The sequence below is a fragment of the Eutrema salsugineum genome, unplaced genomic scaffold, assembly GCF_000478725.1.
Source record: "Eutrema salsugineum unplaced genomic scaffold, Eutsalg1_0 scaffold_9, whole genome shotgun sequence".
Lineage (NCBI taxonomy): Eukaryota > Viridiplantae > Streptophyta > Magnoliopsida > Brassicales > Brassicaceae > Eutrema > Eutrema salsugineum.
Window position 1 is genome coordinate 10,170,300 of NW_006256342.1, and position 71,109 is coordinate 10,241,408.

Genomic DNA, 71,109 nt, shown 5'->3' on the forward strand with positions numbered 1-71,109 from the left:
TCTGCTTAAAAAGCCAAATTCATTTGTTGTAGCTTAGTGAAACCTGATTTTACATGGCAACTCATATGATCTCTGATTATCCAACCTACTCCATTAACAAAATTATATCTATTATCGAAATTGCATTTTAGCCATCCTAATGGTGGAGATTCTCATTTGGAACAACTTCATTAAAAAAAATCTTGCAGTAAATGTAGATGTTGCTTTATTAAAGATTTATATATTTGATAATGATGCATAATCAATAATTGAGAAACCGAATTTTGTGTTTTGCTTAGATTTTTCTATGAATAATTATTGGGAATCAAAACAACTAAATGTAGAAATATAAACCTTCTGTGTTATATAACTTATAAGTATGAAAAAGTTTTGATTTTGATGACAGAAATGAAGTAAAAATAATAATAATTTAAAAGCATGATTAGAATTAAGAAGTGATTGGGTAATGGAGAGTGAGTGGGCCTACGTGAGAAGAACGTTCGAGTTAAAAGCGTCATGAGGGCCTCCTATATGGAATCGCCTTGTGACCGTTGCTAATATCTCTCCTTTTATTTTATTTTATTTTATTTGTTTTTTAGTTTTTATTGGAAATCATTTAAAAGAAGACGTTAGCGAAAAGCATCTTTCAAATGAGAAATTAATAATCAAAAATATTGGGCGTGACTGGGATTCCAATTAGAGTGTAATTTGTCAGCTGAAGAAACGTGTTTCCTTTATTTTTCCTCTAAGAACTCACCGGTTGAGTTGAGAAAATGTTGGAGGTGGGTTTAATACCCCTAATTAGTTAGGCCCATCTTAGATAATAAAGTCCATGGACAGAGTCAACTGAAATCCAGCCAAAGTTAACGAATTCGGTCAGTATAGTCCCGCCCAAATCGTCATCATTGCGACGTTGATTTACAATGCATGGAGCCGAGCAGAACCTGACACGTGTAAGGGCAGTTCGTCTACAGTTGCCTACGCACGTGAGTAGCTCGGCGAAGGACCATCATCACTCGCCGCGGAGTAGTTCGGACACGCGGCTCGAGACGCCATATCCGCGAGATGCGGTGGAGCTGCCACGTTGTCCCGATTCGGAGGAAACTCGTCTCCTAACTCCCGCTATAAATACTCCTCATAGATCATTTATGAGGGGATCCGAAATTTTATTACTCTCTCTCTCTACTTTAATGCACTTGTCTCTCTACCGAGCTCGCTGTAACAATATTAAGAGCACCGAACTGGACTCTTTCCAGACTTAGTTCGAGACGCTAATTATTCTCTCTTTACAAACACCTCTTACGGCTCCGAGCTGATCCTTTCTCTTCCTTCCCGAGCTAAATCACTCTTATTATACGAAAATCTCATCCCAAAATCATCTCTAATCATTCTCATCATCTGTTAAACGTATTTAGTGATCTCAATGATCAACAATTAGCCCTAGAAGGAGGGGGGGGGGGGGTTTAGAGATTTTCTGCACGCACAAGAAAAATTTGGAAATGGCAGGAACACCACCCTCAACCTCACGAATGTCAAAATCATCATCAGCGACAGCCAAGTCGACAACCACGACACCCGCAGCGCTCACACCGCCCTCGTCAGTTGTCCACCCTAAGAAGACCGCCACGCCGATAGAGACCAGAGTGCCAGCACCGCAGCTACCAGCACTGCCGCTCCTCCTGGAGTCCGAACTGGAAAGCAGCACTCCCCACCAAATCCTGGAGCCAATGGCATTACCAGCAAGTCCGAGACGTGTCACCCTACAGACCCCAGCCGAACAGATCACTCCGGCAAGCGGAGACCACGCCCTGGCTCCTCTGCTCCACTCCTTGCTCGACCGAATGGACGAGATGACCCGTCAAACCGACCGAAGGTTTGCTGAGCTCACGGCAGAATGCAGTGCCCACGAAAACCAGCCGGAGAATCCAAGGTCCTCGGTTGAGCGCGACCTCGAGGAAGCTCATCGCTCAGAAGTGCTACTCTTGCAAAGAAACCTCTTCGGTGACTCCCCAACCGAGTCAGCCGGACCAAGTCGGAAATCCGCCCAGCTGGCAAATCGCTCGGCCAAAATGCGCCCTCAATATTCTAGCCCGGAAGCGTTCCGACAGATGGCCGCAGAGCGAGACTGCGATGCGGAAATCGAGGCCATCAAGGCGAAAATTCGCGAGATGAACTCCAAGGTCCATCGAGCCACGAGTTTGGCCCCCGAAATAGATACCGTTCATGCACCGAATCGCCTCCACTCCTTTCCGCCACGTCAGCAAAGTGAAGCTCCCACCATACGCCGGAGATACCGATCCCACACAGTATCTAACGGCATTCACCATCGCCATGGGACGAGCTCACTTCACGCCCGAAGAGCGCGAGGCCGGACACTGCCAACTCTTTGTGGAAAACCTGGTCGGCCCCGCCCTGACTTGGTTCTCCAGGCTGGAAACACACTCGATCGAAAGCTTCAAGTCGATCTCAACCGCCTTATTCAAATATTATTCTATATTGCTTCAACCGCCGATCTCTGGGCCTTGGGCATTGAGCGCTTCAAAGCGACGGCCTCCCGCGCCTCAGTATCGGACGAGTCCGCCATCCCAGCCCTGAGGAAAGTCCTCCACTTCAACTCGGCCTTCAAGGAAGAACTAAAGCTCAATGCGCCGCACACTTTGGAAGACGCATTACACCGCGCCGGGCTACATATTGAAGTCGAGGAGGAGAGGGCAAGTCTTAGGAAGCTCGCTTCCCAGAAAAACCCACCTCAAAAGGAAAAAGCTCAGGACGAATACCATGAACCCCGTCATCACTACCACGAGGAATACCAGCGCAGGCAGGCTGCAACCTTTCTCATCAGCAACGCGCCGACCTCATGTCCCGTCGAAGAAACCCCAGCCATCTTCCACGTAGACAGTCCCCACTGCACAGTCGACACGCAGTATAACCGACCTGGGACGGTTGTACCCAGCTCATTGCAGCAGTACTATCGACAGCCTCTCCCATCAAACAAATGGTATCGAACCGTCGAGGCACCGCCCCCGGCCCAGGCCGTCCAAGAACGAGGCGTTCTGCGAATACCACCAGCTGAAGGGACACTCAACCGAGCAGTGCCGCAAACTTCATGAAGCCCTCCTCGCTCAGTACCAGAAAGGGGGAATTAGAGTCCCCGACCAGCAGCAACCGCGCGGCCGAGGTCGAAATGATAGCCGGCGTCGTCAAGACAACCGAGCTCAGCAAGACAATCGCCGCCAGCGTGATGTGTGCTGTCGTGTGTTGAGAGGGTTGTCAAGTTTTACCCTAATTGAAATCAATAGCCGCAAGTGCACAGCTGATCAATTGTAGTACTTAGGGATCGAATCCACAAGGAAGGAGGATCTTTTCCTGCAAAAAGCCTTTGAAATAAGTTAAAGTAAGGAAGTCTAGAACAAAACGGTTTAGTGGGGGTTTGGTAGTGTGTTTAAAATCTAAAAACGAAATATTAAAAGAGAATACGGAAATTAAATGACGTAATAACTAAACTTAACGAAAATGACTAAAAATGATAAAAACGGATATTCTAATTGCTTAAATGAAAATGAACTAAAAAGGAAAGACAATATTGAACTAGAGCTTAAATAAAATCAGTGTAAATCAATAAGGAAGAAAGCGTTGGGCTTCAGGGAAGTTTTCTCAGGGGTACGAACGATTCAAAACATTGCTAGAGAGGAAATTTGATAAGATCTTAGCTTAAACATTTCGAACTGGAGTCACGGACGTATAAATACGCCACTGTCGTGATCATAGACAACTATCTCTCTCAACCCTGACCAGTAGGTTTCCACTCTGGCCCTGGAAGAGAAGAGATGCATTATGTTTAAGACTCGTCCTAATTCACAAATCGCCCATAGGTAGGTTTCCACTCCTATGTTTGTTTTGCTGTCCCAAACTAGATCTGATACCTGATGAACACTTTCGTGTCACCAAACATCTGGATCAGATTGTAGCTCATGACGCTACCTTCATGCAGTAAAAACGAATTCAGAAGAAAAAGTTCTAAGATTCGGCTCAAAAGCTCATGGAATCCTCATCAAACATATAAATTTCCATCAAAAATCCCTTAATCCCAACAATAAAACTACTCAGACATAATGAATGAAATCAAAGACATAATATTAAGAAGTAGAATAGAAACCGTAATTGAAAAAGAAAGAACAAGGGTTCAAGAGAACAAATCTCTCTCTCCCTAAAAGCTAAAGCAAAAACAATAAGAATATGAAGTAAATATTTTGGTGGTGATCGGTTGATACCCGTTTAGGATTCCTAAGACATGTATTTATAGTGCTCAAGACCTCTCTGGACGTCACTTAGGGTTTCTCCAAATGTGGGCTTCAGAAATGGGTTTTTTGGGCTCGGAGGTTGATGGCCGCGGTCGGGACATGTGTGACCGCGGGGAATGAGTGTTTTGCCGCGGTCGGGATGCTCCTGACCGCGGGAAATTGTTTGTTGGCCGCGGGTGGAAGTGCTTGCCGGCTGGTTTACGGGACATCTTGCTCTTCGCGTATCTTTTGATTGAACTGTTGGATTGCCAAGCTGTAAAGTGCACTGGAAAGCTGATACTTCCATCTTTAAGGTCTCCAAATTTGAGCTGGATCAGACGGTGAGAAGGCCTTCAATCAGGGGTGAACTTCTGACGGTTTGACTCTGAGCTGAAATCTGGTTTTCTATCCATTTTGTTAAGCTTTTCCCTAAGTTACCTGAAAAGAGTCTTGGAACTACAAATACTAGAAAAACGTAATAAAAGTACTTAAAAGCAATTAAAAATATAGAAAAATTATTTCAAAACGATCCATAAAAGTGGTCAAAATACGGTGTTATCAACTCCCCCACACTTAAACCTTTGTTTGTCCTCAAACAAAGCAAAAGCCTAAACTGGTTAAGTGAAAACAAAAATAGGGAATGCACAGATCTCATATACATGAACTCCTAAACTAGGACCAAAGATAGTGCATCAATCCACAACTTAGTCTAGAAAATTCTCACCAATGCACAAGAGATACTAGTCCACTTTTTCCGTCATGCAAAACTTAAACAATATAAATCTTGATTACAGCCAACTAGCTCTCTACATTCATTAAGTTCAATAGTGAGTTCTCATTAAAGACATCATTCAGGGTAGACGGCGTTTGGCATTAAAGGGCTATTTAAGTGGTGGAGTTAAAGTGTTTCGGGTTACCTGAAGATCTGGAGGATGCAAGATAATATGCCAAACCGCAAGAAAGATAAGGACCTGTAGATGACCACAGTTTTCAGTTACTTCTTCTTGCCAAATGTTGTTGCATGATCCTTCCTCCTTTGTTGTAAACAGCTGTTCCCCCAGACTTAGATTCTTTCCGGGAATCAGAAAACAATCTCCAAAACTCCATAAAATCGAACTCCAGTTGCCTTGGGACTTAAAATTCGATTCTCTAGACTCTCTTAGGCTTTTATCTCCTTTCTTTTATTATTTTCGGATTTTTTTTTTTTTTTGGAAAGGAAATGCCTTTTAAAGAGAGAGAGACTATAGGACGAAATTGTACCAAAATTTGAGATTTTTCTAAGGCAAACTGAGCTTCCTCTTGTGTTGAATTCTTCCGAGAACTATTCCGGCAAATCGCAGGTCTCTGTCCTTAATGACTGAAAACTGCGTCGTTCCTCTTTCTCTCCAACGTTTTTGCACTTATCTGCATCTAAGACAATAGAAAACAAGAGTGCATATGGTTTGAAAGAGGATTGGTTAAGGTGGGGAACTAGCTAAAGATGAACTAGCCATTCAAGATAACCAAAGAGTGGTAAAAGGATAAAGGAGTCCTGAATGTATGATTCGTTTCCCTGGTCTAATGCTTCAATGAGAAAATTAAGTCCAAATTAAGTCCAAATAAAACAGAGCTAGTGTATCCCTTCATCTAAATCGAAATCATTTAAATTCCTCTGGGGTACTTCGTTTCAAATGTGCTTAGCTACCGCCTAGTCTAGTCCTAAATCATCAATGAGCATGTCACTAGGAACAGTCTATAAGCACACAGTCAACTATCATTGATTCATGTTCACCATTCCCTTTAAAACGTATTTTGTTTTGAAAACCGATTTTGAAAAACTTTGAAAAAAATGTAAATAATGCAAGACTCATGAAAGAAATGTGGTTAGAAAGGGATGAAATCCTCCCCCAGACTTAAATCACACTGTCCTCAGTGTGAAACAAGTCGAGATTGGATGAGAAAAATGCATAAATAATTGAATTGGTAAGGAGAAAGAGAACTTACCTGGATCCGGGATGCTGGTGGAGATGAACCGGATTCATTCGAAGGGGTTTGGGAAGGTGGTTGGTGGTGATGAAGGTGGTGGAGGGTGATGAATGAGGTGGAGTGGTGATTGGTGATGTGGAATGGGGTGAAGGGGGTGGTTTGGGTCAGGTTTGGATGTCAACGACCAAGTGCCGCGGTCAGGGGCTGCACGACCGCGGCAAACAAGCACTTGGCCGCGGTAAGGATCACGCGACCGCAGTCGATGGGTCGTTTCCTGCGGTCAGAACGTCTGCGACCACGGGGGCTTATATTGCGGCCTCTTCCTGCTTCTCCTTGGTTCCTGCTGGGCCGAGCACTCAGGCACCACCTTTCTTTTTGGTTTTTTCTGGTTTTTTGATTTTTTTTTGTTTTTTTTTGGTTTATAAGAAACACCTGAAACTAAGAAAAAGAAAAAAATCAAAAGAAAAAGAAAAAGAAAGAAAAATCCTAAAGAAAACAATACCTAAATGGGTTGCCTCCCATTAAGCGCTTTTGTTTTAAGTCGTTTAGCTCGACTTTAGGTATTGGACGTGACTCATTCCAATGAAGAAGACCTTGTCCTGAGACAATTCTTTTTTGACATCTCCTTGCTTTGCCTAGCAGATTCTTCGTCACTCCAAAGTTCTTCTTCAAACTCTTCTGCTGCAGAACATTTTCCTGCTTTGCTGTTGTATGGGACAGCTTCTGTGAAGACATCTTTGTCGATATTAGCAAATGAAATCCCTCGGTTTGGCCAGTCCATTATAGCTCCGGAAGTTGCTAGAAAAGACCATCCCAGAATCACTGGATATGTTGCATCTCTCGTCTCGACAATGTAGAAGTCGACAGACACTATGCAATCTCCTATTCTCAAAGGAATTTCATGAGCTATTCCTTGAGGTGTTGCATTTGAATCATCAGCTAGACTAATCTTTGCTCTAGTCCTGCGCAGGTGTCTAATACCAAGTCTCAAAGCAATTGCCTTGGACATCATGTTAAGACAAGCTCCAGAATCACATAGCATGTTTTTAAACATTTCTCCTCTAATAGAACAAGAGATAAGAAACTGACATATACCTTCTATTTTATGAAGTGTTCGAACAGGTTTACCTCTTCTGGCATGATTGAACAAATCTTCTATCTCAGGGATTGATTCTTTGCTCTCACAGAAGTAGTGGCCTATCATGAAGTCCTTGCAAGCTTTGGCAAACGTGATTCCTTCAGGTAAATTTCGAACCACATCATTGAATTCGTCGAGCTTTTCCTTGCTGATTTTGTTGGTGTAGTGGCTGCACTCTTCCGGATTTTTGAGGTGAATCGCATAGACAGCTGCTTCTGGTGTTGTCATGTATCGAGCTCTCATAAAGTATCTATGGATATCCTCTTTAGACTCCTTGCAGTACCTGAAAAAGACTTGCAAACGACCAAGTTTCCTGATTTCATCAAAGCTTAAATGAGCAGGGAATGACCTGACTACGTTGTTGAACTCCATTAGCTTCTCCCTACTGATGTTGTTGGTGATCTATTGAATTTCTCCTGAGTCGTCTTCTGAAGAATATCCTGCGTTTGGATCTTCTACAAACAACCCATACTCTTCATCTTCAGAGTATTGCTCTTCATACTCATCTTCACAAGACAAAGCCATGTTGCAAGGCCATGACTTGTCCTCTTCTTCAGATCTTTGGGCGCTAATGGAGCAAACCAGTAGTTGATGGAGTGGTTTAGTCATCCCAGGGGGTGTACCAGATCCACAGATGCTTGTATGGGCTGAACAGGACTGTTTTGGAACGTTTTTCCGATTGGCCTTGACTGCAGGTGACGTGACCGCGGGGAAGCGACTATGGGCCGCGGGCAGGCCTAACGCTTGTTGGCCACGGTCGGAGCTAACGCGACCGCGGGGATTTGCCTCCGAGTTGCTCTGCTGCTGTTGCTTCCTCCTTTGCTTCCTGGATGGTCTCCTGGGTCTTCTGGCTTGATGTACTTCCTCTCTGGACTTGAGTCTTTAGTTTTGTTTTCTGGAATCTGATCTCCAAGTCCTTGCATGATATCCTCAACCTTTTCTTCAACTTCATCAAGAGCATAGACTACTTTGTCCATGGTTGAGTCAAGCTCTTCGGTTTTGTCGATGACTTTGTAAACCTTCTCTGAAACTTCGACTGTAAAGTTATAAGACTCGTTCTTAGCTTCCTTTAGGGCTTTGTCCACGTCATCGAGTTTGAAATCCAGGTCCATGACTTTGTTTTTTGTGTTGCGAAGCTCATAGTTGTGTTTTCTTGCTCTTCCTCCATGCTGTTGAACCTGTTAGCAATCATAGCTGCATCCTTGGTTGCACGTTCTTCTATTGAATTGACTTGTGAGGCTAGGTTATTGATTTTTTCATTGAAAAGTTTCGATATCCCATCAATCCTTTTGTTTAGAGCAGTTGTTGCGGTTGCTTGAGTTTCTATGAACTGTCTGATCACGCCTTCGAGCTGACTCAGTCTGTTGCTGAGCTGGACGTTCTCATCTTGCTGGAGAACTTGGTGAGGTATGTGATACATAGAGTATCTAGGGTTTGCCATTTGAGGTGCGTAGGGCTCCTTCTGGGACGTTCTGTAGTCTTCGCTTTGAATTTCTTTGTAGAGATCGCGTAGATGCTTCTCTCTGCGTCTGGTGGCTTCAGGAGTGTTATAGAAACCTTCCTCATAGTGTATATTTCGATTTATAGGATCCATATCTTCTGAACTGGAAACAAAATAACCAAAAAATGGAAAATTGCAGAAAATGGGGTTCTATAGTCGATTTACTAACCTTTCTTGGGGTTTTGCAGAAAAGAAAACGCGTGCCTTCCCCGGAAACGGCGCCAAAAACTTGATGTGTGCTGTCGTGTGTTGAGAGGGTTGTCAAGTTTTACCCTAATTGAAATCAATAGCCGCAAGTGCACAGCTGATCAATTGTAGTACTTAGGGATCGAATCCATAGGGAAGGAGGATCTTTTCCTGCAAAAAGCCTTTGAAATAAGTTAAAGTAAGGAAGTCTAGAACAAAACGGTTTAGTGGGGGTTTCGTAGTGTGTTTAAAATCTAAAAACGAAATATTAAAAGAGAATACGGAAATTAAATGAAGTAATAACTAAACTTAACGAAAATGACTAAAAATGGAAAAAACGGATATTCTAATTGCTTAAATGAAAATGAACTAAAAAGGAAAGACAATATTGAACTAGAGCTTAAAGAAAATCGGTGTAAATCAATAAGGAAGAAAGCGTTGGGCTTCAGGGAAGTTTTCTCAGGGGTACGAACGATTCAAAACATTGCTAGAGAGGAAATTTGATAAGATCTTAGCTTAAACTTTTCGAACTGGAGTCACGGACGTATGAATACGCCACTGTCGTGATCATAGACAACTATCTCTCTCAACCCTGACCAGTAGGTTTCCACTCTGGCCCTGGAAGAGAAGAGATGCATTATGTTTAAGACTCGTCCTAATTCACAAATCGCCCATAGGTAGGTTTCTACTCCTATGTTTGTTTTGCTCTCCCAAACTAGATCTGATACCTGATGAACACTTTCATGTCACCAAGCATCTGGATCAGATTGTAGTTCATGAAGCTACCTTCATGCAGTAAAAACGAATTCAGAAGAAAAAGTTCTAAGATTCGGCTCAAAAGCTCAGGGAATCCTCATCGAACATATAAATCCCCATCGAAAATCCCTTAATCCCAACAATAAAACTACTCAGACATAATGAACGAAATCAAAAACATAATATTAAGAAGTAGAATAGAAACCGAAATTGAAAAAGAAAGAACAAGGGTTTAAGAAAACAAATCTCTCTCTCCCTAAAAGCTAAAGCAAAAACAATAAGAATATGAAATAAATATTTCGGTGGTGATCGGTTGATACCCGTTTAGGGTTCCTAAGACATGTATTTATAGTACTCAAGACCTCTCTGGACGTCACTTAGGGTTTCTCCAAATGTGGGCTTCAGAAATGGGCTTTTTGGTCTTGGAGGTTGATGGCCGCGGTCGGGACATGTGTGACCGCGGGAAATGAGTGTTTTTCCGTGGTCAGGATGCTCCTGACCGCAGGAAATTGCTTGTTGGCCGCGGGTGGAAGTGCTTGCTGGCTGGTTTACGAGACATCTTGCTCTTCGCGTATCTTTTGATTGAACCGTTGGATTGCCAAGCTGTAAAGTGCACTGGAAAGCTGATACTTCCATCTTTAAGGTCTCCAAATTTGAGCTGGATCAGACGGTGAGAAGGCCTTCAATCAGGGGTGAAATTATGACGGTTTGACTCTGAGCTGAAATCTGATTTTCTATCCATTTTGTTAAGCTTTTCCCTAATTACCTGAAAAGAGTCTTGGAACGTCAAATACTAGAAAAACGTAATAAAAGTACTTAAAAGCAATTAAAAACATAGAAAAAGTATTTCAAAACGATCCATAAAAGTGGTCAAAATACGGTGTTATCACAACATCAAAACCGAACTCATCGGGTTTCTCAAGCAGAATGTCTCGAGCTTCGCTTGGTCAACCAGCGACATGCCCGACATCAACCCGGCCATATGCAGTCATGAACTTAATGTCGACCCGACCTTCCGGCCTATCAAGCAGAAGAGGCGAAAGTTAGGCGCCGAGCGCGCTCAAGCCGTAAATGACGAGGTGGATAGATTAACGACAGCCGGGCAAATCACCGAGGTGAAGTATCCGGATTGGCTCGCAAACCCGGTCATGGTCAAAAATAAAAACGGCAAGTGGAGAGTCTGCGTGGACTTCACCGACCTCAACAAGGCCTGCCCAAATGACTGCTTCCCCCTTCCAAGAATCGACCAGGTAGTCGAGGCGACAGCGGGGAACGAGCTACTCTCTTTCATGGACGCCTTCTCGGGCTACAACCAAATCTTCATGCACCCTGACGATAGGGAGGTGTACATAGACAACATGCTCGTCAAATCTATGGTGGCAGGCGATCACGTCGGTCACCTAAAAACATGTTTCAAAACTCTGAACGAGTACGGCATGAAGCTCAACCCCGCAAAGTGCACCTTCGGCGTCACCTCGGGAGAATTTCTCGGTTATGTAGTCACACAGCGCGGGATAGAGGCAAACCCGAAGCAAATCTAGGCTGTCCTCGAGTTGCAGTCACCAAAAAGCACCCACGAAGTCCACCGCCTCACCGGAAGAATTGCCGCCCTCAACCGATTTATCTCGCGATCCACTGATAAATGTCTCCCCTTTTATCAACTACTCCGAGGAAACAAAAAGTTTGAATGGGACGACAGGTGCGAGCTGGTGTTTCAGAAATTAAAGGAATACCTCTCGACTCCGCCCGTACTGGCCAAGCCCGAAGACGGAGAAACCTTGTATCTGTACATCGCTGTGTCTACCTCGGCAGTTATCGGTGTCCTTGTTCGAGAAGACCGAGGAGAACAAAAGCCAGTCTTCTACGTCTTGAAATCACTGGACGGAGCCGAGAGCAGATACCTGACCATGAAGAAACTAGTGTTAGCCGTCATAGTAGCAGCTCGAAAGCTTCGCCCCTACTTCCAATCTCACACTGTCACCATTCTAACTACACATCTTCTGCGGACAATCCTTCACAGCCCGAGCCAGTCGGGAAGGATGGCGAAGTGGACGGTAGAACTGAGCGAGTAAGACATCGACTATCGAGGGCGGACCACTGCGAAGTCCCAAGTATTGGCAGATTTCCTCGTCGAGCTCGCTCCAAACATGGTTCCAGCTTCGGCATCCGCTTGGAATCGCCGACCCACGAGGTACTCGAGCAATCGTTCCGCTTTGGGTTCTAGGCCTCGAACAACGAGGCTGAGTACGAGGCCTTGATAACCGGCCTGAGCCTGGCAAAGGAGATCGGTGTCAGTAAGATCCAGGCATACTGCGACTCCCAGCTCGTCGCAAATCAGTTCAACGGCGAGTATGAAGCCAAGAACGACCACATGGAAGCCTATCTCAAGGTTGTCCAAGATCTGGCCTCCGAGTTCTCCGAATTCTATCTCACCAAGATTCCCAGAGGGGATAATACTTCTGCAGACGCCCTAGACGCACTGGCCTCCACCTCGGACCCGACTCAGCGCCGAAGATTGCAACAAGTTCGCGGCACGGTGCGAGAAATGCCAACGCCACGGCCCCATGATCCATTCCCCCACCGAGCTACTCACCACGGCATCACCGCCCTACCCATTCATGCGTTGGGCCATGGACATCGTGGGACCGCTGCCAAGGTCCCGCCAAAAGCGTTTCTTCCTCGTCATGACGGACTACTTCACCAAATGGGTCGAGGCCGAATCCTACGCCCGGATCACCGCCAAGGACGTCCGCATGTTCGTATGGGAATTTATCATATGTCGCCACGGTCTGCCCTACGAGATCGTTACGGATAACGGCACCCAATTACCGTCGATTATTTTTGAAGACTTCTGTGCAAAATGAAAAATCAGGCTGAGCAAATCTACCCCGAGGTACCCAGAAGGAAACGGGCAGACCGAAGCAATAAACAAAACAATCTTGGAAGGCCTCAAAAAATGACTAGACCGAAGCAATCTACCCCGAGGTACCCAGAAGGAAACGGGCAGACCGAAGCAATAAACAAAACAATCTTGTGGTCTCATCATACTACACCTCGGCGCGGAACCGGACTCCCCACAATCCGCCGCTCGATGCTCACACAAGACCCCGACCTCAACAGCAACATGATCCGCAGCGAACTCGATTTCGTCGAGGAGGATCGCGACCAGTCTCTGCTTCGCATGCAGAATTACCAGCAGCTCGCCTCCAAGTATAGTAACAAAAAGGTCAAAGGCAGATTCTTCACAGAAGGTGACCTGGTTTTGCGAAAAGTGTTCGAAAACACAGCGGAATTAAATGCGGGCAAGCTCGGAGCCAGCTGGGAAGGCCCCTACCTCATCGCAAAAATCGTCAAACCCGGTATGTACGAGCTCGTTACTATGGCAGGCGACGAAATCCCGCGCTCATGGAACGCAGCCAATCTCAAGCGATTTTACTACTAGGCACATCTCGGCACTAAGCTCCCGACTTCGAAAATCCAAACTTACCAATGTAAAAATAACCGAACTACGACTAGCTTAATCCCTTCTTCGGAAAGGTACGTAGGCAGCCCAACCCGGGCACAGCTATTATTAATAAAAAATTATATTTCTCTAAATTCGGCTTCCGAGCTCAAATATAGCCGAGTCCTTACTCGCAGCCATAAACACACAAACCAATAAGTGTTTCAGCCGAGTTCCGACTCGCATCTACAGACACACAAACTGTTAAGTGTCTTTAGTCAGATTCCGATCCGCATCGCGCAACACACAACCTATAAGTGTTTTTAGCCGAGCTAGCTACTCGCACTCATAATACAATTTCTGACATATAAGCCGAACTCAATCTTGCATTGTACAGAACTGAAATTTTCCATTCAACTACTGAATTTGTACAAACGGCACAAGGCCTACATAAAAATCTGGGCACTTCGGCCTACAACCCAAAAAAAAAAAAAAGGGGGGGGGGGAGGAAGAGCTCAAACTTAAGCATCATCAGCACGCAGGCCCCTTGCATCCTCTAGGCTCAGCATCCGCGTGTTCGTCCCAAATTGACCGTGGAAGGGCTGGGTCGCTTCCTCCGCTCCAACTCTCCCTCCTGAGGACGGATCAAGGTTCACGGAGTGCGGCACGGGAGGAACCCCGCCTCCACCAGGCACCAAAGACGAACTAGGCACCGTCTCAGGAGCAACTGACGTCTGACCAGTCCCGGTCCTCTCTACCACATCTACGGGCAGAGCAGCTTCAGCACGGATCACCAGAGGGGCATCGCTTGGGAGACAGAGATCGTCCAGAGTAAGATCGGGATAGTCGATCTTCTCGAGCTGGGCTCTGAAGTCGGCCTCGTCGCTTTTCAGCTTCTCTAAGACTTCCGGAGGAGGTGTCAAGCCATATGCATCTTTCAACCTCATGAGACACTCATGCGTCCCCACCACCTGGCTCATAACAAGCTGTACCGGCGACTCCTTCTCCCGACCAGCCAAATGAGCTCGGATCTTGATCATCTTCGCATGCCACCTACGCTTCCTTTCCGCTTGCGCAGTCGCGATACGCGCGTTCTCCTTGGCGAGATGATCCTGGGCAGCCTTGATCTTTTATTGCAACCGGAGGTACATATCCAATACCCGCAGGGACTCAGCCTTATGGTGATCCCGCTCCGAGGAGAGTATCCCGATCACATCTGACGAGCTGGCCACCCGCGCCTCAAGATCGGCGGACTTCACCCTCTCCGCATCGAGATCGGACCGCAGCGTATCCCGTTCGACGGTCGCCTCCCTCGCCGCCTCGGACGCGATAGAGATCTGCTCTTCCAACCCCTCGATTTCGCTTTCTCCTGCTCCAGATCGGCTCGGAGCCTCTCCACCTCTGTCGAGGTCTCCCTTAGCGCGGCGGAGTGTGCTCTCTCTTCTGCAAGCTCCCGCTCTAGCCCCCGAATCCTCTCCCCCGCCAGGGCCTGCTCCTGCTCGAGAGCCATCACTTGACCCGCCGACCTGTCGATCTCTTATCAAGAATCGTCGAGCTGCTTCTCTAGCTCTCGCATATGGCGGTCAAACACGCCCCGGCCAGCACAAAATACATATTCAGTCATCTGGAACAGCACAACAAGTACAGCCCGCAAACTCCCAGACTTACCCGAATCAGATCCCGCGAAGCTATCTGGAAGTTCGCGGTCACTGCCAAATCCTCAACGGAGCGGTAGGGTTCCTGCCTCCCGTGTGACGCCGCATGAATAAATTCAGCGCACTGACGTCTATCACAGTGGATGCTCCGACCTGCCTCGCGGTAGCTAAAGTCAAAACGGTGATTCTTCGCTTGATCTGGCTCATTGGTAGGCATCCCGGGTGCCCACGTCTCGGTTGCCCCTTCGCCCCCCTGCCCTTCGCCCTCCCCACCCTCATGGTGTTGAGAAACAATTTCACCTTGACTCCGCCAGGCAGGTCGTCTCCATTTCCGCTCTCGGGACAAACATCGTCCCAACCTCCTTGGCTCCCAGGCAGATCATCTACCTATGCACCATCGACACCGCCCTCACGATCTTCAGGACGAGTCCCCGCGAGCTCGGCCGCCACGTTTCCCTCGACGCCCTCATGTCTATTCTTCTGAGCCTGATCTCCTTGAGATTCGGGGACCCCGCCTTCCTGTTCACCAGGATGCATCGGCCCCTGCTCGGACGTCGCGTCTTCCGCCTCCCCCGTCCTCCGTCTTTTCGATGCCGCGTCCGAAGCGACACCATCTTCCCTTTCCCTCTCAGCAGCTGTCCTCCTACTCAGTGCGGGAACGTTCTCAGCCTCCTCATCAACGGTAGCACCAAAGTTCGGGACAGCCGGCGTGGGAAGAAGAGTAGCCGCGTACGAAGGGATAACAAAACGGGAGCGACCTGAGAATAAAGCATCAGTCCCCACAACAACAGAACAGTGGACTCGTAATTTACATTTATCGTTTACTCACCAGGCCTCAGAGCAGGGGTCGACGTCGGAGACATTGGAGTTGGAGTAGACAATGGAACCGACAGCAGAGCTGACGGAACCGGCGTCGACCTTGGGGTCGGAACGGACGACCTTGCCGCGGTGCCCGGTCTCAGCCCAGATGAGGACGCCCCCGTCACAGCGCCCGACTTTGATTTTCTAACAGATGCTGTTGGTGGCACGAGCGGCCTCGTCCGAGCTGAAGACGGAGCGGTCCCTGCGCCCTGCCTCGACCGTGTCTCACCCGATGCCGGTGGATCAACCGGCCTCGGCGGTGCCCTCGACGAAGTGGCACCGGCTGAAGCGAAATGCCGTGGGCGGCCTGCAACATACTCCCATTAAAAAAAACAAAAAAAGGGGGGAAAGGGTTAGGCCTTTACCCGACGCCATCGTCGAAAACGCCACCGCCACCCGGTCAGCAGAAAAATCCGCCCACCTGTGTCTCTCCACCGACCTAAGCTTATCAAGGAGCGGCTCGTAGTCCCCTACTTTGACTCCATCTCGGTGCGAAACTAAAAAAAAAAAGGGAATAAATAAATAAAACAAAACAAATAAAAAAAAACAGAAGGCGCCAGTCCAAATCAACAATATTCACTTCGGAAGCCTTACCAGGAGAAAAATTCCAGTCAGCTCGGTAGTTGCAACCTGGAACGAGACTAGCAGCTTCATTAGCCCACACATAAAAGTAACTGCGTTCCCAATCGCCAACCTTGCTCGGCTTCTCCGAAGTGATATTCAACCCCGGCCTGAAGGAAGCATAGTAAGAACCCAAGATAGCAGGGTTGTTCTTGTGATTGGTGAGATCCTCAAAAACATCGAGCGTCACGTCGACGCTGGCCTCCGAACCAAGAGTCACCAACACAACCATATTCTGCACCATCGTTGGACAGATTTTCGAGAACGCCAAATCCCTCCTCCGGCAGTACGAGACAAACAGATCGGGAAGAGGAAAGCACAGCCCGCACTTCGTGAAATAAACCTCACACAGACATACGAACCCGCTCGGAGGATACCAAGGACGATCATCCTTGGCGGGAATCCGGATCTCGACATCTGAAGGAAACCCGCATCCAGAAATCATCGCCGATACGGACTCTGAATTACTCCAGGTCGTCGATCCCCCGTCCGCATAAGGAATCCGTGGAGTTTTTGAAACTTTGGATTTCCGAGGTCGCGAATTCAGATCACCGCCTCGACCGCCGCACTCACCTCGCCGCTGACCACCGCCTCTCGATGGCCCGGTCTGGGGCGCCTTCTCTTTAACCCGGTTGATGATCGGAAGATCATCCCCCTCATCTTCCTCGCGAGAAGGAGAGTCCGTATGCTGAGAACTCGGTGCCGGCGAAGAGCTTTCCAGGAGCATCTCGTCACGCTCCTCTCGAGACCCAGATTCGGTCTGAGACTCAGCCGAAATCCTATCAAAGATGTCCGCCATCACGGAATGCAAAGAATCGAAAACGGAAAGAGAAGAAGAAGAGGAATGAAATCAAAGGAGCGAAGAAGAAAAAATTTCCCAGAAATATTCGCGAAAGCAAAAGTGAGAAGAAAGAAGAAGAAGGGAGTTTAAATAGAAGAAGGACAAATAACCACTCAAGAGGAGAGCGATCGACACTTGGCAAAACTCTAATGATGACGCCGCTTCGGTACCGTCCTCGAGACGCGCAAAAACAAAAAGCAACAAGGAACGTCCCTTCGTGTCCCCGCGTGCCAATCACGCGCGGGAGTCTCGAGGTTTTTCGGCGGGAAATCCTGGTTCATTTCCCGCCTATGCCAAAACACGAAGGAGTTTGCCCTAAATCACAAATACGACGCCGACATGCGACGGGCCGAGCTAATCAGAACCACGACTTCGGCGCATTCGACAGTCTCTCATCCACCGAACTGGGGGGGGCTTATTGTTGGAGGTGGGCTTAGCACCCCCAATTAGCTAGGCCCATCTTGGATAATAAGGCCCATGGACAGAGTCAAACAGAAATCCAGCCAAAGTCAACGAGTCCAGTCAGCATGGCCCCGCCCAAATCGTCATCATTGCGACGCCGATCTACAGTGCGCGGAGCCGAGCAGAACCTGACACGTGTAAGGGCAGTTCGTCTACAGTTGCCTACGCACGTGAGTAGCTCGGCGAAGGACCATCATCACTCGCCGCAGAGTGGTTTGGACGCGCGGCTCGAGACGCCATACCCGCGAGATGCGTTGGAGCTGCCACGTCGTCCCGATTCGGAGGAAACTCGTCTCCTAACTCCCGCTATAAATACTCCTCATAGATCATTTATGAGGGGATCCGAAATTTTATTACTCTCTCTCTACTTTAATGCACTTGTCTCTCTACCAAGCTCGCTGTAACAATATTAAGAGCACCGAACTGGACACTTTCCAGATTTAGTTCGAGACGCTAATTATTCTCTCTTTACAAACACCTCTTACGGCTCTGAGCTGATCCTTTCTCTTCCTCCCCGAGCTAAATCACTTTTATTATTCTCATCATCTGTTAAACGTATTTAGTGATCTCTAGGATCAACAGAAAAAAAAATTGTTTTCTGTTCAATGTCTCAAGTTTATTCTCATAAAAGTCATTGTTATTCAACTAACTCCAAATGGTAAACGAAAAAACAATTTCCTCTTCATATCTCTTAATTCCCATGGTTTTGACTATTGATTTCTTCTCAATACAATTACTTTAGGATCTAAATGGTAAGCATGAGAAGAATTGGTGAAATAAACATGAATGAAAAGAATATGATAGAAAACATTTTCGTTACACTCTCTCCTCTCGAATACGATCGAAAAGGAACGAGTTACTTTTTCAAAATATTTCAATTTTCTTTTAATAGCAGAGTAAGGAAGAACGTTGTTTTATGTGTTTTCACTATAAATGATTAAGTTACACCCGTTTGTAAAATCCATAAATTTTTGGTAGCAAAACCTTGACGAGCCCTTGTTAAGAGTTAAGACAGTTTCTATTCGATTTCTAATACCAGTGTCGGTGCTCTAGGTGATGATTCTTTCATTTGAAAACTTTTGTTATCTCCTATATTTCTTTAAGGTCTTTAATACGTTCCATCTCCTTATACTGGCAAATTCAGTTTTACAAAACCTAACTTACTAGAATCGAGTGATCATTCTGTTTTATCGCTGTCTCATCTGATTTCAAACTTAAAAGAGTTAGGTCAAGCGAGAATAGAGCACTAACGTCGAAATAAATTCGTACAAGATCTCACTTGATTCATATCATTCAAAAGCTGATAAGACAGAACAAGTGAACAACCAATTAAAAACCAACATTTTTGAGGGCATTACATGAAACTTGGGGCAACCGGACCCTTTGAGATGCCAAGACGAACTTCCATCCCGTGGTGGAAGTCTACCGGCTTGAATGTCTCCGAGTCACGAGGATCTACAAGAAAATGAAAATAATCTAATTTCAGATTACCGATAACGAATCTTAAAACCAATAACACCCTTTCATAACTTAATCTAGCCAGTTTGTGTCAAGAACAACATGCTTACAGAAAAGCGACGACCTTCGTAAGAAAATGAACTATAAGAAAATGCTGTTTTGAGGAAATTTCAGCATTGCAAAAAAAAAAAAAAATACCGAATCTTTTGCTTCTTGCAAGTATCACAGAAGTATCAAACTGCGAATATTTTTTTCATCGAATTGTTTTCTGCTAGTGCATACTGAGATACCATCAAACTGGTGTCCACTGATCTAGAGAAGTGAAATGTAGCATTGAAACATGCATAAGAGTAAGGAAAAATTACCATTCAAGTAATCCTCAAAACCAAAGCTATCCACGGCTCCTGTGTAGACTTCTAAACCGAGCATTGAGGATGGAATTGGTCCAGGAGGTCTCTGAAACCTGAATATTCCAGAGAGAAAAAGGATAAAATGAGAACAGGCCAACCAAAAATCGTTTTTAGATCATGAAGCAAACACTATAGACCCTATGCTTCCCAATGCACACATAGATTGTTTCAAGTTTTAGCCGAGTACGGACAGGGCACTTCAATACCAGTAACTGTAAACACATAGACACCAGTAATGCACACAATTATCATATTGCCTATAAGTGTGTTCATAAACTAGCTTCACAATGCATTGGTTCACACATAACAAAATCTTCATGTACAAACTCTTAGTTTCCTATATTACAAATTATAAACAGCAATCTGATCTAGTTCATATAGATGATGTTGAGTGTATGCATAGATTAGCTTCACAATGCATTGATTCACCCATAACAAACTCTTCATGTACAAACTCTTAATTTCCTATATTACAAATTATTAACAGCAATCTGATCTAGTTCATATAGACGGTGTTGATCTAGCAGCGTTCCAACACAAAGTAGTGTTTCTAGATTCATAGAAATTAGGTGACAGTACTGCAATTACAATACACATACCGTGAGAGAATTTGCCTGTCCATATCCATCTTCAATGGAAGTGCAGCACCGTAGGTATGCGCAATGATCGTCTTCTTCGTGGCCTCTTGCGATTTCTTTTGCTGAAACCGAAAACAAGGTAATCAATCAATCATTAACCCTAATCTCCAGCCGTTGCGATAACTGGTAAGATTGAAACCCCAATTACTACTCAAGTGACTCGAATTAAACCCCAAAAGCGATCAAGAGAAGAAGTAACCAACTAATCAGGCGATAGAAGAAACTCGCTAATTAAACACACATTTTAAGTTACTTTATAGGCTAATGTCCAAGTTCCTCTTTTCTCTTCTCACCACACTTTTCCCGAGAAACAAACAGATTCAATCGAGAGCAGAAACAATACCAACACAGAGAATCACATGAGAAAACAGATAAACAAAGAAGAACTCGATCGGGGATAGTTTACAGATTCGTAAGACGATTCGAGTGGGTGAGATCCGACGATATCGCTCTTAACGCCGTGGAGACCAAATCGAAGAGCGTCGTTCTTGACACCACCGATCTCGTGAGCTATCTTCTTCGGAGACTCCATTTTTCTTCTTAAGTTGTTCTTCTCTTCCTCGCTTCTATGTTTCGCTCTGGTTTCTCTTCCTCGCCCGACTTTCAGAGCAAGCAAGCAAAGCAATCCGACTGAGAAAGAAACAAGAGACGAAATCTAATAATCTGGGCTGTTATGAGTAAACCCAAATGCAAGGCCCATTTATATTTTGGCCTGTTTAGATTGGCTCAAGATGAGTATTTTGGCCCGTTTTAGATTGGCTTATGAGGTTATTCATTAATGGCATCGTTTTGGTACACTCAAAAGAAGGATTACTTTATGCTAAGCGAAGACACCTAAAGTCCAGTCAAGGTCAGAGTAATAAAAAACTATATCAAGAGTACCACAAAGACATGTTGAAAAGATATCGTGTGAATATTAAATTGAGCTATTTCGGCGAGTTTATTTCATAGGATGGTCTGACAAACGAAATTTTTTAACAATATAATTAAAGTTACTTTAACTTTGCTACAAAATCTTGAGATAATCAGTTTCCAGGCATTTGGTAATTAAATATTGTAGATTGTTCATAGGTACTTAACTAATCCAGCTAGGCAACTCTAGATATATGTCAGTATTACACTTTTTTTTATTTGAGGTTTTCAGTATTACTATTACACTTTTCATTTCCTTTGAAGAAGAAGTGAAAAAAGGAGAAGCAACAAAAGTGAAAAATCGAAAATTGAAGAAAGCAAAATTCGAGATTAGTAAAAATCTATTATTCTCGGTAGAGATGGCCACATTAAACTGAATCTAAATTAAATAGAACCGGATCTAACTTTAATTACTCAAAATTCAAACCGTAATCTTTTTTTAATTGTGTAAATAGTTTGAGATTTTAGGAGAAAAAATGTTAAGTTTCGATGTTTAGGATATAAGATATAAGGTTTATTTTTGAAACTTTAAGGTTTAGATTTAGTGTTTTAAGTTTAGACTTTGAGATTTAGATTAAGAGTACTATTTGTTAATAACGAAAATTTAGACTATTATTCATATAAAAATAATTAGACTTGGATACTTTTACAACCAAGTTTTTAACTATATATAAATTTTAATATTTTTTACTTAGTTAGACTGAATTAAATTCCACTTATATTTAGTAAACCAGGAAACTGAAGCTAATCCATCCGAACTCTTTCTCATCCTAGTTTGTATAGTTTTGATCGTTTTCTAGTCCTAGTTTGTATAGTTTTGGTCGTTTTCTAGTGGATACATTCACATAAAATGTATTTTTTTAGTTTTAAAGAAACTTTTTGAACCTGTTTTAAGTTTTACTTTTAACAATACTGGCGTAAAAAACACAAGGAAAAATCGGATTTCATTTTATAAATAAAAAATGTTTTTTCAATTTTTTTTCCCTTCCTAAGTCGAGAATTCAAAATTAACAAAGAAAATAATAGATTGAAAATTCGTATACACCCATTACCAACTCTAGTCTTCCTCACTTTTCCTTTCTACTCTATTTCTCCCTTATATTATATCTAATAACTTTCTTTTGAAGGCTTATACTGTCTATGTCTTCAATATGACAAGGTTATTTTCTCTGCTTCAGAATTGTATTCTGTTTTGAATCAACGAGAAACAACTGTTAAAGGTATCTCTCGCTCTCTCTCTTTATCTCTCTGACTCTCTATCTCTATCTCTCAGCTGCGTAAGTTTTGTTTTAGTATATTGTTTTCAGAATTTTAGAGAGCATGCATTTCCTTCTTTTTTTAAGAATGATTCGTATAAACACAATATACTCCGTTTTAATGTAGTCTTTAGGTAAGATATATTCAATGAAATTCGTATCGTTTAATCTATTTAATTTATAGTGAATACTTTTTAAAAGGGTTAGTCTCTAATGATCCATATGTTGCAAATGACATTTTTTTCCACACAGGACACAGCATTATGTTCTCTGTGACAAAATGCTTTAAAAAAAATACAATCACATTTCCTCCATCAACACATACCGTGGGCGATTCCACGGGTGAGATTGTTCACCCACATAGCTAAGTTGTAGAGATTTAGCAATATCCACATTTAATTTCTTTTGGAATTGGACCAGTTAAAGCATTGAAGTTATGAAAGTTTTTCTTAAGTTAAATCAAATTTAGCGGGTTTCTATCAAAGTTAGACGAAAATCATCACGTTATATATATATATGTGTGTGTGTGTGTGTGTGTGAAGGTCATCATGTATCGTTCTTTTGAAGGGATGGTCCATTATGCATTTTTTATAATAGTTAGCAATATGAGCTATACTTAGAGAAATTGACAATTATGAAAGAAAAAACAAATAAGAGATCAGCCAAGCTATAGTTATGATGTTTCATTTTGATTGGATTTTGTTTTGGTAAAACATGTCAGTTTTTAGCATAAAAATTATTTTCAAGTAATTATGTATATCTTATTTACATAGCTAGTTATTACTTATTATAATAATATATAAAATTGATTGAAAATTAAATCATTGCAGCATTCTCTTGAACCTTTCTTTTAAAGCTACAATATTAAACATTCAAATAGCTGATCAGCCATCTTGATTTTAAAACAAGTTTTGGTCGACAGATATTGTATTATAGAGTTGAATAGCGTTTGCAAATTTTCCGACTATATTCTAAATTACATAAAAAATAGAAATGAATATCTTAAAGTGGTAAATGTTTACAATTCTTAAGTAATAAGCAACATAGATCTATAAATATCACTTCTGAACATTGAACTTTCCTTTGGTAACTACTAAAATCATAAAATTAGTTGTCATCTTTAGTCAAAGGAGTTTAACATAACAAGCCTTAAGAAATTTTTACTCGAAAATGTAGAAGTTAACAATCCTTTTTTTCCAATAAAGCCATATACACTAAAAACACCACTAATTAATAACCAATTAATTATCTATAAAAGCATATATATATATATATATCAAACCAAAACTTAAACGCCAATTATATCAAAACTAAGATCTATCCTTCACATATTTGGATGGCCAAATCATAACCAAAGGCACGGTTCCACGGTCCTTACACTAGCGGTCAGTTTCACTTCAATTTGCAATTAATCAAACATTACATGTGTGTATGTGGATACTTGTATATGATCCTCGCTATTCATTATTGTCATGCATGTTTAATTTTGTGGGTCCTAATGGAAATTAGGGTTTGAGGAAACGAACCTAATATAGAGCTTTAAATGAAACCACATTAAACTGCAAATGGTTTCGTCTTAAGAACGATTGAATGTAGTACCTAATAGAAATTATGGATCTTTGATTGGACTAATAAAGATGACGAAATATCTATAAATCATTTGCTGATTCATCTTCAATATACTCTAAAGGTTACAATACCACTTGAAAATTGTAGCTAAGAAATTTCAAGGTAGACAAACTGAATCTTGATCAATGACACAGAAAAGCGAATAACATGTTAAAAATAACACATATAAACTTTAATATACATTCAAGAGGAATAATTAAAGGATTATTTTGGCTTACATGTTTTAGATTTGATGCCATGTCTTCCGAAAGTATCAATATTTATGGGAACCCTGCCAGATTAAAACAAAAGGAATAAACATATTTTGGAATGCAAAGACATATGAATCATAATTTAAGCTAGAAAAGAGTCTTGAATCCAAACTATACCTCTGGGGAAATTTGTGTCGGTGACTGCACAAAAGGGTTGATCAACAAAAGGGCTTTGATCATAATCAAAATCCAAATTTTGAGGCAGAATGGTATTATAGCTGCTGCTAGACCTCTGATCTTTCAACAGAAATGTCCCATAATGTTGATTGTAACTTTGATCCATATTCGTTGGAAGGTTGATCTTCGTCTTGGTTAAGATAGATTCTTGATTATTAAACTCTGCCATTGCTTCCTTGTAGAAAGGATGTGCCATGTCTTCTCCTTCATTGAAGATTGTAGACCTCTTGAATGGGTCCATGATTTCAGAATGTGTGATATCTGAGAAGGTTTCTGGATGATCATAGGCCATCTGCCTTGTTCTCTCCTTTGCTTTTCCCTTATCTTTTGCTCTTGCACCCTTTGAAGATATGTTGCTCGAGTCACTCTTCTTCTTTCTCTTTTCTGCCTTCTTGACTTCACATACCACGTCTTCTTCACAGTACTCAGGACTCGAACCATACAAAAATCTTTTGTTGGCATCATCATCGTCATCAACATCCTCTTCCTCTTCCAGATCACCTCCATTGTTTCCAATATCATTATCATCATTGTTGAGCTTTTTTTCTTGGACAAGCTCTCTGATGGCTTTTCTTGATTTATTGAGTAACCAGTCTAATGTTTTACTGGCTTTATCAAACCCCAACATATCCTGTAGGTCGAAGAATTGGCGAGCAACCCCAATAGAAAGCCTTACCCTCCTGTCTCTAAGCCCTTGTGCCGTGTAAATCTTGCTATGCCGGTCCTTCTTCACCGCCTTCTTGATTTCCCTTGACACCTCAGGAATCTCGAAACTTTGCTGATTCACAGAATTGTTTGAGTTAAACGCCATGTAATCGATCAAAGACTCAGGCACTGCTGATACCATTTTGGCCGGAGATGCAGTTAGCTGATGACTGTAGGGATTACGGATGATGCCTTGATGGCCGGAGAGTGAAGCTAGATAAAGAGATAGTGGGTGCACTCCACTGTTATTACAATTATTGTAATCATTATTGGAAGAAGACATCACCGAGCTAAAAAGCTTCAAGAATCAAGATCAAGAATATCAAGATCAAGAATCAAGAACCAAGCATCAAGATTCAACCATATGGGTTTTCTTTCAGAAACCTAACCCCAACTTTCACATCATCAAAAAGATAGAATCAGCTAAAGAGAGGAAAGAGAAAAGAAGAAACCCAGAAACAAGAGAGAGAGGCGTCCAATTCTCACACCAAGACAAAAAAAGCAATAGAGATATTAATGGTGTATGCATGAGAGAGATGTGTAACAAGAAACGCTATAGAGTGATGAAGACATGAGTTTGTGTCTGTTAATTGAAGATCTGCTTGAAAAAAGATGATTTCGCGTCTGACTTAGAAATATCGTTTTTTCACTATCTCTCTCAATTACAGGTTAATTTTAGCCTAGGGTTTACAATTTTTTTCTTAGGGTTTCCAGTTTTAGATCCGGAACTGGTTAATGAGCTTATATATTGGCAATTAACCTCAAACTCAAACTACTTTTAGTATCATCTTAGAATCTACTTTTACTACGTACGTATACATATACAAGTATGTACCTTCGTATGTAGTCTTGGCAATGACAATATACCTCTGATAAACATGGCCCATAAAATTGAGAAATATTGGTCCATAAATCTAAAAATTCAACAACAGAAAACGACCTGTGAAGGGATTTGTTTCCATTTTGATGATAAAGAATCAGGAGGATTCAAAGCGATGTTCTTGAAATGTACAGTATTTATTCTTGTCTGGATCTCAAATAAGATCTGCTTTTCTTTCCATTTGTTATTGAGAAAAATATCTGCTTTTCTTTTTGAATTTTGATCTGCAGGCTTACAGTTTATTTAACGGTTACCAAGTGTTCCTACTTGACATGGAGATAAAAATTCAGATTTTTTTTTTGTTTGTGGGTGAAAGTTAAAAGAAACTCTATATCCGGAAATATATGTAGTGAGGGTGTGTAATATAACATAAACACTATCCTTTTTCTTAGGGTTTTGTCAAAAGGGAAAATAGAAGCTTTAATGTGACCTGAGTTGGTTCCCCGTACGATTGCATAAAGATTGTGAAAGGATTTGTCGTTTTTAGATTTTTTCTTTTGACGTCCTTAGCTATTAGTCAAGGGTTGTTCTTATTAATTGTGGTCACAACACAATTTATTTGCAAAACAATAGAAAATATAAAGTTTCAGCCTATAAGATTATTAAAAGTATAATTAGAAATACGATGGCTTTCATTAAAAGATCAATTTGAGAAAATTTTCTTCTAAAACTAAATCAAGAGTGAATATTTTATAAGCTGAGGAAACAGTTTTAATGTTTTGAGGTTAAAAATTTTGGTTTGAGGAGGAGCTAACTACTTCGAGTTTTACCGTTTTAGTTTTTGGATTGAGGGTTTAGATTTTAGTGTATATGTTTAGCATTTATGGTTTAGTTTTTGGACTTAAACTTTAGTTTTAATATTTTTGGATCTAGGGTATTATTTTTTGAGATTTAGGGTTTAGTTTTGAGTTTTTTTTATTTAATTTATAGAAATCTAAACTATGTTTCTACCCTGGGTTTAGTTACGTTGAATAATTTATGTGTGTTTGGGTACTTATGAGTTTGATGAGTTTATAAAAAAGTTGACTTGTTTTCTTTATTTTTTTTATAAATTTAATTAATATTTAAATTTTTGAAATCGTTAAACGTTTACCTTATGCAAAATTACAAAATTGATATAAAATAGTAATCACGTAGTAAATCAATTTACTAAGAAAAGGGAGAATAAAACCATAGAATATGGGCTCTGTGGGTATATTGATGGGCTGCTGAAGTTTTTCTTACTAGAAAACTTACGACCCAATAGGTTAAATATAAATATAAGGGATCAATTACAGTATTAACGAATAATTTGCGATCTAATTCCAAAAGTGAAGTAGGAGTGGACAAATTATTTGGAAGATCCATAGTCCACACCGATTTAGATCTGTCTCGATTTTTTAAATATCCATAACATGTATATGAGTTATACGTACAGCAAGTAAAAATCTAGACGTACAAATATATGCATGTATGATGTATGGGTAATGATTTTGTTGGTTTGTTTGATTATTCGAATCTGACCAGAAAACACATATTATTAAATTTTGTATACAATGATAAAAGCATATTTTATAAAACAAAATTTTGAAGTCCATGCCTCCATGGTAGATTTTGAAATCCATGGACAGCTCTTATAGGTATTTTGTTGGAACCTAATATTAATAAACATTTGGATTTGTAATATTAAGTTTGTGTGTGAATAAGAAATGAAATTTAATAAGTAAATGAGCTTTATAAATTCATTTGAAATTTGGGTTTGAGCCTATGGAAATGAACTGTTCCTATTGGCTATAACTAAAAGTGGAAGTTTAGTGGAAGTGTATTTGTCCCACATTGCTCACCAAGGAGAAAAATCTCTTGTATATATATGGCCTTCTCACAATAAGGGTCAACAGCATTGTGGAAGTAAAATGGCATTATGCAAAAACACCTACGTACGCCGGTACCGGTACCGAGCTCGGGCTCGGGCTCGTGCTCGTGCTCTTGCTCGTTGCTCATTGCTCATTGCTCGTTGCATTTTTAGTTGGCTTTTAGGACTCTTGGGCTCTTGGGCTCTATATAGCTGGGTGTGGGTCATGAGCTTCTTAGTTCCTGCGAAATAATTTTTGCATATTGAAAGGAAAAATCTTAGGAAATAAAAAATTGCGTCCAGATAATAACGGAAGATTTCCGAATCCTTTTACTTGCGAAAAAAGGAGAATATTTTGAGAATATTTCGTGAATATTCCTTTTCGCCAAAGCTTATTCCTTGCGGATCAAGCTGAACCTTCCAGTATAAATAGACGCCTTCTTCTCTCATTCTATATCATCGAATTCTTGAATACATGCACCAAACACACAGCAAATAATTCTTTCCAGCAAATCCCTCTCATCTTAATATCGTCAGTTTCTCGAGAGCTATAGCGTAGTATAATTTCAGTTCGCAGATTCTATTACGGGTGTTGCGTAATAGTCTCATCACGGTTGCATCCTGGGATTCAAAAATTGCACCATACGGTCACACATTACCGGCGATTTATTGAGTTAAGGAAAGAGATCATATCCCGACTCCGTGTTTTCGTCTGTTTTCAATCGGTTTTCTAACTCTCGTTTTAATCTCTTACCTTAACATATCGTTTATAATATTGCTATTTTCTATTCGTGATTTCAATCAGATTTTCGCGGTCATACAATCTTAACTCAATAAATCCGCTTCCTGCTTATCGCTTGAATCGGATTGAATATTGCGAAACAGTTTTTATAAACGGTTTTGAAAAAAAAAACGAGTTTTTAAAATCGATCTACAAAGTGTCTGCGAAAGTTTCTTAACTATTTCGTAGAACTTTTTATCTGTTAAAGACGAATCTTCTAAAACAATTGGTAGTATCTGTGGAAACTTAAAGCGAATCCTTTTTGGAAAACGCTGTTCATAGCGACTTAAACGTCTTAATCGCTGATTTGAATTTTGGTTCTCAATACTAACTTTGATTATCTTCTGTGAATAGATTCAACTATGAGTAACGGTGATGTCGACATGACTACCAATGGAAGCTCGGGTGAAGTCAGGATGCCAGCGTCAGTAACCGCAGGACTTCAGCCCGACAAGTTCGATGGTTCGAACTTCAAGCAGTGGCAAGAAAGGATGCACTTCTTTCTTTCGTCAATGCAGCTGAGCAAGTACCTCACAGAGGATCCCTCAACAGTGCCAGAAGGAAACAAAGATGCTACGATTCTGGCTACCGTTGAAGCATGAAAGCACTCAGACTTCCTATGCAAAGGGCACATCAAGAATCGCATGGTGGACCAGCTGTTTGATGTGTACAGTGAGGTCAAAACTTCCAAAGAACTCTGGGATGCTTTGGAAAAGAAGTACAAGTCGTACAATGTCGGCTCTGGGAAATTCGCTACAGCGAAACTCCTCAAGTTTGAGATGGTGGATTCTCGTCCCATCATGCCACAAGTGCACGAGCTGGAACTAATCTTTCAAGAGATTAGGACTGAAGGAATGAAGCTATGTGAGACATTCACGGTGAACTGCTTCATTGAGAAGTTACCTCCAAGTTGGGCAGACTTCTAGAACTATCTTGATTACAAGCAAAAGGCCTTGTCTCTGGCAAATCTGATCTCCAGATTGCAGAATGAGTCACTAAAACGTGACAGAGTTGGAAAAGAAGATTTTCAGATCATGATCCATGTTGCAAACGTGGCTGAGTACAGGAAAAAGGGCAAAGGCAAACCATCCAACAAGGCTGTGCTTTACAAGTTTCCTCCACGAAACAACACTAGCTTCAAGAAGCAAGGTCAAGCACACATGAAGAACAAGTTCAATGGGAAGTGCAACTACTGCAACAAGCTTGGACATAAGTCTTCAGAGTGTCGTCGAAAGGCTAAGTCTGAGAACAACCAAGCTCACTTGACTGAAGCAGACCTGTGTGCAATGGCTACAGAGACTAAGTTGGTGGAAGAGAACCCCAAGGCGTGGTGGTATGACACAGGTGCTACCACACACATCTGTATTGACAGAGAGATGTTCAGTACCTATCAGAAGTGCAAGACTGATGATCAACTAAAGATGGGAAACATCTCACAATCCAAGATTGAAGGTACTGGAAAAGTTGTGTTGAAGATGACTTCAGGCATGGAGGTTACTCTGAACAACGTGAAGCATGTTCCAGACATGAGGAAGAACCTGATCTCTGGTACTCTAATGAGCAAGCATGGTTTTGCAATCAACTTTGAGTCTGACCAGCTGATACTTAGGAAGAATGGTGTTTTCATATGAAAAGGTTATGTTAAGTCAGGATTGATCAAAATGTATATAATGACAATCCTGAAGAAAAACAAAGTTGTACCTGATTCTAAAGATTTAATTAATAAAAACCTAGTTGCTTATGTGGTCGAGTCTTCTAATATTTGCCATGAACGTTTAGGACATGTTAATTACAAGTTCAAAGACTGATGAATTTGAACATGATTCCAAAGTGCAAAATTAGCAAAGACAAATGTGAAATTTGTGTCCAAGCAAAGCTCACAAAAACACTATCACCTTATGTTGAAAGAACTACCGAACCTCTTGGATTAATCCACACTGATCTGTGCGATTTAAAATATCTACCATCAAGAGGTGGTAAAAAGTATTTTGTAACTTTCATTGATGATTGTACAAGGTACTGCTATGTATACCTGCTGCGTAGTAAAAATGAAGTCTTGGACAAATTCAAAGAGTACAAACTCGAAGTTGAAAAGCAACTGGCAAAGACCATCAAAATAGTCAGAAGTGATAGGGGTGGAGAATATGATGGAACTTTCAATGAGTTTTGCCAGATAAACGGAATTATCCATCAAACTACAGCCCCCTATTCACCTGAATCCAATGGAGTTGCGGAAGAAAGAACCGAACTCTGAAAGAGATGATGAATGCAATGTTGCAGGAATCTGGGACACCCCAGACTCTGTGGGGGGGAAGCACTGCTCACCACAAATTATATCCTCAACAAAATACCTCATAAGGTAACTGGCAAAACACCGTATGAACTTTGGAAAGGTAATGTACCTTCGTACAAATACCTGAGAGTGTGGGGGTGCTTAGCAAAAATTGCAGTGTCACCTCCAAAGAAGGTCACAATTGGACCTAAGACTGTGGACTATATCTTTATCGGATATGCTCACAATAGTAGTGCTTATCGATTTCTGGTACATAAGTCAGATGTATCAGATGTCCAAGTGAATACTATCATGGAATCAAGGAATGCTTCTTTCTTTGAACACATATTTCCATATAGGGATAAGCAAACTACTAAACGCACTCGTGAAGAAAGAGATGTGACTACTTCTGTAAATGAGATGGAAGTAGAATAGGTTGAAGATGAACCTAGACGAAGCAAAAGAGCTCGTAAGGAAAAATCTTTTGGTGAAGATTTCATGATGGTCTTTCTTGTCGAGAATGAACCGAGATCTTACACAGAAGCTCCTTATTGGAAGGATGCTGTCAATAGTGAGATGAATTCTATAATGCAGAATCATACCTATGAGATATATGACTTACCTCAAGGGTTCAAAGCACTAGCTAGGGTGTAAATGGATCTTCAAGACCAAGCTGAAAGCTGATGGTTCTATAGATAAGTACAAGGCACGCATGGTGGTGCAAGGATTCAGACAAAAAGAATGTCTAGATTTCTTTGACACCTATTCTCTAGTTACGAGAATAACTTCGATCAGAATATTGATTGGTGTAGCAGCCTTGCGAGGCTTGGAAATCCATCAGATGGATGTTAAAACTGTCTTTCTAAATGGTGATTTAGAAGAAGAAATATACATGAAACAACCCGAAGGTTTCGAGGTTAAGGGTCCAGAGCACAAAGTGTGTAGACTCGTGAAATCATTGTATGGACTGAAACAAACTCCAAAACAATGGCACGAAAAGTTTGACAATGTGATGATGTCAAATGGTTTCAGCATTAACGAATGTGATAAATGCATCTACTACAAATGTACTCCAAACGGATACATCTTACTATGTCTGTATGTAGATGACATGCTGATTATTGGCAGTAACAAAGATATCATTCAACAAACCAAGAACATGCTCAATGGAAAATTTGACATAAAAGACATGGGACTTGCAGATGTCATTCTTGGGATTAAGATCATTCGAACTTCAGATGGAATTACTCTGTCTCAAGATCACTATGCTGAAAAGATCCTAGAGAGATTTAAGACCTACTCGAATGGAACCGCAAAAACTCCAATGGATATGCAAGCTCACCTAACCAAGAACACAGGTGAACCAGTTTCACAGGTGGAGTATGCACGGGTAATTGGAAGTCTGATGTACTTGACCAATTGTACAAGACCCGATCTAGCGCATGCGGTAAACGTGTTAAGTCGATACACAAGTAATCCAGGTCATGCTCATTGGAAAGCAATAACTAGAGTGTTGAACTATTTGCGACACACTAAGAGTTATGGGCTACACTTTGGTAAAGAACCAGCAGTGTTAGAAGGGTATAGTGATGCCAATTGGATTTCAGATTCTAGAAATTCCAAATCCACAAGTGGATATGTCTTTACACTCGCTGGAGCAGAAGTATCCTGTAAATCTTCCAAACAGACACTCCTGGCCCAATCAACCATGGAGTCAGAGTTCATAGCTTTAGACAAAGCAGCCGAAGAAGCAGAGTGGCTTCGGAACTTCCTGGAAGATATCCCGAAGTGGGAAAAACCAGTGCCAGCATTACATATACACTGTGATAGTTAGTCGGCTATTTCTCGGGCACTGAATAGTCTGTATAATGGCAAGTCTCATCACATACGAAGACGACATAAGACCATTAGGCATCTGATCTCAAGTGGTGTACTCACGGTTGATTACATTAAGTCAGCAGAAAATTTAGCGGATCCGTTCACCAAAAGCTTGCCGCGAGATCAAATCATTAAATCATCTAAGGGAATGGGGCTTATTGCCTATCACGAAAGAGGATGTTTGATGGAAACCCCACCTACGCGATTGGAGATCCCAAGAGGTTGGTTCAAAGGGACAACTAAATCAAGCAGAATCTGAGAAAAGCACTGTCAATTTCCATGATGATAAACAGTGCTTCCTGTAATTATGTAAAGTTAAGCTTTATGGTTTTTAATGAGATAAGACCATAGCCTTCATATACATGTATATAGAGTATAACAGGATACTTTCTGTGTATGTGACAGGTACTTGGCAATCACCTAGTGAATGTGAAATGAAGCCGTTGCTAGGAGAAAGAAGACAAGGCTATACTCTCCAAGTTCACTCATGATAAACCAGGCACGTTCAAGGCCACAATGAACACAATAGAGAACTGAATGCTACGAGAAGACGAAGATGAGTTGTATCTGTTGATTTGGTTTACACCAAAATCCGGGTGGTTCAAGACATCATGTTCACTTCCTGGAGAGTAAATCCGACAGATATTAACAATGAGTAGTTCAAGGCTGAAAAACGCTACTTCCTCAGACACAGTTAGTTTTCGCTTATACTCTCGAAAAGTCCGTCTGTCGAGTCTGTAGTCTAGTTTGAGTCTAGTCTACATAGTCTATCGAGTCTGCATATGTATAGAGTCATTTCTATTCATGTGGGGGATTGTTGTAACCCAATATTAATAAGCATTTGGACTTGTAATATTGAGTTTGTTTGGGAATAAGAAATGAAGTTTAATAAGCAAATGGGCCTTATAAATTCATTTGAGATTTGGGTTTGAGCCTATGTAAATGAAATGTTCCTATTGGCTATAACTAAAAGTGGAAGTTTAGTGGAAGTGTATTTGTCCCACATTGCTCACCAAGGAGAAAAATCTCTTTCATATATATGGTCTTCTCACAATAAGGGTCAACAGCATTGTGAAAATAAAAGGACATTATGCAAAAATACCTATGTGCGCCGCCGCCGCCGGTGCCGGGCTCGGGCTCGTGTTCGTTGCTCGTTGCTCGTTGCTCGTTGCTTGTTGCTCGTTGCATTTTTTAGTTGGCTCTTAGGGCTCTTAGGGCTCTTAGGGCTCTTGGGCTCTTGGGCTCTTGGGCTCTATATAGTTGGGTGTTGGTCGTGGGCTTCTTAGTTTCTGCGAAATAATTTTTGCATATTGAAAGGATAAATCTTAGGAAATAAAAGATTGCGTCCAGATAATAACGGAAGATTTCTGAATCCTTTTACTTGCGGAAAAGGAGAATATTTCATGAATATTCCTTTTTGCCAAAGCTTATTCCTTGCGGATCAAGCTGAACCTTCCAGTATAAATAGACGCCCTCTTTTCTCATTCTATATCATCGAATTCTCGAATACATCAAACACACAGCAAATAATTCTTTCCAGCAAATCCCTCTCGTCTTAATATCGTAAGTGTCTCGAGAGCTATAGCATAGTATAATTTCAGTTCGCAGATTCTACGGGTGTTGCGTAATAGTCTCATCACGGTTGTATCCTGGGATTCAAAAATCGCACCATACGGTCACACAGTACCGGCGATTTATTGAGTTAAGGAAAGAGATCATATCTCGACTCCGTGTTTTCGTCTGTTTTCAATCGGTTTTCTAACTCTTGTTTTAATCTCTTACCTTAACATAACGTTTATAATATTGATATTTTCTATTCGTGATTTTAATCAGATTTTCACGGTCCTACATATTTTAGATATCTAAATAACCTTTTTTTAATCTAATTTATATCTATTACTTGATCCTATATTCAAAATGAACATACCATGCTTAACCAACGAGACCAAGATGAAGTTGTTGATGGTGTCAGTCCGATCAACGAAACATATGTTGGCTTTTTTTCGTTTTTTCCTTTTTTTATCATCTTTTATATAAATATGGACAAAAATTCTTTGAACACTTCCAATTTATGCTACATTTTGGAGTTTAAGGTGTTTTGTACTAGTTTTGAAACTTCATCTCAATTTTGCACTAGTATTAAGACTCCCTCTATGTTAAAAACTTAAATTTGATAACACCTCTATATAGTATATGATTGAATATAAACAGTTCTTATTTGTGCTAAATTTGTTATATATATATATACATATATATATATATATAAGCCTTGTTCTTGTCAATATTATGCGACAAAGACAATAAGAGAGCAATTGCAAACCTACGTTAGCTGGGGCGAGCTACAAAATCAAGACGAAGAAGTAAAAAGAAATTTGATTTCAGCGAAATGATGAAGACTGCGTATACAGGAAATGTGTCCTTGAAAATACTAGCATCTACACATTCATTGGTAGATCTGAAATTCATCATCCTGTTTTGTTTGCTCATTGTCATTTTACTTTGTCGCTTTCTCTATTTGAAAAGTGGTTAAACAATTTAGCTAATGATATATTGAGTATTTGTATTCTACGACAACGAAAACCTGGTTTCTAAAAAAAAACTGATATATGCACTTCATTTTCCAAAGAGGAAGAGTGAACTTTTTTTTTTTTCAGGAAGAGTGAATTTTGACCATTATAAACCAATATTTTAGGCGTAGATTCAATAGACAATAAAATCTACTAATTAAAATCGGAACACTTACAATCAAGCTGAAAAGATGAGAAATGCTAAATGTAATTATACACAATTTGGGAACGTATTTTTAAATGATTAACATAATCAATCTTTGACTGCACAAACAAGTGACCCCATCGCGATAAACCAAAACTCACAATCGTATTGACAAAACGGTGGTTACCAATTTTATTCTCGTCTAATCTCTCTTTCGGTCTCAAGCATAAGTCTAACTAAAGCGTGACTAGAATGTCTAATTCATCGCAAAGTTATGGGTCCTACGTGAAATGCAAATAGGAGATGATGTGGCGATCGGATCTGATGGTGTATGGGTCCAAGAGCATAGGCATTTGCCCGTGGGCAGACATTAAAGCTGTCATCAGTAAGACTATACTTTTACTAAGTCGCGGCACATTCTCACTGGTCAGGCTTGAATATCTTGTCAGTTCTGAGTATGAAGTAGTGCACTGTATCTCATTACATATCACCCAAACTCGGTAATAAGACACAATGCAAAACAGTAATGACTAATCAATGATTCTCTGTTTTTTTCTCTCTTTTTTTTTGCTAAACTGTTTTTTTTTTTTCTTCCCTTACAAATCATGACTTGTTATTTTTCCTGAAATGCCTTTTTATCTCCAGCCAATGATATATACACTTACTTTTCTAAGAAAAATAAATGAAAATCTTAAACTATTGATTGTTAGTGTGTAATGAAAACAGTCGCATTTAATAGTTTTGTTGAATTTAAGTTGGTAGGTCCAAACAAACACATGTGCTTGTAAAGGTTCAAAAATAGGGGCAATATATATATGATAAAAAGTTTGATATGATTGATACTGAATTTCCTTTCATATTCGTAAATGCCAAATCATTTTCTATTCACAAATTAGAAATTTTATCTGATTTTTTAAACCCCAAAAGAAAAACTATCTGATATTTTTAAATTGAATTACGGAAATGGGTTTTCGATATCACTTAGAATTTGATATCTGCTTTGCGCCTGAGTACGTGTTACTGTGTTAGGTACTATATATATTAAAAGTTTTGGATCGTTTTTTATTACATCCAATGATTAAGTACTCTTCTCATATTTATTACTTCGCAAGAAATATTATTATCCTTGTTGTATCATAACAACAAGGAAGACTTGGAAGAGAGTTAGCGGAGAAAACGAAAGTTCCCTAACAATTACTCTATATGCCTTTACAAACTATGGTCATACTTTTCTCTCCTTACTTTATATCATACACTAACATCAAAGAAGATGATCTAACTATTATCTAAACCCATATTCGACAAAAACCTCGGAGACATCAGGATATGTCGTCATTCATGAATGCTTTGAAACCGTTATATCTCCAGCTCATGAACTCCTCTCACATCGCATATAGCCACAAAAGATCCGACTCTTTTTCTTCAAATCAAACTGTTGTAGTACAATATATAGATATAAATTGTGTGCACAAGATGCTGTCTAGTACTGATGTGTATATGTAGAGGAGCCGCAAGTATTTAGTCATCCCAACAAATGAGCATGACCACACATCTTCTGATGATGTAAAGCCTTCCCTTTTGCTCTTTCAAATATCCTCCAAGCTTTTTGCTGCATGGAGTCTTCTTCTTGGTGTCTTTCATGATTACAAACTGTAGAGAGAGAGAGAGAGAGAGAGAGAGAGAGAGACAGAGAGAGAGAGAGAGAGAGAGAGAGAGAGAGAGAGAGAGAGAGAGAGAGAGAGAGAGAGAGAAGAGTTTATGTGTGAGTGAGAGGGAGAGAAATAGATTCCTTAGCACAAAAAGATGTTGTGTAAAGAGAGTAAGACTTAACTTATATATACTCACATATATATTACATACATGTATACGTAGGAAATTTCTATACATCATACCCATTATAGATGATTATTTAAATTAAAAAAAAACAAGTAACAAGGAAACTGTAACCCATACTTTCTCTTATCATGCATGATGCATTATATAGTCTTTTGTATATTAAGAAAAAGGGGCACTTGAGATTTATATTCGAAACTAATAGTCTCTCTCTACCTCTCTCTTAATTAAGGATATGCCATGTCAACATTTCTAAGAAGTAGCAAGATTACAAAGGAATCTAAGCAACCCCACGCGCATTATGTTTTTTCTCTCTTGTATGATACTTTGGAAGCTGTCCTTGTCATCGTGTGTTGGATCGATTATCATTGACATCTCTAACCCTTCGTCTAACCAATTAACCCAAGATCTGAATGATCTGGTTATTAAAATAACAACGGTTTGATTCATTAAGATGATTTTCTTGAAAAAAAAGAAAAATTTACATATAGTGAGACATTAACATGTTTTCAGCAATCTATGTAATTATGAGTCCGATTGGTGATATAAAGCGGTAAGACTCTTTTAGCAGAGCGTAAAAGTCTTTTAGCAGGAAAATAAATAAGTAAATGATAACGCAATAATTATAAAAAGTAAGGAATAGCGATAAAGAGATATAAAATAACGTTGCTATTTTTTTATCTCGTTGGTAACCATCAAAGCGGTATACTAGTCCTTAATGCTTTAATAAGTGATCACCAATCAACCCGATTATTGCTGTCAGCAGCGGTAAATCTGGAACTTTATATTTCTATATTCATCAACAACATATGACTTTAAATACATCGAAACCTAAATACAAATTAATATAAGCGATGTTGCATTTGTATTAGTTTTTAAAATACATTGAAAAGGTAAGAAAACTTTCACATATATTATATATATATACAAATCAAGTGACACAAGTGTTAACATAATTTACGTACAGTTATGACATCAACACAAAACTAATACCAATGCTAACGTCGGTTATATTAATTAATACAAAGATGTAGCATCACTATTTTTGCAAGCAATATAATATTTTTTTTTGGTTTTAGGAATATAAGTTAATATCAATTACAATGATCGATCAAAATATTTGCATCAATCGGTTAAATTGTCAAAAATATCTGTATCATCATATTTAGAGTCTGTTGTGTAATTGATGTAAAACTCAATTAGATTGATACTAAAAAACAAAGTAAGTGACTTTTACTATGAAAACAACTCATTTTTGTGAGTTGGACTCTTAAGAGGTCAATTTAGTGTTGGAAAAATTATCCAATACTTTTGATCATATTTGATGTCTTTTGAGATGTCTCCATTTCAAAATGTCAAAAATTTCATATTCGAATACGGAGTATAGCTTATCCAAATTGGTGAACATATGAAATTTGTTTAAATGGATACCTATATCTAACCCAAACTAATTGTTTCACAAATTTTCTAAATTATATTGGATAAGTTATCCACATTGTTTGTAGTTCTTATGATATTTTCTTTAATTAGACATCTTACGAACATTCAATTTTTAATACGTACGTTTCTATAAAAGAGTTCGAGTTATGCCGATATTCAGATTTTGTTTTAACAAATATTCAAAAGACATCCAGGATATTCCGTTAATGCAAATACAGAGTGAATTAATTACTCGTTCAGTATAAGATTATATTTGGAAATAGATTATCTACGATGCACGTTCAATATAATTACGTTTAATAATATTTGGAAATAGATTATCTACGATGCACGTGATTAGTTGCACACGTAGCCCGACGGGCCAAGAAGATTTCCATTCTCAAATTGATTATCTTTGACTATAAACCTCTTCACATTGCTGATTAGTGTACTTTTCTTAATTTAAAAAGTTAACACATTCTACGTTCTCTTGTCATTTTCAACTCACTAACCCGTCCGCCGGCCGTTGCTGATTGAGAATGCTAGATATTTCAAGTCAACTCATTACTATATGTTATTTCTGAACAATACAATTATTGGTTTAAGTTCCTTTGTAATTTTGCTCCATAATTATAATTTTTTTAAACTAATACAGTTTTAGGTTTGTACTTATTAGTCGTAATTGAATTAACTCTAAAACTATACAACATGTACTAATGTGAATGACAAGATTAACAAGATATCTTGAAAATTAGTTAAAGTACAAGAAAATATACTTCTTGAAAATTATGAAAACTAAGTTGAGATAGAACATTCTGTTGGTGTTATGACAATTTGTTATGGAAAAAATGTACTGTCTTATAAAACATTCCATTAAGATAATAATGTTCTATGAAAGTAAGATATATTTACTATATCAAAATTTATTATTTGGAAAAATGAAAAAGAGAACAACTATCTAAACTTTATCACAATATATACTGAAAACAAATGACGTTTTTGATAAAAGAAATAGGCAAAATAATTTAGGACAACATTCTTGAAGGTCTTTTTCTTTTTGCGTAATCGAATTTTAAATTATAAGAGCAGTACAATTAATTAAAAAATAATATTTGGATTGTAACCATGTTATGTGGGGGACGTAAAAGCCCCAATGATATGATAAAATGGAGACAATATCATTTAACTCTATCTTTAACTTATCGCATTGCCTCAAATCCTTGGATGCAGACAAAGGTATCCGAAGCCTTCTTGTATATTTACTTGTTTATCTTATTGTAGGGTCTGTAGATTATTCAAAGGGTTAAAATCAAAATAAGAATTAAATTAAATTAGTTAGAACAGATTTTTTTTTATGACTAACAAAAAAAAGTGTTACAAAGAGGCAAAGACAATCCCATATAACATGTACTGTACGGATGAATTCCGGTCGACATGTGATAATCCCGTGAAGGGCATGCTCTTTGCCTCTTCTAAGGTGGACAATGGACTTTACAATATTTTTGTTTGTAATTATTAGTATAATATTATAAATAATTGAGGCGTACCGAGTTGTTGGGGGTCTAATTATTTGTGATACATGTTCTTCGATCCTTATTATATCGGTTAATTGAAAGTATATATTTTTTCAGACAAATAATATTTTCTTAAGTTAATGAGATTACTTATTGATATGGTTATCATTCAGAGCCCATCTTGACGGGTATTGAAATTCTGAGATTTGGTTTGATAAGCTGTTTTCCTATAAAAATTATGTTTTAAAAATTTTAAAAACATTTTTTTTTCTGAAGTAATAAGACTAATATTTTTATAAAATTAGAAAATTTAAATTTAAAAATGAAAACAGACACAACAACTGACAAACTAGTATGAAGTACTCGAATCTATCCACATGATATTGTTTATATAAATTTGATATGTTGGTTTGAGTTTCCTAAATGTTCTAGGGAATATAGTGTTGACAAAAAAATGATTAGATCAACAATTTTTTATTTTTAACTTGATCCTTGATACAAAATATGGAAATGTGTTCAATACTACAAACATCACAAAAGCGAATGCATAGACATCATCGTCACCATCCAAAGCATGAAGGAGTGACATGACAAATGCTTATGCAATTTCTGCAATTGACATAATTAAAAAGAACCGTATTTTGAATCCTAACAGAAAGTTTTTTTTTCATTTTTTCCTCAGTTTTCACTAAAATCGAGATGGTTTAGTTTTCACTAGATGGGGCAAGCAGATCATTCCCTCATGTCCACCAACTTATTGTAGATGGACCTTGGAGTTTAGGATGTTGTTGACAATAACATTATGTTTTTCTGTCAAAAAATGTAAAAATTTATTTTTCCAACAAAAATATAAAATTTTGTTTTCCGCTAAAATGTAAAATACTGTTTTCCAATCAAAAAATTAAAATACAATTGGATCATCTCTCTATTTTAATATAAATAAATTTAATAATCTATACCAGAATCAAATTATATTGTTGACGATAGATATGAAATGATCTAGACTAAGAGTTGCAACATACTCAACCAATCCTTTCACCAGTGTAGCATTAAAGTGGAAGACATCATCACCCTATTTTGACACACCAAGAGTGATCAAAACAACATTAACATCTTTTAGGTCAATGGTGTAAGAAAATTGTGCTGTATTTTTCTAAAACCATGGAAAAACATCAATAACAAATTCTTCCATTGGTGTTGGACCAACAGTCTCTTATTCATCATCGATCTAGAGCTATATACTTACCACATTTGTAAGCCCGAGTTGTGTAAGTTCCTAGGTTTAGAGGTTTCAAACCAACAATCTGTGAACCAGATTTTTCCTCTTTGGGCAATGTTGTTTGAGTTTTTGCAGCACAAACATATGGATTCAAGATCAGTTCTGCATAAAAAGTAATTGTTCTTGGTGCTAGCATGAGGATATGTCATGTTTTGTCTTTGATCAATGGAGACATGCACAGAAATTATTGCTAGATTTAAATGCTTTCATTGTCAATTGATATGTTATAGTGACCATTTGAGTGAGGCTTTTAGAAACATATAAGCTTTTTTGTTAAAATATTTTCATTTTAATACATGAATTAGTTTTCAAATTAATAAAAAATCATATTATTAATCACATATTTTTTATCAAATGAATACAAGCTAAACATCTAGCACGTGTAAAAATCAAATTTAATATAAAATATAGGAATTCAAAAAACTTTAAATGTACTTTATTTAAAGCTACATTTCTAGAATTACTTAGTTAGTTTGTTGACTAATAAATTTTTGTGAGAAATGAATAAACATTAAAATGAATTACAAGAGCAATATGTAGTCTTTTTCCAAAAGACTTTCAGTTTTTATTTTTGGTCAACACTCAATTTTATATAATCCCAGACTATTGTGACTAAAATAAAAAACTGATGTAGAACAGAGATAATACGATGTACTAATTATTCAACGTACGAAAAAAGAGTTTTGTTCAGAATGGAAAAAAAAAAGAGGTTTGTTCATAAGAAGAAGTTCAAAAAAAGAAAAAAAAAAGAGGTTTATTCATAAGTTGACTAAAAGAAATTTTGTTTCAAAAGGAAACCGGTTTTGGTTAAGTGGCAAATCAATGTACCCATGATGGGCATTGAATTCATAAATCGGTTTATTAATTTGTTCTTCTTCTTCCTCTTCACCCCGGCCGGCTGCTACGAGGTGAAATTTATCGATTTGTGGAACTGTGAAGCGATTGATAGGTGGTTGTTCCAATCGAAACAACTAATTTACAGTTTTGATCAATTGGGTTTTCGATTGACTGGCCTTATTATTCTTACTGGTTGAATTTCAATCCCCTCTGCTACAGACACTATCTGATCTACATACATACATGAGTTTTAAGAGATTCACTTGTGTCTTCTTTAATCCCATTCTGATTCCTTCTTTATATGTGCAGACTAATTGTAGTTTGGTGAAATTCTGAGATGGCTCCGGTTGGTCCTCGATCCGGTGATGCGATCTTCTCCAGCATCGATCGCGTGGTAAAGTTCAGATTTTCAAACAACCTTGTTTCTATGTATGCTTCATTTGGTGTCGGATCTGTTAGTAATACTATGTTAGGATTGTGAAAGAAGTGAACTTTGAAGCCGATTCGGAATCTTTGCTTCGATTTTGTTTTGATTTCGTTGGAATCTGATTCATTTTCTGTAGAATGCGGAGTTGTTCACGTTGACATATGGTGCAATTGTGCGTCAATTGCTTACTGATCTTGAAGAAGTTGAGGAAGTCAACAAGCAGCTTGATCAAATGTATTCTTCTTCTTCTACTACTACTACTACGCTTTCTATTAGCTCTCTTCCATGGTTTGGTCTTGTTTCATGTTAGTAAATTTTTCATTCTTGTGTTTGAAGTTCTTATGCATTATGTCTCTCTAGCTCCTTTGTTCATATGGTAATAAAGCTTTATACTTTCAGGAACATACACTGATGAGTGTTTGATTGTTTTCTACTATCAACCTCTTATCCAAAGGTTTGTGTTTATTCTGCAGGGGATACAACATTGGAATCCGACTTATCGATGAGTTTCTAGCCAAATCTGGTGTTTCCAGATGCGTTGATTTCAGGGAAACTGCGGAAATGATTGCCAAGGTTTGCCATTTCCATTTGTTTAGTATCACCATTTTACACTGCACGTCATATGAATGTTCATTCTCCTCGGAACTTTTAATAAACCTTATAGAGTTTCCGGTTTCTCCTTTTGGTTTTATCACACTGAGATTACCAAAGAAGAGTTTTTGGTTTCTCCTTTGGTTTTGTCACGATTGAGAAGTAGTAACAGGCTTTTTTGCGTTATTACATAGGTGGGTTTCAAGATGTTCTTGGGGGTCACAGCATCAGTGTCAAGCTGGGACGCGGATGGGACTTGCTGCAGTATAATCTTGGAGGATAACCCGCTCGTTGATTTCGTGGAACTTCCCGATACTTGCCAAGGTCTTTACTACTGCAATGTCTTAAGTGGAGTCATAAGAGGCGCTTTGGAAATGGTTAGTCTCCTTTTTCTCCCCGTTTCTTTGATTACATAGTTTGCGTTTTCAAGCTTCTCATACAAACAATTAAGAAACTTCTCTTACTACTCCATTATCAAGTGCAGAACTTGGTTTGGGCTTAGTGTTTTTGTTAGAGACTTTTGTTAAGATGTTAGAAACAGAAACAGTGAGTAATACTCCCAATGATAACGAAGTTTTCTCCCTCGGCCCCTAATCTGAAAGAATACGTATCAGTTTATCTTATTGTTTTTGTTGTTCTGAACAATGTTAGGTCTCAATGAAGACAGAAGTGACATGGACACGTGATGTTCTTCGAGGAGATGATGCTTATGAGTTGCAGGTGAAGTTACTGAAGCAAGTCGCTGAGGAGTATCCTTACAAGGATGATGAATAGAATGTCTCTCTCTTATCTTCGCTCTTACACAAAGAGAAACTATTTACTATTCGTAGTCTCTTTTGTCTCTCTGCTTTCTTAGCTTGTTTTTTTTTCTTCTTCTTTTCCCGGAAATACAAACCATAAGCTTTTAATACTGCTTTATGTTTGGGACAAACCATTAATCTATTTCTTAATGTTCTTATGGGTTAATGTAAGAAGAGTTTAAGCCTAACAAAATCCTTTGTTGATGGTGAGATTTGAGTTTTTATGCGAGTATGTGACCTGTAAGCCTAACCAAATCATCACAGTTTGAGACTGATTTGAGGTATAAAACAGGCAAAATCATAAATTCCACATCGATTTTCCTTAAACCAAAATATTGGGCCAGTTTCAGACTTTCAATTGATTTATACAATAAAAATTAAGCCGAACTGAACCGAGAGAAGCCAAGATAACAGAAAGAGAAGAAATGAGTTAAACTTAAAAATTATATGATAGTCTCTATTCTCATGCTTTAAATTAATTTCCACATTTGCATTCTTTTGTGCTCGCATCACTTTCTCATCCTACAAAATAGAAGCAAGAATTTGTTATATTGTTTCATGCCAAGAATTTGATTAATTCAAATATAACATTGCTGATAATAGCCTCTCTATGAGAATAGCTCACCTGTTGGCAGAGGTATACTTCATATACTTCTCTATCTCTTGTTTCTGCTCAGGCTTAAAGGCTAACCAATTTTCATGTGGAGGCATATCATCAAATGTTCCTAGATCTGTGCATTAACAAAGGGTTAGAGATTTTAAACTACTTCAAAACAAATAAACATATAGTTGAATAAATTTCACTACCTTGAACCAAAAACTTTGGTTCTTCATTAAAGCAATTTAGTTTCCAGAGAACACGACCACCGTCATTCAACAGGATCGGATCAGTTCTAAGAGCATCACATTTTTGATTCTCTGCAAAAAGGTTTGTTAGGTTAAAAGCTTCATAAGAGCATATGAACACACAATATTTGGTAATAAAGAGTCTTTTAAGGGATTTCAGATTTTACTTCTAGATGTCATGCCCTTTGCCTCCAGCATCTCGCCACGAGCTTCTTTGGCTTCAGCTTTTATTTGAGACAACATTGCCTTATGCTCTTCAATGGACAACGGAGCTCCGTTTTTTTCCATGTGGGCTTTGACAAGATCACCTTGCATTTTCTGCCTCAGCTGTTTCTCCTTTTGCTTTGCAGCTGCAGCCTTTTGTTTTGCTTCTCTTTTCTTCGTTTCAGACTCTGTGAGTTCGTTCTCCATGAAGTTCCTCATTGCCCTGGAAAATTTAAAACAGGTGTTGTTAAGTCATAACGAGGCATAAACTACAAGAAAACGTGAATATATATAAGTACGTTACCATGTGCCAAGTGATTCATCACATAAGAGGTTGAGAAGCTTGAGCCTTGTTGATGCATCCATCTTCTTATACTCAGAAACACCTGATTTGAAAGTTTCAGGTGAGAAATCATCACTCAAGACTCCTGATTGCAACAGGCACTCTCCAACAGAACTGAACCAAGTGCCGTCAGTTTCACTTAGAGACAAGGACCTGTAATATTAATTCAAATGCATTAGAAAATAAAAGCATTAAAAGATAACTTATCATGGCAGATGATAAAAAAAAGCACTCATACATATCTCTATCTTGTGATATTATAGCCACCAATCGGATCATCATCGGGACAACAAAACCGTATTGTTGTCTCTTTGTGTTACGCCCACAAGAGAAAAGCTCAGCAACAACAGATTCAGCTTGTCCTTCCTTCACACCAAGAACCTATAAAAAAAACAGTAGAAAATGAAACATATTAAGAGTAATAATATTTAAGAAACACACACAAGGAATGATTACAGATCATAAGTTTAACTACAATACCTTTCCAAAGGCTGAACAAAACTCAAGAAACTGCAATACATTTCCAGTTTCTTCAGTGGGTATATCAATGCCTGAGACATTAGTCAAGCTTATACCCTGAGGAAGTTCAACTTGAGCCTCAAACTGAAATTTATCTTTCACTTTCTTAGTGGCTTTGGGTTTCTTGATCTTGGCAGCCACTTTGGGAACATCTGATTCATAACATTAAAAAAATATTAGTCTTAAGTCTTTCCTTTTCAACACTCACTTGAAAGTAAAAAAAAAACGTGTATTCTTACCAATTAGTTCCACACTTCTACCTTCCATGGAAACATCCTCCTGCGGAAACAACATAAATCAAATAAAGCTTAGATCACAAAAATCTTGAATCAGAGAGTGTTTCACATCAGTAAAGATAGAGAAATGAATTAACCTGCTTTGCCTTCTTCTGATAAGCAAAGTTATCATTGCCCTCAACTTCTAGAAGCTCAGAGACTGATGATAGCCCACTTGCTTTAGCTTTGTGTGCCAATATTCCTGTGGGGTTTTGGCCTCTTTGCTTCCTGTAAAACAAAAACAAAGAAAAAAAAACAAAAAGGCTCTCTAATTTGTTGATAAGCTTCAAATCTCAAAGCAATGAAGATCTGAAATTTTACCTGCAGAAACTGCAATTGCAGATGCCTCTGCACTTAGGACATAGCCAATCACTTGAGGTTGCCACCTCTTCTGCCTTCTCACCATACCTAATTTATACCGAAATCAGAGACACATAATCGCAGGAATCATATGATTGAAAAGAGAAAAGGAAAACAAGCAAACCTGTTCTGCAAACACTTATGACAGTAATTAATGGTACATTGCTTGTCATTCTTCATACCCTTGCACGACGCCGCAAAGTCCATCGTCTTCTGTCGACACTGCAAGATTTAAACTTTCAGAATTTTAGAATTTGGGTTCAGTGTGGAAGGAGTCACTCAAATCAAAGAAAGATGGGTTCGATTGAAACAAACAAAAAAAATAAAAAAAAGTTGTGTTTTCTCAGTTGGTACTTGACACAATTTGAAACAAAATAAAAAGGGCAGAATCAGAATCTCGAATTGTTCATGGTTTAACCTGGTGACAAGTTTTGCCATTACTAGAATCGTAGATTCTTCCACCGATGACACGAACTCCAGGGTTCGTTGTACGTTTAGATGGTTTATTGTCCACAGCCATTAACAATCAAAGAAGAAAAAACCCTCAAAAGAGAAGAAAGGGTGGAGAACTAATTCGAAAGGAAGAAACTTTTCAATTGGGTTTTGTCGAGTACTCGAGAATCTCAATCACTCGCACCAGAAGAGAGCCAATCGAAGCAAATTTAGAGGAAGCGAAAACAAATTGGAGAGGGAAAACGAAAAAGCAGTCAAATTTTTTAAAAAGATTGAGGAGGGTGAAAAGGGCCGCTTCATTTTTTTGGTCATTTGCAAAGTGTTCACTGAACTTGTCTTTCTCTCCTTTTTTACCACTGTATTTGACTTTTTTTTCCATTAATGCGACTATGCAAGTCAACAATATATTACAATTTCCAGATTTTAGAAACAATTGTTTTCTGTTTCTAAAACAAAATTTGATTTCTTTTCTAAAATAATTTTTTTCCTAAATTACTTTTCTAAAAAAATAATTTGTTTCTAAATAATTCAGGAAAAATATTTGTTTCTAAATACTTCATTAAAAAAAATTGTTTCTAAAAAATTTGTTTCTAAATAATTGACTTGTTATTGATTTTTTGTTTGGACTGTTATTATTGATTTATTTGATAATATTATTACGATTATTATATTACTGTGATTTATTGTCTTTCAAAACTTTTTTTTCCAAAGTTATTTTAAAAACTTTTGTTTTTAAAATTTGGAAATGGAATATATTGTTGACTTGCATTAATATAAAAACCTAAAAATAATTATTAATAGGACCAGTGCTGTGTTTTAAATGTTTTTCTACAATTTGGAATTGTAATACCGAGCACTTGCATTATTGGAAAAGCAATGGTAAAAATACAGAAGAAAAATAAAATCATTTGCAAAGGAAAAACAAGCGGTCATTTTAAAAATAGGTATAATATATTTTCTCCTTTTATGATTTATTCAATTTCGATATTTAAAAAATATAAACAATAGGAGAAAAATGGACTTAAACCAACGAAGAAATGAAATATGACAACAAAAATGGTATGTTTTGGAAAATACCATAGTAAATGACAGGCTGTCATTAACAGCTTAGAAAGTTAAATAAATATTAAAAATAATACTAGATACATATTTAGCAGAGATTTTAAAATACAATTTTAACTAAAAAATTATGGACAGTCAAAATGTCTTTATTAATGGATTAACTTTACCAAACTTTAACTTTATTTAGTATAAAAAAGTTATTGACACTTGACAGCTAAAAAAAATTAAATAAATATTAAAAATAATATTAAACATCATTTAGCAGAAAACTTTTAAAATCAAATTAATGAAAGAAATCTATAGATTAATTGAACTTCAATTTATAATATATTTGATGGATACATTTATGTAAATTTCAACTAAAACTAATTATTTATATTAATTTCAAAATTGTAGTAGTAATTTGAAAACTACTTTATTTTAAATTTTATATTAATATGAAATTCACTTTAGAGTATCTCCTAAATCATGCAGCAATCAAAACATTAATTTAACATGGCATTATTCATCATAAATAATTTTTAAATGAATAAGAAACTAAAAATAAATATATTGACATAAAAAAAATTAATTTAAATCTTCGTTTTTGCAATCGAAATCCAACGAAAACTTTTTTTGTACATAACTGATGCTTTCATCAATGTTGTAATAGAAACATACAAAAGGTTGTGAGATCAATAAGCTTTTACAGATTGTAAATTAATCTTAGGCGAGGAAAACAAGTTTAAATATGTTCAATTACATTTGTAAAATAGATAAGGATATCCTTACACTTGGCATTGATTGATATAGTTGATATTAAAGCATTAGGGCATGTCCAATGGGGGGATGAGGAGAGTCTCTAATGGCTTTTTTAATTAAAAAGAAAATTTTTAATCATGTTTTTAAGCAGGATTGATCCTAATTTAGTAGTTTTTGGAGACCCATTAATTACTCCGACGTGTCGCGTTGTGGTTGGTTAGATGATTTTATTTTATTTTTGATTTTATTTATTCAAACACTCTGTTTTGATTAGAGGGTTTGAAGTTGGGTTGGTTTTTATTTTTTGTCTAACCTTCTTCGTCTTCTTCGGAGGAGACTTCAGTGATATCAGAGAGAGGCGAGAGAGAGGCGATTAAACGGACAACTGATCAGCGATGCTTATTTGATCGGTGGATGGATCAAATAAGATCGGTGGATGCAGATGCGAAGATCGGCGCTGCAGATGCGAAGATCGGCGCTGCAGATGCGAAGATGGGTGGATGGATGGATGATGATCGGCGATGCTTATTTGATCGGTCGAGGTACAGACAACTGATCGGCAATGGCTTATTTGATGTAAATCAAAGCACAGTCAAAGCAAATTCAGAGATGGGTATATTACAAGTAAGATTTTTACTCAGTTTATTGATTTCCCGAAAATGTAGTGAGTTAATGAATTAGGAAGGCTTTGATGTGGTTGATGATTGATGGTTTGGATGGATTGGATTACTGATTGAATCAATGCTCTGTAGTGGTTAGGTTTGCATTAGATATTGTAGTCAATGCTTTGTTGAATTAGGATGTGATTTGTAGTTGCTCTATGTCACGGTTGATAAATGTGAGAGTGGAATCAATGCATTTGTGTCACAATGAATGCTTCGGTTAAAACTCTAATAAATAGTTTCTTTTGCTCATGTCTTCAGAAGCTACAAACTCTTAACTACAAACTCTAACTTAACTCTAACTTAACTTGAACTTTAAATCTATCTTCAATGCTAACTCCATCTTGAATAAGCTTCTATATATTGAAGCTCACTTTGTTTTTTTTAAAAGACACACACCCAAACTTCTTTCCACACTTTTTAAAAGACACACCGAAATCACACACCCAAACACACACCCTAAACACATTCACTAAACCTTCCAATGGATTCAACTAATCCTTTTTCTGACACATCAGGCTTCATGGACCTGCTAACTAGCCAACAAAGAACCCAAACCCATAGCCTTGAACCCATGGAAACAACCATAGCACTCGGTGATTCACAAGTTCCAGTGTTTGGAACACAATGGAGTGATGCTCCAAGTCCAACTGATGCACAAGAGAAGGAGCGTAAGACCAGGAAGCCATGGACTCCTGCTGAAGATCTTGCGCTTATAAGCGCCTGGCTTAATACCAGCAAGGATCCAATCATCAGCAATGGGCAAAGGGCAGATGCATTCTGGAAAAGAATAGCCATCTACTATGCGGCGAGTCCTGACGTGTCTGCTGAAGATAAGAGAGGGCCAACTAACTGTAAGCAGAGATGGGCCAAGATAAATGAGTTTGTCTGCAAGTTTGTTGGGTCGTATGAGGCAGCTTCATCTCAAAAAACATCAGGTCAAAATGAAAATGATGTAATGAAGCTGGCTTTGGAGATATTCCACAATGATTACAAACACAAATTCACCATGGAGCACTGCTGGAGAGAACTGCGTCATGATCAGAAGTGGGCAGGAAATGGAAGCTCAAAAAAAAGAAGAACCGATGGTGCTAGAGTTGAAGGAACCGATGCTCCTTTGAGGCATGGAGATGATGAAGGAATTCCTCGGCCTGCTGGTGTAAAAGCTTCCAAGGGCAAAAAAAAAACAACAAAGACCAATGGTGGTCGTTTGGAAGAAGATGGTAAGGATTTAGTGGACTTTAGAAGCATCTTTGAGCTAAGGGAAAGGGAGTTAGCATTGAAAGATAAGACTAACAAGCAAAAGATACTCGAAAATCTGCTTGCAAAAACCGAACCTCTTACTGAGGTAGAATTCGAGCTTAAGAACAAGCTCATTAAGGAAATGTTGTCAAATATGTGAGAGTTTGTATGAGTGAGTTAAGGGTGAGGTCTGTTTTTCTTTGGTATGAGTTAGTTTTTGGGTATGTCATATTGTTAAGTCTTTTGGGTATGTCATATTGTTAAGTCTTTTTGGGTATGTCATATTGTTAAGTCTCGGGTATAACTTCTATGTCTTGTAATGTTTGTTCTATGTATTTTTATAAAGCCTTTCAGTTGTTTGTCTTTTGGTTTAGGTTCTATGTATTGTATTCAAGACTCCATATATATATATGATTTTGTTTCCTTTATCATTTGTATGACTTATATTCACTTGTTCATGATCTCTTTTTTCTTATTGCAGGCAACAAAGTCATGGACAAACGGCTACAAAGGAGGCTTTGAAGAAATGGCTACAATTTGTATATTCATATAGGTTTGGGCCACCATTATTATTTTGGCCGATGTTTTGTGCAATATAAGGTTTGGAACTGGTACTTAGCTATATTTTGGGCCTGCTATTTTGTATTGGCCGTTAAAAACTTTTAGCCGATGTTTTTAAGTCCCACTTCTTTTTCTGTCCCAATTTGTTATGTCCCACTTCTTTTTATCCGATGTTTTTGGCCAAGTCTTTAGCAAGTGGTGGTTCTGTATTCATATGTACACACCACACAATTTATTACACAATTTATGGCACAATTTATTACACACCACACAACTCATCCCACCACATATTCAATGAATGGTGTAAACTCAAGCGTATTGTCTATATATTAGAAGATTGCAAATGCTCACAAACAAATCATCTTATTCAACATCATCTTTATTTCTTACAACTCTCTTCTTCCTACATCGTTTTCTAACTCTCTTCATCATCTTTCTTTCTCATAACAAAAAACCATCTTCTATGGCATCTTCATCCAATAATAATTTTGAGAAAATTATTGAAGACAAATTCGAGGAAGCTTTTGAAAATGCATATGAAAATGCATTTGAAAATCTACTTGTTAATCAGAGCAATCGTCAAAGATCAACCAAAAAAAAAAGAGCATATATTGAGAGAGATCGGGAACAAGGCCATATCCGTTTATGGAACGACTATTTCCGGGAAGATTCAACATATCCACCCTATATGTTTCGTCGTCGTTTCAGAATGAACAAACCTTTGTTCATGCGTATTGTTGATGGCCTCTCTACTCATCTTCCATTCTTTCAACAAAGACGAGATGCTACCGGAAGATCCGGTCTCTCTGCACTACAAAAATCTACGGCAGCCATTCGTATGATGGCATATGGTTGTGCGGCTGATGCGGTTGATGAATACCTCCGGCTTGGTGAAAGCACCGCCCTTTCTTGCTTGGAAAATTTTGTAGAAGGAATCATATATCTTTTTGGAGATGAGTATCTACGAAGACCCACACCAGAAGATCTTCAACGCCTACTAGATAGTGGAGAATCTCGCGGATTTCCCGGGATGATAGGAAGCATCGATTGTATGCATTGGGAGTGGAAAAATTGTCCCACTGCTTGGGCCGGACAATTCACACGAGGATCTGGCACACCGACAATCGTTTTAGAGGCTGTAGCTTCAGAAGATCTTTGGATATGGCACGCATTTTTTGGCCCGCCAGGTACTTTAAATGATATTAATGTGCTCGATCGTTCTCCGGTATTTGATGATATATTACAAGGTAAAGCTCCGAAAGTGAATTACTTTGTCAACGGACGACAGTATCACTTAGCTTACTATCTCACCGATGGAATTTATCCAAAATGGGCTACATTTATCCAATCTATAAGCCGACCACAAGGTGACAAAGCATGTTTTTTTGCAAAACGTCAAGAAGCTACCCGTAAAGATGTCGAGCGTGCTTTTGGAGTCTTGCAAGCTCGGTTTGCCATTGTCAAAAATCCAGCTCTGATGTGGGATAAGGTGAAGATAGGAAAAATTATGCGAGCTTGTATAATACTTCATAACATGATTGTAGAAGACGAACGAGATGGGTACAGTTTGTCTAATGTTGAAGAATTCACACAAGGAGAATCAAACAGAACTTCACATGTGGATATGACGTATTCTACCAATATGCCTTCAAATCTCACTAATATTATGGTCATCCGGAATTCACTGCATTCTCGAACTACGCATGAACAATTAAAAGAAGATTTAGTTGAGCATTTGTGGAATAACTTTGGTTCAATTCAAGATTACAACTAATCTTATTATTTCCGGGTTATGATTTGCATCTCTCTTTTGTTTTGTTTTTCTGTATTCTATGTCTAAGTTTGTATTAATTAAATATTTGTATTAATAAAATGTGTGTATTAATAAAATATTTGTATTAATATAATGTTTGTATTCATAAAAATGTTTGTATTTGAAAAATTGCAAAAAAAAAAAAACAAGTAGAGCCTCCCTTTAAGAGACTACCATTGGACACTAATCTAATGAAAAAATTATAATGGAGTTCTAGTGCATTAAAAAGAATAAAAAACTATTAAAATTAGGATTAGATCCCCTTCTTTGTATACTATGGATGGAGGTGGTCTTATGCTTAAGTAGCATAAGCAGTGTGATGCTAAAGTTGTATGCTCTTACTAATGTATATATTTTAAGTGATTGGTAGAGCTGTGAGTAATTATATATATATATATATATTATATAAATATTTAATATATTTATTTATATGTGTTGTATTTATAGTATAATTCTTTTTAAAATTTATTCATCTTTATTTAATTCTTACTTAATTATAATAATAAATATTAGTGTTAACATGTAAGATTTATATTTTAATATAAATATAATTTTGATGTTATTTTAACAAAATAAATTAATAATATAAAATTATTTTGGAATATTAAAATATTTAAAAATATAATGCTTTGAAAAAACTCCATGTGAAAGCATAGATGAATGAGCATTTAGAAGAGTATTTGCATCTTCTAAATGCTCTCCTAAATGCTCTATTAATAAAAGTTGATTGAATGATTTTAAGCATAAAGCTATTATAAAAGCTGTGCCAATCAAGGCCTTAGATCAAACTATTGGATTCATATCCAAAAACTCCAAAACTCTTTTTTGAACCAGATCTGGATATTTTTATCTCTAATCAAATTACTTGGAAATCCAGGAATTTCGAGACTATTGTTTTAATAGAATCTTGGATCAAAAACATGTCTTGGATGTTTCTAAGAGGCTATATATGAAATTTATAGGACATTTACCAAGTTTGAGTTTTTTTTTAAAAAAATTTAGAACTAAGAAGTGACAAATTAATCATAAACAATAAGAGACTAAACTAGAATAACAAAATAAAAACGATGAGATGAAGAGTAAAAATTAAGAGACAGTAAGAAAATCTCCACAAGTAAAAACAACAACAACAAAATATGCAAGCATTTGATACCTTAAGATTAAATTGAATGGATCTAAAACCTAATTGTTTTTTTTTGTATATATGATATCATACCTTTTTACTAAATCTTCTAACTCAATTCAAGGTCTCTTCGCTGATACAATCGAAATCCAACACAAACTTTCTTTGGGATATAGTCGGCGCTTTCGTGATATTACAAAATGTTGTGAGATTGATAGCCTTTTATAGAACGAAAGATAACCCTAAGCGAAGAAAACAAGATTAAATACATCAAACGACATCGTGTAATATACTAAACCTTTTATAAATTGAAAATTAACCCTTAGTAAGGAAAAAAAGATTAAACATGTCAAACGATGCAAAATTAGAGTCGGCCCATACCATTATTAAGCCTTAAGAAAATATAAAAAAAGCCCAATCACAAACAATTGTGTCAACTTTTAACCTTTAAGCCTAAAAATGTAAACAACCACTACACTAAACCACATTTTAGAATTTGCTGCCTCTAAAATTTTATTAAATTTTTGGCGCCTAGAACCCTAGTTTTACCAGCTTTAGTCAAGGATTGACTCTGTGTAAAATACTAGAACTATATGAGGTAGTATATCCGCAAAGATCAACACAAGTTTTCCTAGTTGTAATATATATAAAATACCAAATCAATAAAAAAAAAAGAATTAAAAAAAAAGGAAAGCATACTACCTAGGAAATCTTGTGCTAAACTCTATGGACATACTACCTCACAAATTCTGGTGGGTTTTAGAGAAATGTGAGAGAGTTAGGAAGAGATATACGGAGAAGAGTAGAGGGTTTTTTTACTATTTGTCTAAGTTTGTCTTAGCTTGCCAGTTGGTATAAGTTTTGTTGAAACATTTACTCAAGTATCATCATTGTCAATAGTCAATACCCAAGTACACAGAGTGCAATACTCTTTCTTTCTTGAGTTAATAATCTAAAAGGGAGACGAATTTGCAAGAATAACCAAGGGCCCACAGCAAACTAAAAGTTACTGTGTTTATGGTCATCAGCAAAGACATTTGTACTCCCAGATATATGTTGTCAAGTTGAACGATGTAATCTGACAAAAAAATATATAATCTTGTAGGCTGACTGCGAAAATTTTATAGGGTAGGGGAGATATCTCTCCATTAATCACAACCACACAAATTATTTATGTCAGATGAACAATATATATTATAATAACAAGTTACATTGTTATAGATTAATAGTTATTATATCATATATAAACATATAAATTTAGATATAACATTATGTTTTACACGATAAATATAATGTTAGATTGATAACAATAATGAGTTATATAGATGATTAAATATATTATTGATACATTTAACACTTTAACATATATATTAACGTCTAACACTATAATTTACTAGGTAAAAAATATGTTAGACTGATAACAATAATAAGTTATATATATGACTAAAGATGTTATTGATATATGTAGCAGGTTACATATAAAATTAACGTCTAACATTATAATTAACTAGATAAAAACTATGTTAGATTGATAACAATAATAAATTATCTAGATTGTTAAAGGTGTTATTTTTGTAGTTAGTACGCTATAAATACATATAACATTCTAGCAGATATGTTAGCTGTTTAATAATAAAATTATAAAAATAATGCAGCTAGATACATATTATTATATATGTTAGCATCAATCTAATAGAATCGTCGGTTGTTCTAGCAGTTGAATACGAAGTTGTTATTCCTTACAAAAAAAGTCAAAAACGAAATTTAATTTGATCAACGATGGAGAAGTCAGGATGACTATACCAGTGTACAACCAAATCAATGCTAATTTTTGATTGAAAGTTCAAATCAAAGATATAATTTCACCAGCTTTGATCATATACAATAAATGTTAGATCCAGACTTTTCAATAAACAGATCCGGTAATAATATTGTTGGGGAAATATTATTTTCAAAGAATAAATCTCGAAGATGAAAGTGAAAAAAAATATAATATAGACATACAAAATAGAGACGAAGAAGAGAAAGGAGAAATGAGAAAGAAGAAATGAGAAAGGAGAATGGAGGAGAGAGAAAGAGAAAGAAAAAAAGAAAGATAGATGATAAGCTAGCCATATAGATTAATAGGGGTGAAAGTATATTAAAAAAAATTGTATAGTGTCGTTTTTTTAGCTTAGTTTCTGCAAATTGTGTTGATGGGATAGTCATTTCTTATAATTATTTTTCTTTCTTTTTTTTTTTTTTTTTTTTTTTTTTTGCAAAGTTTGGTATTTGTTCTTATTTATCATTCACTTTTCATCTTATTTCAATGGCAATAATGGTATGAGTAGGACTGATATACAAGGCACAGCGTAGGATTATCTGTAGAATAAACTATACTAGATTTTGAAAAGCAAATCATTAAATTTGAACAAATAGTCCCACTGAGAGATATATATTAAACCCCAACTGATGTAAGTAAAACAAACAAGCACCTCCTCCTGTTTCACTCATAGCTAATTAGCCATATTGGTGCTTCCTTTCTCCTCTCACTCCAGTTCTTTGAGAAAGTCAATGTTGTCCACAAATACCTGTAAAAGCCCCCAAAGTCACACGATTAGTCAGAGCTATTTCCATCAAATGATGAATCTCTCTCAACACAATAAATCTTACCGATTTCCAACCGTCAGGATCCAAACACGCGGTGATCTTCGTGTTTATACCTGGTAAGGGACCAGGTTCCCTCGTGATTTTCCCACCAAAGAGTTTTACAGCCTCTGCAGTTTTGTACACATCATCCGTCCCTATTGCAATCTGACAACAATTTTTTTGTTTACAAAGTTTTAAAAAGAAGAATGGCTAGCTTCCACATAGAAAGAAATGTCAAATTTTTATCTCACCTGAGCATAAGCATTTCCTTTATCATATTCAGTGACACCATAGTTATATGTCAGCTCTAGGACAGGAAATTTATCTTCCGGACCATATCCCATCATAGCTATTGTGTACTGCAAATAACCACTTACGGTAATTGAGTTTATAGAGAGCCAAAACATCGAACAACAATATTGTTTTTTGCAATCTGAAACTGAATAGAGAAGACCAGACACATAGAAAAGGAAACATACGGGTACGAATTATATCTGTGAGGCATTGCAAGTTACCTTGTACTCTGGGTTGTCTCTTGTGCGCAGAAGTTCCATTCCAAAAGCCTATAAAGAAAACAAGCACGTATGATCAGAGGGTAATAATGCATTCAGATAGAAACACTAATTGTTCAGGCTATATATAAATTCTCACATCTGGAAACAATTTCATAGGACTCACCTTCTCATAGAATTTTATGGACCTGTCGAGATCACCAACACGGAGCATAACTTGGCAAAAAGGTTCTGGTGTAGGACCTCTTTCCAAGAGTTCAAATTTGTAACCATCAGGATCTTCAATGAATGCGATCACAGTCTTGCCACCTTTGACAGGACCAGGCTCCCGTGATACTTTGCCCCCTTTGGCTTTTATAAGCTCTACAGTTTTCCCAACCTTTTTGGAATCAAAGTTAACTTCTTAGAAATAACTAATAAGACACATAAAGTATAAAGATTTTGAGTAAAAGACACAAACACACAAAACAAAAAGGCTCACATCGTCGACAGCAATACCAAAGTGGCCAAAACCTGCCCCGATGTCATACTTATCAACTCCATAATCTGGAAACAATATCAAAGTAAAGACGCTAAGCCAAACCATCTCAATATAAAATGCATAGCCTTGAGCTCAGTAGAGCTAAATGGAGGTGAGTCTTTGCAGTAGCGTCAACGGAGGTGATACAGAAATGACTTACTATAAGTGAGCTCGATTACAAAATGTGAATCTTCAGGTCCATAACCAAGGAAAGCATTTGTATATTTCTCTTCTGGTATATCACGCTTGCGTAGAAGCTTCATTCCAAGACATTCTGTATAGAATCTGCAACAATTAGATAATTCTGTTAAATCCTTAAATGCTAGCTACTTGTAAAGATATTAAAATCATATCAGAAGCCAAGTACTTTATTGTCCGGTCCAAATCGCCAACACGATAAACGACATGAAGCATTCGTCTGTTGTCATCTTTGACCCACTTGAGAAGATCGTCTTGATTAGTAGTAGCTGTGCTTGCTTGAGCTGCGTTTCCAGATTCAGCTACTCCTAAGCAGTTTACACTTCTTCTCAAAAGCTTATGAGTATTTGTACCAAAGAGATGTGATTGAGGAACATCTGGATTCAATAAGCAAATGAACAAGAGTGATCAATATCTATCGGAAGCATATTTATCTAACAAACGCAGAGTAAAACCAATCACAGGGGAAATTTGAACCCTAGTTCCAGATTCCAGTAATCAATTGAACAATGATTGATATCCGATTGTATCTCTTTCTCTATCTATCTCTCGTGTAGTCAACGATATACGATTAAAATCTACGAGGTGGAGGATGATTACGAGAGTAAGAAAGGGTGCGAGGGAGATTCCGGGAGAGGAAGGAGACGGGGAAGCGAGGAGAGGCAGAGAAGCAGCCCAAGGAAGGTCGGATGGAGGAGGCCATGGGGATTATCCTCACCATCTTCGTCGAGAATCGTTTGAGATTCAGAAGCTGGTGCGTTTTGTGAAAGGCGTCACAGTCGTCGAATATTGTGTGTTTGTGATTGTGAAGCAAAGCGGTGGTATCTTTCCTCCGTCGGAGAGGGAGTGAAGCCAACGGTGAAGATAAAGCAAGGAACCCCGTATAATTTTTGTTTTTTTTGTTTTTTTTTCTTTTGTTTTTTGTTGGTCGACAGCATATTTTTTTTTTCTTTGTTTTGTATCTTTTTGTTGTGTCAATTTATAAAAAAAAGATTGTCGACAAAAAAAAAAGATTAAAATGGAGCAGGTATTTTGATTACAGCATATATACTTTATTTTATCTTTTCGGAATTTTTAGTACAGAAATAGGCAAATAACTATGGTAATAAATGGTATACTTTTTTACCTTTTGAAAACATAATTTTGTTACTTTTTACTATGATAATATTTATCAACTTTTTAGTATTTTGCTTGTTTTAAAATGAAATTTTCTAACTAAAATTAGTGGATTAAAAATATAACTATAATTAATATATTAAAATCGCTTTAGAGCATTTTATAATTATTTTAGAAAAATTTGGGTTTTTTAAAATAATTGAATTAGGAGACCGCCATGATGTAACTTCAAATTTTCAATCATGACTGTACACCAGCTCATCATCTCCAACGCTGATAAATCTTGAGGTCAGAGAGATCATGTGAAACTCTAATGGCTAAATGGATTAAATATTACAATTCTGGAAAATTTTTGATTTTGTTGTCTTAATTATTATATAAATCGTTGTTGTTACTACTTTGTAATTAAGTGAACGCATCTATGTCAGTTAGTCGATCAGATTCTTATTACATAAAATTTGATGTTTACTTTGTAATTAACATGATCACAGAATGTGTTTAGTGGATCATATTTTAACTCACGTAAGAAAGAAAAAAAATTACACTATTATACAGCATCAAAAGAGTCCTCTCTGTTTCCTATGAAAAATTCCACTAAACTAAATAATAAATTTATATACGTACCGAGGATATCTTTCTTTTTACATTCAGCAATATAGGTGGTCGGATTTCGGGCATCTGACAAATCACCGGCTAGAAAGAAGCATAACACTGTTATGATTGTAGTAGCTATCGGAACTGTAGTTGTAGCTGATGACCGAGCCATTTGGGTCATATTGGTTTTAAGGTCTTTTCGTGAACAATGCAATAAATAATATTTATGGGTGATGATGGTTTAGGTTAGACTTTATGTTATATATTGTAAGTTACGACCTACTAAGGGTCATTACTTTTCCATAGTTTCGTAGTTTGTTTTTTGATTTTTTTCTATGGGGGAGACATGTGTATGGGAGAATCCTTTGATGAGATCTAAAAAAATTAAATTGGTTTGTAACGTAAGTATTATTATTTGACTATATATAAAACTAATTTATATAGAAAGGCTTTATAAATAAATGTATAAAAAAGTTTTTTAGTTTTTTTTTTCAAAATGTTAAATTGTTCGTTTACACGTAATAAAACATCAAAAGCGAGACCTAAAGAATACAAACTTAAGTGATATTTTGTGATCATAGTGATTATACCTCATTGAATCAAAATCAAGCCTAACTAGGTCGGGTTATGCATGGACTCGAAATGTGGATGTAATAAAGTGTTTGGAAGACTTCAAGTAATTAAGTAGAGATGCACTACAAAAAACATGTCCAAATCTGACTACTAAAACAGTAAAAAAAATTTGTCGAAAACAGTTATTTTCGACTAATGTTTGACCAAATCTGAATTGTCAAAAATCGTTAATCGAAAATAAATTTTGGTTAAAAAATAGTTAAATTTTGTGACTAATAACTTTGGTAAAAAAAATTCTGACCAATAAACTGATCACAAAATAATATTTTTGACCAATAAATTTGGTCAAAAGATTCTGACCAATAAACATGGTCTTAAAATTTTGTTAATAATAGATCAAAAAGACTAGATTACAAAATTCATAAATTATTGATTTTTTTGTTAAAATTGGAAATGGTATTAGAAAATAATTCAATATTAATTTAAACTAAATAAATTACATTTTAATTAACTCAACCAATGTACCAATAAATAACCGAAATCAAAACGTTAAACCAAGTATAAACCAGAGTTAACAAAAGAAGAACTATGCTCTCAGATCTGGAACCACTACCGCCTGCTGACTTTGTCCGAGGAACATGGGTTGAGAGTTGGTGCATGACTCGAGGTTAAAAGTATGTTTCACCACTGCTTTGTTACAAAATTGGTCGAGTTATAAAACCGAATGTTTGTTGTTCTGTTTAATGTGTGACGATAGAGTGTAAAGCTTAGAGCATGATTATTGCGGGTCTCTAATGGGTTTTTAATAAATACTTTTCATTTTTTTAATTGGGTTGGGCTTAAAAAGTAGAAGATGTGTCTCTTTATTTGGGAGCGTCTGGAGACGGTCTCCAGAGACACGTGGGAGGATGCTATTGGCATTTGTAAAATGGGGACAATTTTTTTTTCTTTCTTCATTTCTTTCTAAACTCGAAACTTCACCTCGCTCATTCCGTCGAAGGAGATTCTGGAAACGAAAAATCGGCGACTCGATTCTGCACCGGCGGTGGCTCATCCTTGATTCCGATCCGGCGTTCGGTCATCTGTAACGACGATAACGGTAAGGGATTTCTATTTCTCTCTCACTCTCGTTCTCAATCGTCGATTCTATGTTTTGTTTAGATTGGTTTGTTTTTTCCTTCATCGTTTTGATTAGATAGTTATGGATAGTTTATGATTTTGATTTCATCGATTTATTGCTTTGGGATAGAGGGTATTGGCGTTTTATGGTTTTAGTGTTTGACTCTTGAAATTGAGTTAGGATTTGTTTGATAATGCTTTTGATTACATCGATTAAGGATTTATGTATGGGTGTTTTGTTTTTATGGTTTTGATTACATCGACTAAGGATATAGTATATGGTTTTAGTGTTTGACTCTTGAAATTGAGTTAGGATTTGTTTGATAATGGTTTGATTACATCGATTAAGGATCGATGTATGGGTGTTTGGTTTTTATGGTTTTGGTTACATCGATTGTTGACTTAGTGTAAATAGAAATTGATTTTGTATTTGCTCATTGTATTTGCTTGATAGGCCTTTTTGTTTGCTTGAGATTGTGTTTGCTGGATTCAGTCAAGATAAGTTTCACTGCATCTGTCTATATGCATTGATGACTATCTCCAACTCAACTTGTTTATCTTTTGTGGTTGTCTATATGCATTGATGACTATCTCCAACCATTTCAGCTAACCAAACTTGTTTATCTTTGAATGCAGCTCACGAAAAGGGCAATCTTCCAAGGCGAGTGTAGTGGAACAAGTGGAAGGAGTGCAACTTGCGGACAAACCTGGTAAGCTTTTTAATACACTATCTAAATGGTAATAAAGGCTTATTTAGGTTGTTTGTTAGAGTTGGCATAAGAATGGTTAGATAGGTTTGGTCATAAATGCTTGTTAGAGATAGTTAATGGTAATAAAGGGTTGTTAGAATTGAGTTGAATGCTCTTTGTTAGGTTAATGTCTCGTCGAAGTGGTTAAGTGTTGATAAATGATTTTTTCTTTCCTTTGTTTGAACTTTATTAAACGCAGATACTTGTTTTCCCTTTGATCTTCTTAAAAGAAGATCTTCTTAAACACACACACTACTTCGTGTGTTCTTGTCTTCCTCTCTTCCATTCCTTGTCTTCTATCTCTCTTCTTTATCTTCCATTCCTTGTCTTCCTTGTCTTCTTTCTCTCTTCCATTCCTTGTCTTGTTTCTCTCTTCCATTCGTTGTCTTCTTTCTCTCTTCCATTCCTTTGTAATGGATTTCTCTTCTACATTTCCATTTTCTCAGCCTTCAAACTTTGTTGACTTGTTGAATAGTCAACAAGAAACACTTATCTTTGATGAGCCCTTCGGTACACAGTCTACTCAGTCTACAGCTCAAGAGCGATGAGAAAGGAGAACTTGGACCCCCAGCGACGATATCCTGCTCATCAGTTCCTGGTTAAACACGAGTAAAGACCTGTAGTGGGCAATGAGCAAAAAAGTGGAGCTTTCTGGAAGAGGATAGCGGCGTACTATGCTGCAAGTCCAAATGCTGATTCCCGTGAACCTCGTCTGGCTAGCAATGCAAGCAGATGTGGCACAAGATGAATGATCTTGTGTGTAAGTTCCGTGGTGCATATGAGGCGACAACAAGGGATGAATAAGATGAATGAGAATGACGTGATTAAGCTTGCCCACCAGATCTTCTTAATCAATCACAAGAAGAAGTTCAATCTTGAACACGCATGGAAGGAGTTGAGGAATGATCAAAAGTGGTGTGAGAATCTTTCCACAACAAAGAATGATGCAAAAAGGAGAAGGAGTGATGAGGGCTCGCAATCACCGCGATCTGCTGCAGAGGAGCTGAAGAGTGGTGAAGAAGATATTTCTAGCAATCGGCCTCCTGGTGTGAAGGCTGCAAAGGCAAGAGGGAAAAAAACTACGGGTGAAGGAAAAGTGGTGACTGACTTTCAAAAGCTGTGGGACATCAAATGAGAGGACATAACAGCTAAAGAGAGACTGACCAAGATGGGCCTTTTAGACAGCCTCATTGCACAAAAAGAACCCCTTTCTGAGGTTGAAGAAGCACTTAAGATGAAGCTCATCAACGAGATGTTGTCTACTTAGTGATTGTATGTTTGTTTTGTATGTTTCATGTGTGTCTGTTCCATGTTGTCTGCTCATCAGTTCTTGTTTGTTTCATTTTTTTTTTTATGAATTGGCTTTGTACTTGTCATTTACGACAATGCTTTTAATGTTTAAATTGGCTATGTTTTAGAAGTGTGAATGCTTGGTCTATTCATGTTATAAATCAGCTTTATTCATGTTGTCTGCTCATCAGTTCTGGTTTTGTTCATGTTCCGAAATGATACACTGATATATGATAATTGATATGACTTATTTCCTGGCTTTTGGTTCATGTTCGGATCATGCTCCGGTTCATTCTGAGATGAGGAGACTTTGCTGAATGCATTACAAGGTCCTTTGTTCATTAAAAGTTTTGATTATGGTTTGGTTCATGTTATGCATTTGTTAACTCGGTTATTTTGGTTTTCAAGGAGATTTGGAGTGGAAGTTGGCACAAAACAACAAGACAGCTCACATGATATAAAGTGGAAAAACAAGTCGGCACAAAATCACAAGACCAGTGGGCACATAGAAACAAGAGAAGGAAGATATTGTCTTTGTAAATTTTAATTAAAAGTGTATATAAAACATTGAGACCAAAGTGTGTAGATAAAACTTTGAGACCACAAGTGTTATTTGTTCATTGAGACCACATAATTCACTCAACACTCTTCTATATATAGTTTGCTTTTCATTGGTATATTGTCAAACCAATCGATTTATTGTACTCTCTCACTCTTTCTCTTATTCAAACCAATCGAAGTTCTTTTCTATATCGCACTTGTTTTTTTTTTTCACTTGTTTCTTATCTTTTCTATATATCATTCTCTTTTTCTTTTACTTCACCAAATCCACTTAAACACTATGGCATCATCTTCAAATAATAATGTTGATGAATCATTTGATGAAAGTCTTGATCAACAATTTGATCAATATTTTGATCAAGCTTTTGATCCAGCTTTTGACAATCTTTTCATTGAGTATGGTCATCACCAGGAACCATCCAATTCAAGGAAAAAAAAAGAGCTTTCATCGAAAGAGATCGAGAAGAAGGCCATATACGTTTATGGAATGATTATTTCAGTAAAAATCCAACATACCCCCTAATCTATTCCGACGCCGGTTTAGAATGAATAAACCGTTGTTCATGAAGATTGTTGATCGACTATCCAATGAAATCCGGTACTTTCGTCAGAAGAAATATGCTCTTGGAAGGCCTGGTTTATCCGGACTTCAGAAGTGTACCGCAGCAATTCGTCTTTTGGTATATGGCAGTGCGGCTGATACAGTAGACAAATACTTCCGGCTTGGTGCAACTACTGTTCGCTCATGTCTGGAAATTTTTTTTGAAGGAGTAATAAATTTGTTTGGCAATGAATACCTGAGAAGACCCACACCGGATGATCTTGAACACTTACTTTACTTTGCAGAGCAACACGGATTTCCCGGAATGAAAGGAATCATCGACTGTATGCATTGGTAGTGGAAGAATTGCCCTACCGCTTGGAAAAGGCAATATTCACGTGGTACAACAAAACCCACAATCGTTTTAGAGGCTGTTGCATTGTGGATATGGCGTGCGTTTTTTGGAGTTCCATGTACCTTAAACGATATAAATGTTCTAGATCGCTCACCCGTTTTTGATGATATAATAAAAGGTAAAGTTCCACAAGTGAATTTCACCATCAACGGAAGGGATTACAATTTGGCATACTATCTGACAGATTGTATTTATCCAAAATAGGTAATTTTTGTCCAATCTATTCAACTTCCACAAGGTGATAAAGCATGTTTATTTGCGGAGCGTCAAGAAGGTGGTCGAAAAGATGTCGAACATACTTTTGAAGTCTTGCAATCTAGATTTGCCATTGTAAAAAAATCCTGCTTTGTTTTGGGATAAAGCAAAAATAGGAAAGATTAAGAGCTTGTGTCATACTCCATAATATGATCGTAGAAGACGAAAGAAATGACTACACACACTTTAATGTTTCAGAATTCCAACCCGGAGAAGGAAGCGTAAGTTCGTATGTGGATCTCTCTTATGAAACAGATATGACTACAAATGTTGGAAATATGATGGCTGTGCTAACTAGACTTCGTGATAGACAACAACATCAACAATTGAAAGACGATTTGGTTGAGCACTTATTAAAAAATTTTGGACATCTACTAGATAACAACTGAAAAGTTATGGCAAAATTTCTTTTTTATATGTTTTGATGTTTTTGTATTAAATATTTTTAATAAAATAATTATCTTCTTTTATAATAAATAATATATATATATTTTAGATACCCATAAAGATTCTAACAATGGACTCATAAAATAAGAGAGTTTCTAATTTGGGTCTCTAAACCCACTTTAATAATAAAAAATGGATTAGAGACCTATTTGGGTCTCTAGCAATGAACATGGTCTTACATAACTTGTAACTTAAGGATAGTGAAGTTTTTGGGAAAGGAAAATAACCTGTGGATAATGAAGTCATGCAGAAAGCCTTCGTCTAGACGTAGGTGTGGAATTTGGCACCAAACTTGTAATCTAGTGTGTTCTTCTTTTCCCATCTTAGTTTCCCCTTTACTCATCTTTACGCTAAATAAATCAAAATCAAGAGCCGGGTCAAGATAAGGCAGTGAGAATTTGTCGAGTCGGACCTCGGTCGGGAACTCAACGTCATATTTGTATCCATCGTTGGTGTTGCTTCCACCGACAAGGACTTTACCATCAGGAAGAGCGATGGCTATGGAATGGTACATGCGTGGAATAGTTGAAGGAGCAAGCTCTTTGAAACGTTTGCTTAGTGTCTTGTTAGGCATGTACAAGAGTGGTGAAAGATTTGGATCTTTGGCACAGTTCCATGCGCGAAACTACGTTCATGATGAGAATTTCTCCGTTAGGGAGGATGACAATGTCGCTCATGACTCACGGCATTGGCATCATCTCCGTTTTCCATACAGGTTTAGCACTATTGATGCTCATTCTTGCGCAATCTTTCAAGGCCGGATCAAAAGTCTTCTTCCTATCAGCACGGTAAAACCCATCATGCTTTGCGCCACCGCAAATGATGACATCAGCTGGGATAACAGCAGGATTGTTTACGTAAAGACGGATGGGGAGAAGAGCCGAGGAGGCTGAACCGAGGTAGTTATGTGCACCCCCTGGGAGCTGAGGGAACTCTTTGATCACTTTATTCGTTTTGGGGCTACGAAGTATGGAACGGTTGTTGGCGAAAACGAAGAGGTCACCATCGGTGTTTAGCCAAACAAAGAGTATAGATTGTTTTCCTCTGGATCGTCTGTTTGTCTAAGAAGTTGAGAGTCATAGAGTTTTTTGTTGTTCATTTCTTCCGGGAGGATACTCGTACTTGAGAGCGTCTCGGCCTCCAACTACGATGAAAGTGCCATCAAGGAGAGTGGCTTGTGTTGAGTACCATCTCATAGCAGCCAATGCTCTGGGATATTCCTTCCATACACAGTTTTCACAGTTGACAAGGTATTTCGCCGTGTTTGCTCCTCCTTCGAACCCTCCGATACTAACCAAAGTCCCGTTTACTAGTTAAACCTCCTGACGAACACCATGTGTCCGTTGTAAGCTGCCATATTTGTTCATTATATTATTAGTCCATCAAATCTACCATTATTAATATTAATGAACTCCGGATCATGTGTTTTTTTGCACATGATCCGGATCAACTACCAAAAACAATAATGTGCATCAAGACACAAAATATTTTTTTTTTTGGATAAAATTATTTGAATTAAAGTCCACATTTCAAATATTGAACATTAATCATATATACTTTGTAACCATAATAATAAAAGATAGTTTTGTTACCTCGAGAGGCTTGACGTTTCCGGTTTCGATATCGACTTTCTATTTTTACAAGCCATAACTTTTTATTTTTACAAGCCATATCTTTTTATTTTAACAAGCCATACTTTATCTATATATATACGTGATGATTACGTACTTAAATTTTCGATTTCTGTTTCGATTAGGATATGAATTATTGCAGGTTCAGAAACGATCAAAAGGTATAGAAAGCAATAAGTTCAGCAAGATAAATGTAACTTAACAAATATTAATAAACACAAAAAAAACATCATTTGATTTATCAAGATAGATGTTTCGTTTTAACTATTTGTATCTATAAATAGAGTTAGCATCTTCGATTCGAAGAACAACACAAACTTGGAGTTATTTCCTATCTCTCACTTGAGAAAAAACACTAAATCCTCATAGAGCATATACTTAATCAAAGATCAAAGATGGCGAGACTTAGCATTACCATGGTATTTTTTCTTGTCCTAGTTGTGACGAGTGAATATGTCCCTTCATTTGCCGTAGAAGAAGCCGAGCCAAAGAAGTTATGGGATCAATGTGTTGTTAAAATCAGCCCAAAGTGTGCATTGGATATCATTGGTCAAGTTTTTGGAAATGGAGTTGTCTCCATTCCTTGCTGTCAGGAACTTGTTAAAGAAGGAAAGGAGTGTCACGATACCCTTATCAAATATATCGCTGATAGACCTACCTTATTCGCAAACGAAACCAAATATATACAAAAAAGAGATGAATTGTGGGCTCAATGTGTTTCTGTCTCAAAATCCATTTAAAACCGCATGATTCTGTTCCAACATAATAATATGTGAGCTTAAAGAAATAAAAATGTTTGTTCTTACGTTTATAATATGCTATATATCAATGTGAGGCTTTAATATTATTACATACTTTAATATAGTAGCATTGTTTCACACGGTATTAAGCCTTTGACGTGAGCGACAAACAATAAAAGAGTTGAGCGGGTCATTACACGCGCATTATCATCACCGTTTACAATCTTGTATTTGAACTTTTAAAAGTCAATTGTGTGTGTGTTTGTTTTTTTTTCTTTGAAAAAAAGCGGGGATAAATCGTCTTGATTTTCCTGAAGAATGCATCACCACCGTGATTTCTTTAACCAGCGCTTTATTCCTTTTCGGGCTAAGAAGTATGGAATGGTTGTTGGCGAAAATGAAGAGGTTACTATCGGTGTTTAGCCAAACAAAAGGGTATAGATTTTTTTTCTCTAGATCGTCTATTTGTCTAAGAAGTTGAGAGTTGTTGAGTTTTTTGTTGTTCATTTCTTCCGGGAGGATATATTCATAGTTGAGAGCGTCTCGGCCTCCAACTACGATGAAAGTGCCAGCAAGGAGAGTGGCTTGTGTTGAGTACCATCTCCTAGTAGCCAATGCTTTGGGATATTCCTTCCATACACAGGTTTTACAGTTGACAAGGTATTTCGCCGTGTTTGCTCCTCCTTCGAACCCTCCGGTACTAACCAAAGTCCCGTTTACTAGTTAAACCTCCTGACGAACACCATGTGTCCATTGTAAGCTGCCATATTTGTTCATTATATTATTAGTCCATCAAATCTACAATCACTAATATTAATGAACTCCGGATCATGTGTTTTTTTGCACATGATCGGGATCAACTACCAAAAACATTAATGTGCATCAAGACACAAAATATTTTTTTTTGGAAAAAATTATTTGAAAGTTTTTAAAAAATCCACATTTCAAATATTGAACATTACTCATATATACTTTGTAACCATAATAATAAAAGATAGTTTTGTTACCGCGAGAGGCATGACGTTTCCGGTTTCGATATCGACTTTCTATTTTTACAAGCCATAACTTTATATTTTTAAAAGCCATAACTTTTTATTTTTACAAGCCATACTTTATCTATACATATACGTGATGATTACGTACTTAAATTTTTGATCTCTGTTTCGATTTGGATATAAATTATTACAGATTCATAAACAATCAAAAGTTAAAGAAAGCAATAAGTTCAGCAAGATAAATGTAACTTAACAAATGTTAATAAACAAAAAAACGTCATTTGATTTATCAAGATAGATTTTTCGTTTTAATTATTTGTATCTATAAATAGAGTTAGCATCTTCGATTCGAAGAACAACACAAACTTGGAGTTATTTCCTATCTCTCACTTGAGACAAAACACTAAATCCTCATAGAGCATATACTTAATCAAAGATGGCGAGACTTAGCATTACCATGATGTTTTTTCTTATCCTAGTTGTGACGAGTGCATATGTCCCTTCATTTGCCGTAGAAGAAACCGAGCCGAAGAAGTTATGGGATCAATGTGTTGTTAAAATCAGCCCAAACTGTGCATTGGATATCATTAGTCAAGTTTTTGGAAATGGAGTTGTCTCCATTCCTTGCTGTCAGGAACTTGTTAAAGAAGGAAAGGAGTGTCACGATACCCTTATCAAATATATCGCTGATAGACCTACCTTAATCGCAAACGAAACCAAATATTTACAGAAAAGAGATGAATTGTGGGCTCAATGTGTTTCTGTCTCAAAATCCATTTAAAACCGCTTGATTCAATATAGTATCAAGTCATGTTAAATTAGTTGTTAGATGTTAATTGGACGTTCAAAATAGGTATTGCACCTAATTAACCAAAAATATAGAAATCAATCAGAGATTAAACATTGATTTATTTTAGGAATTTTATCTACACAGACCTTCATATATTACTTTAGCACATTCATAACATTACTTTAGTGTATATAAACTGAACTAAAATCCAACAAATATGTTGTACCAAAAACAAAGAAAAACAATGCACCGGTACATCCGAAACTGTTTCGGGCCCATTCGGCCCACTAAAAACCGTTCCTCGGCCCGTACATGCGGGACGGGGACGGATTTAACACAGAGGAACACGAGGACTTGGTGGAAAGCAGGGAGGTTGGTTACGAAATGAGAGAATATCGCAGGGACGCCTGACAGTAACTTGTTCTAGACGGAATCACAAAACATAAACATGATTTAACTATAAAATAAAATAAAACGTCCTAGTACTCTTTTTTTTTTTTTTTTTTTTTTTTTTTAATCAACCCTAAAAAAACAAAAATACGAAGTCTCTTATCAAATCTAAACGAGAACGACGAAACAGCCAAAAAAAAACAAAGACTCTTAAACGGCCTAAACGCAAACGACAACTGAAGACTCTTGACAACCTAATCAAACACGAGAACAATGGATAAACAGACTCGAATTCAGACTCGCGATCTATCAAACCTAACGAATACGATGAAAACGAAATATCAAACCTAACTAAATTGCAAATTAACGAACCCTAACACGATCTCGCAAACTCGATCTGAAGCAATAACTAGCAACGATATGATGATTCAATGAAATAGAAGACACACGATGCAAACAAACACCAGAAGTCGACAAACCCTAATGATCTAAGCAGCGAAATCAGAACAAGGAATCAAATCAAGTATGGCGATTTAAGGGTTAGAGATTTCTCAGCCTTTGGTTCAGAGTTGGCTCTGATACTACGTGATACGATCCTAGGTGATCAACTCTGAAGAAAAGGCAACAGTTGCGGCGATTTTGTGGACAGACTATAGCGATGAGG

At 37.6% G+C, this 71,109-nt stretch overlaps 6 protein-coding genes and 1 pseudogene across 8 annotated transcripts; 1 reads left to right on the top strand and 6 right to left on the bottom strand.

The window, feature by feature from the left end:
- Positions 1 to 18,880: 18,880 nt before the first annotated feature.
- On the bottom strand, positions 18,881 to 20,828 carry LOC18008960 (cyclin-B1-2). The gene is made up of 4 exons (XM_006391442.2): positions 20,600 to 20,828; positions 20,155 to 20,255; positions 19,511 to 19,608; positions 18,881 to 19,142 (listed from the first exon to the last, which is right to left on the bottom strand). Exons 1-4 carry the CDS (start codon positions 20,723 to 20,725, stop codon positions 19,042 to 19,044), a joined length of 426 nt encoding a protein of 141 aa, XP_006391504.1. The 5' UTR covers positions 20,726 to 20,828; the 3' UTR covers positions 18,881 to 19,041.
- A 3,495-nt stretch (positions 20,829 to 24,323) lies between these two features.
- Positions 24,324 to 25,406, bottom strand: LOC18008901 (transcription factor TCP1). Its single transcript, XM_006391443.1, has one exon. It carries the CDS (start codon positions 25,404 to 25,406, stop codon positions 24,324 to 24,326), a length of 1,083 nt encoding a protein of 360 aa, XP_006391505.1.
- Positions 25,407 to 36,629: 11,223 nt separating this feature from the next.
- On the bottom strand, positions 36,630 to 37,173 carry LOC112086677. The gene has a single exon (XM_024155661.1). It carries the CDS (start codon positions 37,116 to 37,118, stop codon positions 36,996 to 36,998), a length of 123 nt encoding a protein of 40 aa, XP_024011429.1. The 5' UTR covers positions 37,119 to 37,173; the 3' UTR covers positions 36,630 to 36,995.
- A 5,166-nt stretch (positions 37,174 to 42,339) lies between these two features.
- On the top strand, positions 42,340 to 44,348 carry LOC18008986 (trafficking protein particle complex subunit 3). Of its 2 annotated transcripts, none has more exons than XM_006391445.2 (6): positions 42,340 to 42,471; positions 42,669 to 42,753; positions 42,923 to 43,020; positions 43,260 to 43,359; positions 43,572 to 43,754; positions 44,029 to 44,348. In XM_006391445.2, the coding sequence occupies exons 2-6, from the start codon at positions 42,697 to 42,699 to the stop codon at positions 44,149 to 44,151; spliced, it is 561 nt and encodes a 186-aa protein (XP_006391507.1). In that variant the 5' UTR covers positions 42,340 to 42,471; positions 42,669 to 42,696; the 3' UTR covers positions 44,152 to 44,348. The 2 variants fall into 2 exon arrangements, with proteins under 2 accessions (XP_006391507.1, XP_024007460.1); XM_024151692.1 differs by having other exon boundaries at positions 42,397 to 42,430.
- A 207-nt stretch (positions 44,349 to 44,555) lies between these two features.
- LOC18009068 lies at positions 44,556 to 54,557 on the bottom strand. Of its 2 annotated transcripts, none has more exons than XM_024153581.1 (12): positions 54,475 to 54,557; positions 46,849 to 46,946; positions 46,686 to 46,772; positions 46,463 to 46,592; positions 46,329 to 46,368; positions 46,051 to 46,241; positions 45,809 to 45,951; positions 45,532 to 45,723; positions 45,191 to 45,450; positions 44,985 to 45,095; positions 44,803 to 44,908; positions 44,556 to 44,699 (listed from the first exon to the last, which is right to left on the bottom strand). In XM_024153581.1, the coding sequence occupies exons 2-12, from the start codon at positions 46,929 to 46,931 to the stop codon at positions 44,687 to 44,689; spliced, it is 1,356 nt and encodes a 451-aa protein (XP_024009349.1). In that variant the 5' UTR covers positions 46,932 to 46,946; positions 54,475 to 54,557; the 3' UTR covers positions 44,556 to 44,686. The 2 variants fall into 2 exon arrangements, with proteins under 2 accessions (XP_024009349.1, XP_006391509.1); XM_006391447.2 differs by lacking the exon at positions 54,475 to 54,557 and adding an exon at positions 47,143 to 47,328.
- A 2,101-nt stretch (positions 54,558 to 56,658) lies between these two features.
- On the bottom strand, positions 56,659 to 59,161 carry LOC18009043 (probable lactoylglutathione lyase, chloroplastic). The gene is made up of 9 exons (XM_006391448.2): positions 58,840 to 59,161; positions 58,409 to 58,616; positions 58,202 to 58,326; positions 58,003 to 58,067; positions 57,688 to 57,900; positions 57,525 to 57,572; positions 57,261 to 57,368; positions 57,034 to 57,174; positions 56,659 to 56,951 (listed from the first exon to the last, which is right to left on the bottom strand). Exons 1-9 carry the CDS (start codon positions 58,958 to 58,960, stop codon positions 56,910 to 56,912), a joined length of 1,071 nt encoding a protein of 356 aa, XP_006391510.1. The 5' UTR covers positions 58,961 to 59,161; the 3' UTR covers positions 56,659 to 56,909.
- Positions 59,162 to 66,074: 6,913 nt separating this feature from the next.
- Positions 66,075 to 71,109, bottom strand: part of LOC112085504 — a 14,223-nt pseudogene continuing 9,188 nt past the window's right edge.

Bases quoted from the DNA above. Each gene is read 5' to 3' on its own strand.
- LOC18008960 (XM_006391442.2), bottom strand. From the start codon at position 20,725: ATGGAGTCTCCGAAGAAGATAGCTCACGAGATCGGTGGTGTCAAGAAC. The intron at 20,256-20,599 runs GTAAACTATCCC...TTTCGGTTTCAG, and splicing joins TCGAATCGTCTTACGAATCT to CAAAAGAAATCGCAAGAGGC. The intron at 19,143-19,510 runs GTAATTTTTCCT...ATTTTCTTGTAG, and splicing joins TTTTGAGGATTACTTGAATG to ATCCTCGTGACTCGGAGACA.
- LOC18008901 (XM_006391443.1), bottom strand. From the start codon at position 25,406: ATGTCTTCTTCCAATAATGATTACAATAATTGTAATAACAGTGGAGTG.
- LOC112086677 (XM_024155661.1), bottom strand. From the start codon at position 37,118: ATGAAAGACACCAAGAAGAAGACTCCATGCAGCAAAAAGCTTGGAGGA.
- LOC18008986 (XM_006391445.2), top strand. From the start codon at position 42,697: ATGGCTCCGGTTGGTCCTCGATCCGGTGATGCGATCTTCTCCAGCATC. The intron at 42,754-42,922 runs GTAAAGTTCAGA...CATTTTCTGTAG, and splicing joins TCTCCAGCATCGATCGCGTG to AATGCGGAGTTGTTCACGTT. The intron at 43,755-44,028 runs GTTAGTCTCCTT...GAACAATGTTAG, and splicing joins TAAGAGGCGCTTTGGAAATG to GTCTCAATGAAGACAGAAGT.
- LOC18009068 (XM_006391447.2), bottom strand. From the start codon at position 47,244: ATGGCTGTGGACAATAAACCATCTAAACGTACAACGAACCCTGGAGTT. The intron at 46,773-46,848 runs GTTTGCTTGTTT...GGTATAAATTAG, and splicing joins CATAAGTGTTTGCAGAACAG to GTATGGTGAGAAGGCAGAAG. The intron at 45,451-45,531 runs GTAACGTACTTA...TAAATTTTCCAG, and splicing joins GATGAATCACTTGGCACATG to GGCAATGAGGAACTTCATGG.
- LOC18009043 (XM_006391448.2), bottom strand. From the start codon at position 58,960: ATGGTGAGGATAATCCCCATGGCCTCCTCCATCCGACCTTCCTTGGGC. The intron at 58,617-58,839 runs GTAATCATCCTC...TATTGAATCCAG, and splicing joins TCGCACCCTTTCTTACTCTC to ATGTTCCTCAATCACATCTC. The intron at 56,952-57,033 runs GTAAGATTTATT...GGGCTTTTACAG, and splicing joins ATCCTGACGGTTGGAAATCG to GTATTTGTGGACAACATTGA.